Source organism: Arachis hypogaea, chromosome 20, assembly GCF_003086295.3.
Source record: "Arachis hypogaea cultivar Tifrunner chromosome 20, arahy.Tifrunner.gnm2.J5K5, whole genome shotgun sequence".
In the NCBI taxonomy this organism is placed as follows: Eukaryota; Viridiplantae; Streptophyta; class Magnoliopsida; order Fabales; family Fabaceae; genus Arachis; species Arachis hypogaea.
This window is the reverse complement of record NC_092055.1, coordinates 54,489,374-54,561,462: the sequence shown is the minus strand read 5'-3', so window position 1 is coordinate 54,561,462 and position 72,089 is coordinate 54,489,374. Positions and strand designations below refer to the sequence as shown.

The window sequence follows — 72,089 nt, the reverse complement described above, 5'->3', positions numbered from 1 at the left end:
AAAAATGATTCTTGAAGCAAGAAAAAGCAGTGAATACAAAAGTTTGCAGAAAAAAAGAAGGCGAAAAAAAAAAGAAAAAGCAAGCAGAAAAAGGCAAAAGCTCTTAAAACCAAGAGGCAAGAGCAAAAAGCCAGTAACCCTTAAAGCCAAAAGGAAAGGGTAAATAAAAAGGATCCCAAGGCTTTGAGCATCAGCGGATAGGAGGGCCTAAAGGAATAAAATCTTGGCCTAAGCGGCTAAACCAAGCTGTCCCTAACCATGTGCTTGTGGCGTGAAGGTGTCAAGTGAAAACTTGAGACTGAGCGGTTAAAGTCAAGGTCCAAAGCAAAAGAAGAGTGTGCTTAAGAACCCTGGACACCTCTAATTGGGGACTTTATCAAAGCTGAGTCACAATCTAAAAAGGTTCACCCAATTATGTGTCTGTGGCATTTATGTATCCGGTGTAATACTGGAAAACAAAATGCGTAGGGTCACGGCCAAGACTCATAAAGTAACTATGTTCAAGAATCAATATACTGAACTAGGAGAGTCAATAACACTATCTGAACTCTAAGTTCCTATAGATGCCAATCATTCTGAACTTCAATGGATAAAGTAAGATGCCAAAACTATTCAAGAGGCAAAAAGCTACAAGTCCCGCTCATCTGATTGGAGCTATGTTTCATTGATATTTTGGAATTTATAGTATATTCTCTTCTTTTTATCCTATTTGATTTTTAGTTGCTTGGGGACAAGCAACAATTTAAGTTTGGTGTTGTGATGAGCGGATAATTTATACGCTTTTTGGCATTGTTTTTAGTATGTTTTTAGTAGGATCTAGTTACTTTTAGGGATGTTTTTATTAGTTTTTATGTTAAATTCACATTTTTGGACTTTACTATGAGTTTGTGTGTTTTTCTGTGATTTCAGGTATTTTCTAGCTGAAATTGAGGGACTTGAGCAAAAATCATATTCAGAGGTTGAAGAAGAACTACTGATGCTGTTGGATTCTGACCTCCCTGCACTCAAAGTGGATTTTCTGGAGCTACAGAACTTCAAGTGGCGCTCTCTTAACGGCGTTGGAAAGTAGACATCCAGGGCTTTCCAGCAATATATAATAGTCCATACTTTTCCCGAGTTTAGACGACGCAAAAGGGCGTTGAACGCCAGTTCTACGCTGTAGTCTGGAGTTAAACGCCAGAAACACGTCACGAACCAGAGTTGAACGCTAGAAACATGTTACAAACTGGCGTTCAACTCCAAGAATGACCTCTCCACGTGTAAACTTCAAGCTCAGTCCAAGCACACACCAAGTGGGCCCTGGAAGTGGATTTATGCATCAATTACTTACTTCTGTAAACCCTAATAACTAGTTTAGTATAAATATGACTTTTTACTATTGTATTAGATATCTCATTATTTTTAGTTCAACTTTGGATCATATTGATCACGTTGGGGGCTGGCCATTTGGCTATGCCTGAACCTTTCACTTTTGTAATTTTCAACGGTAGAATTTCTACACTCCATAGATTAAGGTGTGTAGCTCTGCTGTTCCTCATGATTTAATGCAAAGTACTACTGTTTTCTATTCAATTCAACTTATTCCGCTTCTAAGATATCCATTCGCACCCAAGAACAAGATGAATGCGATGATTATGTGACGCTCATCATCATTCTCACTTATGAATGCGTGCCTGACAAACACTTCCGTTCTACATGCAAACAAGCTAGAATGAGTATCTCTTAGATATCTAATACAGAGGACTGAGTCCGAGATATTAGAATCTTCGTGGTATAAGTTAGAACCCATGGATGGCGATTCCTAAGATCCGGAAAGTCTAAACCTTGTCTGTGGTATTCCGAGTGGGATCTGGGAAGGGATGGCTATGACGAACTTCAAACTCGCGAGTGCTGGGCGTAGTGACAGACGCAAAAGGAGGGTGAACCCTATTCCAGTATGATCGAGAACCTCCAGATGATTAGCCATGCCGTGACAGAGCATTTGGACCTTTTTCACAGAGAGGATGGGATGTAGCCATTGACAACGGTGATGCCTTACATAAAGCTTGCCATGGAAAGGAGTAGAAAGGATTGGATGAAGATAGCAAGAAAGCAGAGGTTCAGAGGAACGAAAGCATCTCTATACGCTTATCTGAAATTCTCACCAATGAATTACATAAGTATTTCTATCTTTATTTTCTGTTTATTTATTATTATTATTCGAAAACTCCATAACCATTTGATATCCGCCTGACTGAGATTTACAAGGTGACCATAGCTTGCTTCAAGCCGACAATCTCCGTGGGATCGACCCTTACTCACGTAAGGTTTTATTACTTGGACGACCCAGTGCAATTGCTGGTTAGTTGTATCGAAGTTGTGACAAATTATTAGTTAAGATTAGAGCACCTAGTTTTTGGAGCCATTTCAAGAGATCACAATTTCGTGCACCAAGTTTTTGTGATGAGCAGATAATTTATACGCTTTTTGGCAATGTTTATAGTATGTTTTTTCAGTATGATTTAGTTAGTTTTTAGTATATTTTTATTAGTTTTTAATTAAAAATCACATTTCTGGACATTACCATGAGTTTGTGTGTTTTTTTGTGATTTCATGTATTTTCTGGCTGAAATTGAGGGACCTGATGAAAAATCAGATTCAGAGGTTGAAGAAGGACTGCAGATGCTGTTGGATTCTGACCTCCCTGCTCTCAAAGTGCATTTTATGGAGCTACAGAACTCCAAATGGCACGCTTCCAATTGCGTTGGAAATTAGACATCCAGGGCTTTCCAGCAATATATAATAGTCCATACTTTGAATAAGTATTGACGACGTAAACTGGCGTTCAACGCTAGTTCCATGCTGCATTCTAGAGTAAAACGCCAGAAACAAGTTGCAAAGTGGAGTTCAACGCCAAAAACACGTTACAAACTGGCGTTCAACTCCAAGAATGACCTCTCCACGTGTAAAATTCAAGCTCAGCCCAAGCACACACCAAGTAGGCCCCAGAAGTAGATTTCTACATCATTTACTCAATTCTGTAAACCCTAGTAACTAGTTTAGTATAAATAGGACTTTTTACTATTGTATTAGACATCTTGGGACGTTTGATTCTTAGATCATAGGGGCTGGCCATTCGGCCATGCCTGAACCTTTCAATTATGTATTTTTCAATAGTAGAGTTTCTACACACCATAGATTAAGGTGTGGAGCTCTGCTGTTCCTCAAGGATTAATGCAAAGTATTACTGTTTTTCTATTCAATTCAACTTATTCCACTTCTAAAATATTCATTCGCACTTCAATATGATGGATGTGATGATCGTGACAGTCATCATCATTCTCAACTTATGAACGCGTGCCTGACAACCACTTTCGTTCTACCTTATATTGAATGGATATCTCTTGGATATCTAATACAGGGGACCGAGTCTGAGATATTAGTGTCTTCGTGGTATAAGTTAGAACCCATGGATGGCCATTCCTGAGATCCGGAAAGTCTAAACCTTGTCTGTGGTATTCCGAGTAGGATCTGGGAAGGGATGGCTGTGACGAACTTCAAACTCGCGAGTGCTGGGCATAGTGACAGACGCAAAAGGAGGGTGAATCCTATTCCAGTATGATCGAGAACCGACAGATGATTAGCCGTGCCATGACAGAGCATTAGACCCTTTTTCACAGAGAAGATGGGATGTAGCCATTGACAACGGTGATGCCCTACATAAAGCTTGCCATGGAAAGGAGTAGGATTGATTGGATGAAGACAGCAGAAAAGCAGAGATCAGAGGAACGAAAGCATCTCTATACGCTTATCTGAAATTCTCATCAATGAATTACATAAGTATCCCTATCCTATTTTAATTTTCGTTCACTATAATATCTTTATACATTTGAATCCGCCTGACTAAGATTTACAAAGTGACCATAGCTTGCTTCAAGCCGACAATCTCCGTGGGATCGACCCTTACTCACCTAAGGTTTATTACTTGGACGACCCAGTGCACTTGCTGGTTAGTTGTATCGAAGTTGTGACAAATTATGAATTAAGATTAGAGCACCAAGTTTTTGGAGCCATTACCAGAGATCACAATTTCGTGCACCAAGTTTATGGCGCCGTTGCCGGGGATTGTTCGAGTTTGGACAACTGACGGTTCATCTTGTTGCTCATATTAGGTAACTTTATTTTAATTTTAAGTTTTTGTTTTTATTCTTTTAATTTTCGAAAAAAAAATTCCAAAAAAATAAAATAAATTTTTCTTCAGAATTTTTAAGAATGAATTCTAGTGTTTCATGAAGCATGTTGAAGCCTGGCTGGCTGTAATGCCAAGTCTAAATTCATTTGGACTGAGGCTTCCAAATCATCATTACAAGAGCAAGCTAATTGTTGCTAATCAAATTTGTTATTGTATGACTGATTTCTAGTGTTTTGGACCGGAGCTTTCATTGAAAGCTTGGCTGGCTAGTGAGCCATGTCTAATTCCTGGACTAAAGCTTTAGACTAAGAGTGCAAGATTCCTGGAATTCATATTAAAAATATTGGAATCCTTATTTTTCTTTTTCAAATAATTTTCGAAAAATACCAAAAAAATTCATAAAATCGAAAAAATCAAAAATAATTTTGTGTTTCTTGTTTGAGTCTTGAGTCAAATTTTATGTTTGGCGTCAATTGCATACTCATCTTGCATTTTTCGAAAATTGCATTCATGCATTGAATTCTTCATGATCTTCAAGTTGTTCTTGATGAATTTCCTTGTTTGATCTTTGCATTTTCATGTTTTGTGTCTTTTCTTGTTTTTCATATGCATTCTTGAATTATTAGTGCCTAGAGAATAAAAATTTTTAAGTTTGGTGTCTTACCTGTTTTTCTTTTCTTAAAAATTTTCAAAAATAAGTTCTTGATGTTCATCATGATCTTCAAAGTGTTCTTGGTGTTCATCTTGACATTCATAGTGTTCTTGCATGCATCATGTGTTTTGATCCAAAATTTTCATGCATTGAGTCAATTTTGTGTTTTTCTCTTTCATCATTAAAAATTCAGAAATAAAAAAAAAATATCTTTCCCTTTTTCACTCATAAATCTTCGAAAATTTGAGTTGACTTTTTCAAAACTTTTTAAAATTTAGTTGTTTCTTATGAGTCAAATCAAATTTTCAATTTAAAAATCTTATCTTTTCAAAATCTTTTTCAAAAATCAAATATTTTTCATTTTTCTTATTTATTTTCGAAAATTTTAAAAATATTTTTCAAAAATCTTTTTCTTAATTTTATATCATATTTTCGAAAATATCATCAACAATTAATGTATTGATTCAAAAATTTCAAGTTGGTTACTTTCTTGTTAGGAAAGATTCAAACTTTAAGTTCTAAAATCATATCTTGTGATTTCTTGTGAATCAAGTCATTAATTGTGATTTTAAAAATCAAATCTTTTTCAAAACTAATTTCAATCATATCTTTTCAAAAATATCTTTTTATCTTATCTTTTTCAAAATCATATCTTTTTAATAATATCTTTTCATATCATATCTTTTTTAAAACATTTGATTTTAAAATATCTTTTCTATATTTTTTCTAACTTCTTATCTTCTTATCTTTTCAAAATTGATTTTCAAATCTTTTTCAACTAACTAATTGACTTTTTGTTTGTTTCTTATCTTTTTCAAAACCATCTAACTACTCTTCCCTCTCTAATTTTTGAAAATACCTCCCTCTTTTTCAAAAATTCTTTTTAATTAATTAATTGTTTTAAATTTTAATTTTAATTTTATTCCCCCTTTAATTTTCGAAAATCATCAACTCCTTTTCAAAAATTATTTTCGAAAACTTCTCTCTCTCATCTTCTTCTATTTATTTAATTACTTACTAACACTTCTCTTCATCTCATATCTCTGCTCCTATCCTCACCCTTGTGTTTGGATTATCCATTCTTCTTCACTCTTATTCCCTTTCTTCTTCTACTAACAATAAGGAACCTCTTTACTGTAACATAGAGGATTCCTCTTCTTTTCTTGTTATTCCCTTCTTTGTCATATGAGCAGGAGCAAGGACAAGAACATTCTTGTTGAAGCAGATCCTAAACCTGAAAGGACTCTAAAAAGGAAACTAAGAGAAGTTAAAATACAACAATCCAGAGATAACCTTACAGGAATTTTCGAACAGGAAGAGGAGATGGCAGCCGAAAATAATAATAATGCAAGGAGGATGCTTGGTGACTTTACTGCACCTAATTCCAATTTACATGGAAGAAGCATCTCCATCGCTGCCATTGGAGCAAACAACTTTGAGCTGAAGCCTCAATTAGTTTCTCTGATGCAGCAGAACTGCAAGTTTCATTGACTTCCATCTGAAGATCCTTTTCAGTTCTTAACTGAATTTTTGCAGATCTGTGATACTGTTAAGACCAATGGGGTTGATCCCAAGGTCTACAGGCTTATGCTTTTCCTGTTTGCTGTAAGAGACAGAGCTAGAGTGTGGTTGGACTCTCAACCCAAAGATAGCCTGAACTCTTAGGATAAGCTGGTCACGGCTTTCTTAGCCAAGTTATTTCCTCCTCAAAAGCTTAGTAAGCTTAGAGTGGATGTTCAAACCTTCAGACAGAAAGAAGGTGAATCCCTCTATGAAGCTTGGGAGAGATATAAGCAACTGACCAAAAAGTATGCTTCTGACATGCTTTTAGAATGGACCATCCTGGATATATTCTATGATGGTCTGTCTGAGTTATCAAAGATGTCACTAGACCATTCTGCAGGAGAATCCATTCACCTAAAGAAAATGCCTGCAGAAGCTCAAGAACTCATTGACATGGTTGCTAATAACCAGTTCATGTACACTTCTGAGAGGAATCCTGTAAGTAATGGGACGCCTCAGAGGAAGGGAGTTCTTGAAATTGATACTCTGAATGCCATATTGGCTCAGAATAAAATATTGACTCAGCAAGTCAATATGATTTCTCAGAGTCTGAATGGAATGCAAGCTGCATCCAACAGTACTCAAGAGGCATCTTCTGAGGAAGAAGCTTATGATCCTGAGAACCCTGCAATAGCAGAGGTAAATTATATGGGTGAACCTTATGGAAACACCTATAATCCCTCATGGAGAAATCACCCAAATCTCTCATGGAAGGATCAACAAAAGCCTCAACAAGGCTTTAATAATGGTGGAAGAAACAGGTTTAACAATAGTAAACCTTTTCCATCATCCACTCAGCAACAGACAGAGAATTCTGAGCAGAATCCATCTAGCTTAGCAAAGTTAGTATCTGATTTATCTAAGGCCACTCTGAGTTTCATGAATGAAACAAGGTCCTCCATTAGAAATTTGGAGGCACAAGTGGGCCAGCTGAGTAAGAAAATCACTAAAACCCCTCCTAGTACTCTCCCACGCAATACTGAAGAGAATCCAAAAAGAGAGTGCAAGGCCATTGACATAGTCAACATGGCCGAACCTAGAGAGGAAGGAGAGGACGTGAATCCCAATGAGGATGACCTCATGGGATGTCTCTCAAGTAAGAAGGAGTTCCCTATTAAGGACCCAAAGGAATCTGAGGCTCATATAGATACCATAGAGATTCCATTAAATCTCCTTCTGCCATTCATGAGCTCTGAAGACTATTCTTCCTCTGAAGAGGATGAAGATGTAACTGGAGAGCAAGTTGCTCAATATCTAGGAGCCATCATGAAGCTGAATGCCAAGTTGTTTGGTAAGGAGACTTGGGAAGGTGAACCTCCTTTGCTCATTAGTGAACTAGATACATGGGTTCAGCAAACTTTATCTCAAAAGAGACAAGATCCTGGCAAATTGTTAATACCCTGTACCATAGGCACCGTGACCTTTAAGAAGGCTCTGTGTGACCTAGGGTCAGGCATAAATCTTATGCCACTCTCTATAATGGAGAAGCTGGAGATCATTGAGGTACAACCTGCCTTATTCTCATTACAATTGGCAGACAAGTCAGTAAGACAAGCTTATGGATTAGTAGAGGACGTGTTAGTAAAGGTTGAAGGCCTTTACATCCCTGCTAATTTCATAATCTTAGACACTAGGAAGGAGGAGGATGAATGCATCATCCTTGGAAGACCTTTCCTAGCCACAGCAGGAGCTGTGATAGATGTTAACAGAGGAGAATTAGTCCTTCAATTGAATGGAGACTACCTTGTGTTTAAGGCACATGGCTATCTTCCTGTAATAATGGAGAGGAAGCATAAAAAGCTTCTCTCAGTACAAAGTCAAACAAAGCCCCCACAATCAAACTCTAAGTTTGGTGTTGGGAGGCCTCAGCTAAACTCTAAGTTTGGTGTTGAATCCCTACATCCAAACTCTATGTTTGGTGTTGGGAATCTATAAAATTGACCTTATCACCTGTGTGGCTCAGTGAGAGCCCACTGTCAAGCTATTGACATTAAAAAAGCGCTTGTTGGGAGGCAACCCAATGTTATTTAATATATTTTATTTTATTTTCTCTTTGTTATTTCATGTTTTATTAGGTTGATGATCATGTGGAGTCACAAAAACTACTGAAAAATCGAAAATAGAATGAAAAACAGCATTGAAAACAGAACACCCTGGAGGAAGGGCTTACTGGCGTTTAAACGCCAGTAAGAAGCATCTGGCTGGCGTTCAACGCCAGAACAGAGCATGGAGCTGGCACTGAACGCCAGAAACAAGCATGACGCTGGTGTTCAACGCCAGAAATATGCTACATATGGGTGTTGAACGCCCAGAACAAGCATCACTTTGGCGTCTAAACGCCAGAAATGCATGCAAAGGCATTTTACATGCCTAATTGGTGCAGGGATGCAATTCCTTGACACCTCAGGATCTGTGGATCCCACAGGATCACCTTAGGATCTGTGGACCCCACAGGATCCCTACATACCTCCACCTACCTTTCCTCCTCATAATCCTATATCACCCTCTCTCTCCATTCACAGTCATCCCTTCTGTTTTCCATTCACCACTCACATCCATACACCCCACCTACCTTCAAAATTCAAAATCTCTTTCCCACCCAAGCCCACCCATATAGCCGAATACACACATCCCTCCATCTCCTCCATATTTTCTTCTTTTTCTACTTTTCTTTCTTCTTTTGCTCGAGGACGAGCAAGCATTCTAAGTTTGGTGTGGAAAAAGCATTGCTTTTTTATTTTTCCATAACCATTGATGGCACCTAAGGCCAGAGAAACCTCTAGAAAGAGGAAATGGAAGACAAAAGCTTCTACCTCCAAGTCATAGGAGATGGAGAGATTCATCTCAAGGGTCTATAGCTTAGTGGTAGAACATTTGACTGCAAATCAAGAGATCCCTAAGATACCTCAGGGGATACATTTTTCTCCACACAATTATTGGGAGCAACTAAGGGTGGAACATCAAGAGCACTCCATCATCCTTCATGAAATTAGAGAAGATCAAGGAGGAATGAGGGAGGAGCAACAAAGACAAGGAAGAGACATAGAAGAGCTAAAGGACATCATTGGTTCCTCAAGAAGGAAACGCCACCATCACTAAGGTGGACTCATTCCTTGTTCTTAAATTTTCTGTTTTTCGTTTTCTTATGTTAAATGTTTATCTATGTTTGTGTCTTTATTACATGATCATTAGTGTCTAAGTGTCTATGCCTTAAAGTCATGAATATGAATCCATCACCTCTCTTAAATGAAAAATGTTTTAAAAACAAAAGAACAAGAAGTACATGGTTTCGAATTCATCCTTGAAACTAGTTTAATTATCTTGATGTGGTGGCAATACTTTTTGTTTTCTGAATGTATGCTTGAACAGTGCATATGTCTTTTGAAGTTGTTGTTTATGAATGTTAAATATGTTGGTTCTTGAAAGAATGATGAAAAGGAGAAATGTTATTTGATAATCTGAAAAATCATAAAAATGATTCTTGAAGCAAGAAAAAGCAGTGAATACAAAAGCTTGCAGAAAAAAAAAGAGAGAAAAGAAAAAAAAATGGCGAAAAAAAAAGAAAAAGCAAGCAAAAAGCCAGTAGCCCTTAAAACCAATAGGCAAGGGTAATAAAAAGGTTCCCAAGGCTTTGAGCATCAGTGGATAGGAGGGCCTAAAGGAATAAAATCCTGGCCTAAGCGGCTAAACCAAGCTGTCCCTTACCATGTGCTTGTGGCGTGAAGGTGTCAAGTGAAAACTTGAGACTGAGCGGTTAAAGTCAAGGTCCAAAGCAAAAGAAGAGTGTGCTTAAGATCCCTGGACACCTCTAATTGGGGACTTTAGCAAAGCTGAGTCACAATCTGAAAAGGTTCACCCAATTATGTGTCTGTGGCATTTATGTATTCGGTGGTAATACTGGAAAACAAAGGGCTTAGGGCCACGACCAAGACTCATAAAGTAGTTGTGTTCAAGAATCAACATACTGAACTAAGAGAATCAATAACACTATCTGAACTCTGAGTTCCTATAGATACCAATCATTCTGATCTTCAATGGATAAAGTGAGTTGCCAAAACTATTCAAGAGGCAAAAAGCTACAAGTCCCGCTCATCTGATTGGAGCTATGTTTCATTGATATTTTGGAATTTATAGTATATTCTCTTCTTTTTATCCTATTTGATTTTCAGTTGCGTGGGAACAAGCAACAATTTAAGTTTGGTGTTGTGATGAGCGGATAATTTATACGCTTTTGGGCATTATTTTTAGTATGTTTTCAATATGATTTAGTTAGTTTTTGGTATATTTTTATTAGTTTTTAATTAAAAATCACATTTCTGGACTTTACCATGAGTTTGTGTGTTTTTCTGTGATTTCAGGTATTTTCTGGCTGAAATTGAGGGACCTGAGCAAAAATCAGATTCAGAGGTTGAAGAAGGACTGCAGATGCTGTTGGATTCTGACCTCCCTGCACTCAAAGTGGATTTTCTGGAGCTACCAAACTCCAAATGGCGCGCTTCCAATTGCGTAGGAAAGTAGACATCCAGGGCTTTCCAGAAATATATAATAGTTCATACTTTGAATAAGGATTGATGACATAAACTGGTATTCAACGCCAGTTCCATGCTGCATTCTGGAGTCAAACGCCAGAAACAAGTTGCAAAGTGGAGTTCAACGCCAGAAACACGTTACAAACTGGCGTTCAACTCCAAGAATGACCTCTCCACGTGTAAACTTCAAGCTCAGCCCAAGCACACACCAAGTGGACCCCGGAAGTGGATTTCTACATTATTTACTCAATTCTGTAAACCCTAGTAACTAGGTTAGTATAAGTAGGACATTTTACTATTGTATTAGACATCTTGGGACGTTTGGTTCTTAGATCATGGGGGCTGGCCATTCGGCCATGCCTGAACCTTTCACATATGTATTTTTCAACGGTAGAGTTTCTACACACCATAGATTAAGGTGTGGAGCTCTGCTGTTCCTCAAGGATTAATGCGAAGTACTACTATTTTTCTATTCAATTCAACTTATTCCGCTTCTAAGATATTCATTCGCACTTCAATATGATGGATGTGATGATCGTGACAGTCATCATCATTTTCAACTTATGAACGCATGCCTGACAACCACTTCCGTTCTACCTTAGATTGAATGGATATCTATTGGATATCTAATACAGGGGACCGAGTGATGGGACGCAGAAGCTGGTGAATTAAAAATTATTAAAATGGTTATGTTGCAAGTATAGTTCTTAACTCACCGAAAATCTGCCTATCAATTTAAAAATATGTCACAGAGAATTTCAATTAAAATTATTGGGAGTTTTAAGTCCCAGGTCGTCTTCCAACGAGTTGCAGAAAAGTGTGCTATCTTATTAATCAGATGTTCCAAGAAGTTGAGCTAAGTAAATTGGGATGTAAATTGAGGAAATTTAAATAATATGAATAAAAGCCTTGACTGGGAGTTGATTGGTTGGAATTTCTACTATTGATGGTGTGATTGTAAGATTAATTTATAATTAATGGTTATTCTGTTTGGTTATCCTTTACTAGGTAAGGGAAAGTCAAACAAGTTAGAATGCCAGATCTGTTCACAAGTTGCAACCCACTTAGTTCAAAGGGATTGGCGTCGGTGACAGGATATCAATCCAACATTTAACCCTATTACAAATTTTCTTTCAATCATTCCAACTCAAGAGTTCCTTTTAATCAACTCCCCATCAAGTAAGGAAACTACTCACGCATTGTAAATAAGAATCCATAGCACATGAAAGGGAATTAAAAGAAGACATGATTATTGGAATTGAAATTGAATTAAAAAGAAATAATCCTTGCATTAAATAATCATAAAAGTATCTGAATGACAAAATTGAACAAAACAAAGAACATGGAAGAATAAACCCAAGTTAAGAAAACAAACTAGAATGATGAAGTCTTGATGAGGAAATACCTCTTCTCAATGTTCTAATGCTAAGACCAATTGAAAAATTAAAATCCTAAAAACCTAGAGAGGAAAACCTGAGAGAGTGAAAAAAACTAGATCTAAAAAAATGAATGAATGTGTCTTTTGTTTCTGCATGTTCTCTGACTCTGGTCTGCTATTCCGGGCGAAAAACTAGGCCAAAATGGGGTCCAAAATCGCCCCCAACGAATTTTGCAGATCCCACATGTCATGCGATCGCGTCATCCATGCGGACGCGTCATTCGTGCTTTTCCTCACCACGCGTTTGCGTCGTCCACGCTACCGCGTCGCTTTGGCTTTCCAATCCGCGCGGCCGCGTGAGCCATTCGGTCGCGTCGCTGCGATTTGCTCTCCTTCGCGCGGTCGCGTGAGCCATGCGACAGCGTCACTTCTCGTTGGTTATCTCCTCAAATTCTTGTGTTCCTTCCATTTTTGCTAGCTTCCTTTCCAATCTCCAACTCATTCATGCCCTATAAAGTCTGAAACACTTAACACACAGATCACGGCATCGAATGGAATAAAGGAGAATTAAAAATAAATAATTAAAGTCTCTAGGAAGCAGTTTCAAACATGTAATAAATTCAGGAAGGAAATCTAAATGCATGCTAATTTAATGAATAAGTGGGTAAGGATCATGATAAAACCACACAATTAAACACAATATAAACCATAAAATAGTGGTTTATCAACCTCCCAACACTTAAACATTAGCATGTCCTCATGCTTAATTGAAGGAGATAAGGAAATAAGTATGAACATGTAGAAACTCATGAAATGCAATGCAAACCTATATACATATAAATAAATGCAACTATATGATTCTTGTCCACTTGATCAAAAGTAAATAAGCTCTTCAAAACAGTTACAAATCAAATTCCCCTAATTCTATCATTATACAGTAAAATGGATAAAAGCGCAAGAAGATAGCTCATGAAAGCAGGGAACATGAAAATTCAAGTATTGAACCCTCACTGATAATGTATGTACGCTCTAATCTCTAGTGTATAGGGCGATCACTCTATCCTTCTCTAATCATGCTTTCTAACTTTTGTTCTTCTCCTAACCAATCATCAACAGTTAATATATCAATGCAAACATCATGAGGTCTTTTCAAGGTTGTAATGGGGCTAAGGTATAGGTAGGGATGTATATTTGGTCAAGTGAGCTAATAAATTGAATCTTTAATTAACCCAAGCTCTAACATAACTTGTATACACTTAATGTAATCTTTAAAGTTCATACCTAGCTACCCAGAATTCCCTTTTTCAATCCATACTCATGTATCAACTTATATTTTGGTTCTATCATATGTGCACTGATCTTTGAATTCTGAATTTAACATTGGGGTAATTTTGTCCCCTTATTTATTGATTTTTCATATTTTTTTATTTTATTTTTTTTGAATAAATAAAGCTTATCAATGCACATAGATTTTTCATTCTTATATTTTCACATGAGTAGGTATCCAAATTCCCCTTAAATTTTTATGACACATTCCCTTAACAACTTTTGTTCCCACAATTTTCCATACTTAACTAGCACACATAATTCTATCTTAAGCTAACCAAAGATTCAATTTGGGATATATAATTGTTTTTCGGCTTAAGGTTAGTAATGTGGTAAAATATCGAACAAATGGGAATTAAAGGCTCAAAGTGGTTAACAAAGTAATTGAAAAGGGTAGGCTTAATTTGGATGAGTGAGTTTAAACAAATAATGGCCTCAATCATGTGCAAGCATGCAAATATAATAACTATTGGACATATAAGATAAAACAAAATATAGATTACAATCATAGAGAAGTAAACACACAAGAGTGAAATAATTATGGTTAAATAATGTAACCATTCATAAAGGCTCAAATCTTCCACAGGTTGTGTGTTCTTTAACTCAAATATCATGTTCCAAATACAACTCAAGCAAATTTATCATAAGAATTTTTTTTTTTGGAAAATTAGTGAAATTTTTTTCCAAAGATAGATTTTAAAAGAAACTTATTGTCTTTTCAATCAAGTAGAACATGCATGCAACTATCCTAACCTATGCAATTTATTCTATTCTATAAAGGAAAGAAAAATCTAACTAAAATATCCTAATTATTGGTGCCAGAGAAGAGAATTTACCTCCGGAAGTCAGGTACTGACCGACCTCCCCACACTTATGGCTTTGCACCGTCCTCGGTGCCAGCTGTCAGAAACAGGGGTGGGCTGGTAGCAGTATCTCCATCATCGGGACCGTCATGGCTCCCTGTGCTAGTAAAGGAAGGGGAGTCCGGGGTGTCTGAGTCTCTGAAGCGTCCCTTGAGTAGCTCCTTGAGGTGTTTGAATCGGCGCTCGTTACGGCGCTCTCTCATCTTTGCTTTCTGTTCTTGCCGATCCAACCGTTCGATTATCTGCTGGAGCAATTTCTCAGTTGTAGATGCTTGTGGTGTTGAAGAAGGATTATCTTCAGCTGGAGCAGTAGGAAGGCTTGTAGTGGCTGCTGAGAGTCTGAGGTATTTCCTGTTAGGGACATATTGATCATCCCGTGGAAGCATGGCTTTGGTGTCCCCAGCTCTGTAGGAGACTCCGGCTGCTGAGACAAGATATGAGACCAAGGCGGGGAAAGGTAAGTTGCCCGCAATTTGTACGTGTTCCATAGCATTCCGGATATGTCTTGAGAGATTCAGAGGTTGGTCTGTAAGGATGCACCATAGTAGAACAGCCATGTCTGCAGTGAAAGAGGACTCATGAGTGATCAGAAAGACGTAATGGGACATGATCTGTGCCCATACGCGAGCCTCCAAGGTAAGTGCTGAAGCCAAGATTCCCTTAGGGCGGGTACGGTGGTATTTGTAGATCCAACGGCTGCCAGGTAATGTGATGACTCCAAGAATGGAGTCCCAGTCGAATTGGTATCTCTGGCGCTGAAGGGCGGCTTCTTGAAAAGCATCCATTCCTGCTGGAATAGGGGGAAGACTCAAAGCTTGCTGGTTGGCCTCTTCTGTGATGGGGACTTGCTTCTGCCGGACATAAATATTGACCTACCTTGGCTGTTTCCTTAGGAAACCCCATTGTCTTTGCTCAATTTGCGGCTCAACAAAGGTGGCAATATTGGACGGGAGGATAAGAAGGTATTCATTGTTATAGTTCCTTTCTGCCAGGATAGGGAACATCTGCTCACAGTAGCGATTGGAAAATCGCGCAGCGTTCTTTGTTGGAAAAGCTTTCTCCTTTTCGTCAACCTTTATTATCCTCTTGACTCGTTTTGTTGAGGGCTTGACTGCGGTTGAAGAAGGCTCTGCCACTAATGCTCTTTTAGTTCCTCTTCTTGCTGGTGGTTTGGATATAGCTTTCTCTTTTCCTTTCTTGGTGGCCATCCTGAAAGAAGGGAAGAGAAAGAAAATTAAATTTAAAGAGAGATACAGCAAGGAAGGAAACGGAAAAGAGGGTGAATGATGCACAGTAAAATGTAGATGACATTAACACATGCTCTCGAGTACATATGAAAAGCCATCAATGGGAAATAGCTAGTGCATAAAAAGACAAGTGAATGCAAGGTGTTTATTGGCATGCTGGCAAAGGGCATGAGTAGCATAGACCAAGCATTACTTTGTAACAAACCATCACGTTTGTATTGACAATTGAATTCAATTAATAAAATAATAAGGGAAAGTGTTGAAAAGCAAGCATTGAATAGTATATTAACATAGAGAAGTGCATAATGCCACATGGGCTTTTTCACAAACACATAGCATGCATGGTGAATAGGGTATAGAAAATATGAAGATGAACATGCAAGTAATCCCTTAAATGGGAGAAAAATAATTGTCAAATAATTTGCAATAATCCACAAGCATATAATGAGGGATGATGACTCAAAAGGTTTCTAACACCATGTAAAGAAAAGAAAAGAAGAAGAAGAAAAATAAAAATTTGAAAAGAAAAAGAAAAGAAAAAGAAAATAATAATATATATACATAATATAATAAGAATGATAGAAAAGAGAAGAAGGAAGAAGAAGGTAAAACCTTGCTAATGATGGTGAGAGAGATAGAGAGTGAAAGGTGAGATAGAAAGAGGAAGGGGGAAGGAAGAAAGAAGGAGGGAAAAGAAAAATTAGGATTTGGAGGAGAAGAGATAAGATATGTGGCAATTTTAGGTTGAGCTGTGCGGCGCATGCGACGCGGCCGCGTGGGGCACGCGTTCGCGTGGGTGCGCGTTAGGGAAGGGGACGCGATCGCGTTGGTGACACGGTCGCGTGACCCATGTTATGCGTCTGGCGCGAGTGCAGCCTCGCTCCAGCACAACTCTCTGTTCAATTTTATTCAATTGCCAAAATGGGGTGACGCGATCGCGTGGGTCACGCGATCGCATGAATGTGCGTCATAAAATGGGTGACGCGGCCCCATCGGCGACGCAGTCGCGTGACAAGGATTGTGCTTCCAGCACCAATCCAGCATCACTCTCGCACAAAATGTTGATGTGCACCCTTTTACGTCAAAAATTCAGGGCACGCGGCCGCGTGGGAGGCCATGATTCCCATGCGACGCGAATGCGTCAGGGACGCGGTCGCGTGGGTCGATTTGTGCCATTGGCACGCCTCCAGCCCCGATCCAGCCGGACTCTCTGTTCATTTATTTATTTATTTATTTATTTATTTTTATTTTTTTTAAAAAGAAGTAGAAAGACATGTAAATGAAAGAGCACGAAAGCACTAATAAAGAGAAGAGTTATTAAAGAAGAAAAACTAAAAGTGAAGAAAAGAACGATTATACCGTGGTGGGTTGTCTCCCACCAAGCACTTTGCTTTAACGTCCGTAAGTTGGACGCTCAACTAGCTCAATTTGCTGCGATGCGGGGATCTTCCAGGCGGAAGATCTCAAGCTCCTTATTTTTCTGCACCTTCTCACCATGGTACAGCTTCAGGCGTTGTCCATTAACCTTAATAAGTTCAGAGCTTGAAGGATGGCTTAGGTGATAGACTCCGTACGGTTCAGCCTTCTCTACTCTGTATGGACCTTCCCATTTTGATCTCAACTTACCGGGCATGAGCCTTAGTCGAGATTTGTAAAGGAGGACAAAATCTCCAGGTTGAAACTCTTTCTTCTTGATGTTTTGATCATGCACAACTTTCGTCTTTTCCTTGTAAATTTTGGAATTCTCATAAGCTTCTATGCGAAGGTTCTCCAGTTCCTGCAGTTGCAACTTCCTTTCGGCTCTGGCATTCTCAATTCCCATGTTGCACTCCTTAACTGCCCAGAAGGCTCTGTGTTCGATTTCAACTGGGAGATGGCAAGCTTTTCCATAAACCAAGCGGAAGGGGCTCATCCCAATGGGTGTCTTGTATGCTGTTCTATATGCCCACAGTGCATCTTGTAGCCTGGTGCTCCAGTCTTTTCTATGAAGCTTTACTATCTTTTGCAAGATACGCTTAATTTTTCTGTTTGACACCTCGGCTTGCCCATTAGTTTGGGGATGGTAAGCAGTTGCAACTTTATGGATTATCCCATGCTTCTTCATCAATCCTGTTAGTCTCCTGTTACAAAAATGGGTGCCTTGATCGCTCACGATCGCTCGTGGTGATCCAAAAAGGCATATAATATGGTTTCTCACAAAGGAAACAACAGTGTTAGCATCATCAGTGCGGGTAGGAATTGCTTCCACCCATTTGGAAACATAATTCACAGCTAACAATATATAAAAATATCCACTAGAATTTGGAAATGGACCCATGAAGTCAATGCCCCAAACATAAAAAATTTCACAGAAAAGCATATATTGTTGAGGCATCTCATCCCTCTTGGATATGTTACCAAATTTCTGGCATGGGTGACAAGATTTACAAAACTCAGCAGCATCTCTAAAAAGAGTAGGCCACCAGAATCCGCAGTCTAAGATCTTTCTAGCTGTTCTTTGAGGGCCAAAGTGTCCTCCACTCTCAGATGAGTGACAGGCCTCTAAAATGGACAGGAATTCTGATTGAGGCACACAACGTCTAATTATCTGGTCAGCGCCACATCTCCATAAATATGGGTCATCCCATATATAATATTTAGACTCACTTTTCAGCTTGTCTCTTTGATGTTTAGAAAAATGTGGGGGAAATGTGCGGCTAACTAAATAATTAGCAACAGGTGCATACCAAGGGACTACCTCAGATACTGCTTGCAGGTTGTCAAAAGGAAAATTATCACCTATAGGAGTAGAATCATCCTTAATATGTTCAAGGCAACTCAAGTGGTCTGCTACTAAATTTTGATTACCACTCCTATCCTTTATTTCTAAATCAAATTCTTGTAACAGCAGTATCCAACGTATAAGTCTTGTTTTGGATTCCTTTTTAGCTAATAGATACTTTAGAGCTGCATGGTCCGAATACACTACTACTCTAGTACCAAGTAAATAAGCCCAGAATTTATCCAGAGCAAAAACAATAGCAAGTAGCTCTTTCTCAGTAGTAGTATAATTGGACTGGGCAGTGTCTAAAGTCTTAGACGCATAGGCAATAACAAAAGGATCTTTACCTTCACACTGAGCCAGCGCTGCTCCTACTGCATGGTTGGAAGCATCGTACATGATTTCAAACGGCTGGTTCCAGTCTCGTCCTCTCACAATTGGGGCTTGCGTTAGAGCAGTCTTCAGCTTATCAAACGCTTGTTTGCAATCCTCACTGAACTCGAACTCAATATCCTTCTACAGTAATCTGGATAAGGGAAGTGCCACCTTACTAAAGTCCTTAATAAATCTCCTGTAGAAACCTGCATGGCCAAGGAACGAACGGACTTCCTCACAGAAGAGGGGTAAGGTAAACTAGAAATAACATTCACCTTTGCTGGGTCTACAGAAATGCCATTATTAGATACCACATGTCCTAATACAATCCCTTGTTTTACCATAAAGTGGCATTTTTCGAAATTCAATACAAGGTTTGTATTAACACATCTATCTAATACTCTAGATAACCCATCTAAGAAAAGGCTAAAAGAATCACCATAAACGCTAAAATCGTCCATAAAAACTTCCATACAGTCCTCAATAAGATCAGAGAAAAGACTCATCATGCACCTTTGAAAAGTAGCTAATGGATTGCACAAGCCAAAGGACATTCTCTTATAAGCATAGGTCCCAAAAGGACATGTAAAAGTAGTCTTTTCCTGATCCTCAGGAGCTATATGAATCTGGAAATAACCTGTGTAACCATCTAGAAAGTAGTAATGTGATTTACCTGACAGGCGATCTAGCATTTGATCAATGAATGGAAGTGGGTAGTGATCCTTACGAGTAGCTTGGTTGAGACGCTTGTAATCAATGCAGACTCTCCAAGCATTCTGAACTCTAGTTGCTATGAGCTTTCCATGCTCATTCTTCACGGTAGTGACTCCGGACTTCTTGGGCACCACTTGTACTGGGCTTACCCATTCACTGTCTGAAATGTGATATATGATACCGGCCTCCAATAGTCTGGTCACCTCCTTCTTGACAACTTCCAAGATGGTGGGATTCAATCTTCTCTGGGGTTGACGGACAGGTCTTGCTCCCTCTTCTAAAAATATTCTGTGCTCGCATACTTGAGGGTTGATTCCCACTATGTCTGCCAAACTCCACCCAATTGCCTTCTTATGCTTCCTTAGCACATCAAGTAGCTGCTCTTCTTGTTGAGAAGTTAGTTCTCTTGCAATAATAACCGGAAGATTCTGCTCGTCCTCGAGATAAGCATATTTGAGGTGTGGAGGAAGAGGTTTCAATTCTAACTTTTGATCATGGGCAGGCTCTGGATTATCTGGAGCTCGTGAAAATGGCGAAGTGCCCTCACTGTCAGTTAAGAGGGTCCCCACACTCGGACCTTGTCCAGTGTGCCTCTCTTCAAACTCTTCTTTTTGAACTTCAGCCACACTTTCGTCTATAACATCACACGGGAAGATAGAACGATCTTCTGAGGGGTTGTTAATGACTCCATTCAGATTGAAGATCACTATGCGGCCATCTATTTCAAAGAAGTATGTTCCTGAAAAAGCATCCAATTCGAATTTTGATGTCTTCAGGAATGGTCTTCCAAGTAGGATCCATGATGGCTTATCTGAATCATTATGGGGCATCTCCAAGATATAAAAATCAGTGGGAAATGTGAGCCCTTTAATATTCACCAAAACATCTTCAGCAACTCCAGCCACTGTAATAATGCTTTTATCTGCTAACACAAAACGAGCTGCCAACCTTTTTAAGGAAGGGAGCCCAAAACATCATATATGAACAAAGGCATTATACTGACACATGCTCCTAAATCACACATGCAATCATAAATTACTACACCACCAATAGTATAACTAACTATGCAAGGACTGGATCATTACATTTTTCAGGTAATCCTCCCATTAAAGCAGATATAGAACTACCTAAAGGAATAGTTTCTAATTCATTAATCTTGTCTTTATGGATACATAAGTCTTTTAGAAACTTTGCATATTTAGGTACCTGCTGAATAACATCAAAAAGGGGGACAGTTACCTCGACCTTTTTGAATATCTCTACCATTTTAGGATCAGGTTCCAGCTGCTTCCTGGGCTTCCTTGCAAGCTGTGGAAATGGAATGGGAACAGTGGTTTCCGTGGTGCCTGCGCCTTTTGGTGCTTCTTCTTGTGGTTGAGCTATCTCTTCTTCAGCTATGTCCTGTATATCCTCTTCCTCTTCAACATCTTCGATTCCCACCACCTCTTCAGCTGAGGCGTATTCTGGTGAGCTTGGTTCCTCTTGATTCCTCTCCTATAGTGTAGTTCCAGACCTCAGGGTGATGGCATTAATGCCTCCCTTTGGATTGGGTAATGGTTGAGAGGGGATTCCAGTGGTGCTTGAAGGTTGGTTACTGGAATTTTGTGCTGAACCAAGCTGTGTCATAAAAGCTTGCAAAGTAGAGGTGAGACCATTCAGACTGGCGCTAATACTGTTCACGATGGTACTTTCCATGGCCAGTTGTCTTTTCTCAAAAGCTTATAATAAATCTTCATTAGAAGATACAGAAGAATGAGTAAATTGAGAGGTTTGCTGCTGATTGTTCGGTGGTCCTTGGTTTTGCCTCAGGTGTGGTGCTCGGTAAGGTTGAGGTTGATTTTGCTGCCTGTTGTTGTTATTATTCCACCTCTGATTTCCCTGATTATCTCTACCTCCCCTATTATTGTTGTCCTTCCAATTCTGGTTTGAATTGTCCTGCCATCCATGGTTATTATTTCCACTTTGATTGTACCCTTGGTTGGGGCGGTCATAGAAGTTGTGAGTGGATGCCACCATGTTGTCTTCTTGTTGGAGCTGCGGGCATTCATTAGTGTAATGGCTGTAATCAGCACAAATTCCGCAAATTCTTTGTGGGACTAGTTGTTGGTTTTGCTGCGGTTGAGTTTGCTGAGCTTGTTGATTCAACTGCATTTGCTTCAGCAGGTTAGTCATCTCACAGATGCTTTGAGTTAGAGCAGCAGTCTCTCTGCCAGAAGATACTTCTGCATCGGCTCTTGAACGGCCTTGCTTCTGTTTGTGGTTCCGAGTAGATTCAGCTAAATCACTGATCAATTGCCAAGCTTCATCAGTGGTCTTGTACTTCTTCATACACCCATTGCTGGCACTTTCCAATGTGGTCTTATCTTGGGGCCTCATATCTTGTGTGATATAGCTGAGTAGCACGATCTTGTCAATCATGTGGTGGGGGCATGCTTCCAGAAGATTATTAAAGTGCTCCCAGTATTCGAAGAGAGTCTCATTGTCATCCTGAACAATCGTAGAGATATCCTTCCTCATTTTATCAGTAACTTCAGATGGAAAGAATTTTTCCAGAAACTCCTTTCTGAGTGTATCCCAGTTGGATACATTTGCTAGAGGTTGAGTGTAGTACCACTCTCTTGCTTTTCCCTCAAGAGAGAATGGAAAAGCTTTCAGCAGAATTAAAGTTTCATCAGTGCCATCACGCCTGACAGTAGAACAGGCTGCCTGGAAATCTCTCAAGTGCTTGATAAGCTCTTGAGCAGGTAGGCCATGAAACTTGGGCATCAAATTTAACAGTGCGGTCTTTATTTCAAAATCTGTAGCTACCGCTGGATGATGCGCTTGAAACGGTTGCATTGTAAAATCAGGAGCTCCTTCCTCCTGAATGGTAACTCTTCTAGCTACCATGTTTTCTGCACGTAAAACAACCGAATCAGTAGAACGGGGGCTGGTTTCTTCCTCAGATTCACTTTCAGATCCGCCCTCAGAGCGGGCTAACCTACGCTGTTCTCGCCTTATTTGTGAAATAGTCCTTTCAATTTCAGGATCAAATATTAGCAAGCGCGGATCAGGAAGTGAACGCGTCATTTGACGGAAGAAACATGCAGCTCATAGTAGCAAAATTAAATAAAATGCAAATAAATAAATTCTAATTAATAAAATTAGCACTCTATTGCAACTCCCCGGCAACGGCGCCAAAAATTGATGGGACGCAGAAGCTGGTGAATTAAAAATTATTAAAATAGTTACGTTGCAAGTATAGTTCTTAACTCACCGAAAATCTGCCTATCAATTTAAAAGTATGTCACAAAGAATTTCAATTAAAATTACTGGGAGTTTTAAGTCCCAGGTCGTCTCCCAACGAGTTGCAGAAAAGTGTGCTATCTTATTAATCAGATGTTCCAAGAAGTTGAGCTAAGTAAATTGGGATGTAAATTGAGGAAATTTAAATAATATGAATAAAAGCCTTGACTGGGAGTTGATTGGTTGGAATTTCTACTATTGATGGTGCAATTGTAAGATTAATTTATAATTAATGGTTATTCTGTTTGGTTATCCTTTACTAGGTAAGGGAAAGTCAAACAAGTTGGAATACCAGATCTGTTCACAAGTTGCAACCCACTTAGTTCAAAGGGATTGGCGTCGGTGACAGGATATCAATCCAACATTTAACCCAATTACAAATTTTCTTTCAATCCTTCCAACTCAAGAGTTCCTTTTAATCAACTCCCCATCAAGTAAGAAAACTACTCACGCATTGTAAATAAAAAATCCATAGCACATGAAAGGGAATTAAAAGAAGACATGATTATTGGAATTGAAATTGAATTAAAAAGAAATAATCCTTGCATTAAATAATCATAAAAGTATCTGAATGACAAAATTGAACAAAACAAAGAACATGGAAGAATAAAACCAAGTTAAGAAAATAAACTAGAATGATAAAGTCTTGATGAGGAAATAACTCTTCTCAATGTTCTAATGCTAAGACCAATTGAAAAATTAAAATCCTAAAAACTAGAGAGGAAAACCTAAGAGAGTGAAAAAAACTAGATCTAAAAAAACTGAATGAATGTGTCTTTTATTTCTGCATGTTCTCTGACTCTGGTCTGCTATTCCGAGCCGAAAACTGGGCAGAAATGGGGTCCAAAATTGCCCCCAACGAATTCTGCAGATTATGCAGATCGCACATGTCACGCGATCGCGTCATCCATGCGGACGCGTCATTCGCGTTTTTCCTCGCCACGCGTTCGCATCGTCCACGCTACCGCGTCGCTTGGGCTTTCCAATCCGCGCAGCCGCGTGAGCCATGCAGCCGCGTCACTACGATTTGCTCTCCTTCGCGCAGTCGCGTGAGCCATGCGACCGCGTCACTTCTCGTTGGTTATCTCCTCAAATTCTTGTGTTTCTTCTATTTTTGCTAGCTTCCTTTCCAATCTCCAACTCATTCATGCCCTATAAAGTCTGAAACACTTAACACACAGATCACGGCATCGAATGGAATAAAGGAGAATTAAAAATAAAAAATTAAAGTCTCTAGGAAGCAGTTTTCAAACATGTAATAAATTCAGGAAGGAAATCTAAATGCATGCTAATTTAATGAATAAGTGGGTAAGGATCATGATAAAACCATACAATTAAACACAATATAAACCATAAAATAGTGGTTTATCACCGAGTCCGAGATATTAGTGTCTTCGTGGTATAAGTTAGAACCCATGAATGGCCATTCCTGAGATCCTGAAAGTCTAAACCTTGTCTGTGGTATTCTGAGTAGGATCTGGGAAGGGATGGCTGTGACGAACTTCAAACTCATGAGTGCTGGGCGTAGTGACAGACGCAAAAGAAGGGTGAATCCTATTCCAGTATGATCAAGAACTGACAGATGATTAGCCGTGCCGTGACAGAGCATTTGGACCTTTTTCACAGAGAGGATGGAATGTAGCCATTGACAACGGTGATGCCCTACATAAAGCTTGCCATGGAAAGGAGTAGGATTGATTGGTTGAAGACAGCAGGAAAGCAGAGATCAGAGGAACGAATTCTCACCAATGAATTACATAAGTATCCCTATCCTATTTTAATTTTCGTTCACTATAATCTCTTTATTCATTTGAATCCGCCTGACTGAGATTTACATAGTGACCAAAGCTTGCTTCAAGCTGACAATCTCCGTGGGATCGACCCTTACTCACGTAAGGTTTATTACTTGGACGACCCAGTGCACTTGCTGGTTAGTTGTACGAAGTTGTGAAATAGATATAAGATCATGAACGTGCGTATTGAGTTTTTAGTGCCGTTACCAAGGAATGGAATGATCACGATTTCGCACACAAAAACTTGGTGCACGAAATTGTGATCTCTGGTAATGGCTCCAAAAACTTGGTGCTCTAATCTTAATTCATAATTTGTCACAACTTCGATACAACTAACCAGCAAGTGCACTGGGTCGTCCAAGTAATAAAACCTTACACACTACAAGAAAATAACTCTATTGCCACGCTTTTAAAGCGTGGCGAAAAGTTGAAAAAAGCGTGGCGATAGCTTTTCGCCACGCTTTTTGAGCTACAGCCACGCTTTTGAAAGGGTGGCCTGTCTAAGGGTGGCGGTTGCTCTATCGCCACACTTTTGGTGACCTACCGCCACGCTTTATTTTTTGCCACGCTTTTGTGGATTGCCATGCTTAAAAAACGTGGCCATATGTGTGAGATACGGCCACGCTTTTAAAGTGTGACAGTAACAAAATACAGCCACGCTTTAAAAGCGTGGCAATAGCAATAGATACTGCCACGCTTTAAAAGCGTGGCCATAGCTAGAGATACGGCCACGCTTTAAAAGCGTGGCAATAGCCTTATCAAATTTAAAAAAAAAAAACTTTTTTTTCTAATTTTTCCTTTATCACTGCACAATATAAATTTTTAGTCCTTTTTTATTACCAAAACCTATAAATATAATGTAATTTTTATTACAAGACAAATCAAATAGTAATTAGTGACATAATTTATACTATAATTATTTTATACATTAATACTCATACATAATGTATCTCGAGTTCAAAATTCTTATTTCTCAACCAGAGTATAATAGCAATAATCAAATGGCGAAAGCATCATCTCCATATATATGTCCCACGGAGAAAGAAAACACTAGGGAACTCTTTATATGAATAAAAGAACAGAAGGAATTTAAGAGTTCAAAATTACAAGTCACGTTATATATAATAAATTCTATGCTTGTCCTCTATCAACTAACAACAAAAATAAAATTCTTTAAATAGTACAAAATGTCGTCACCCGATTCACGATTAATTTCCACAATTAAATAACCAAAGACTCCAAAAGTAGCCAAAAAGCGGCATCTATATATAATCTGCAAATTAAAAGTTTCATCACTAATAAATTAGAAAGCAATTATGCTAAGTCAAATAAAGATCATGAAAACTAACTTTGTTGATTATATTACCTTCTCAACGCGGACCTCTAGATCATCTTGCTCTCCTTGTTGTAACTGGTTGTTATTGACATCAACACGTGGCGAGGGTCCCGTGTTGGTGTAAGTGGGAATGAATCTGAGGTGTTCATGAGGAAGACTTTGGTGGCATCAAAAGATAGAGAGAGTTAGGGTTGTGGTGGTGCCATTAGAGGTGAAATTGAAAGGAAAAGTAGTTAGTGCTGCTCTTTGCAGCAATGTGTGACCCTACAGTTTCATTTTCAGACTAATCAAATCAATCAAAGAATAAGTCTTTGAACTTTGAAGGACTCCTGAAACAAAAAGCAATAAACTACAAAAGGTAGGATTTGAATCACTGGCCACTTGAAAAGAACTAGGAAGCAGCTAAATGAGGTTTGGTAAGAAAGCTTAGTTCACATAGGATTTATTTAACACCATGTTTTTATTTTTATTTATTTAACACACCAATATAAATAGGGTGTGCAAATAAAGAGAAGAAAGCAAGTCAAAATACATGAGCAATGTGCAAATAACAGCTAGAGTAAGTATTGGGATTAAGAAACAATTCCTAAGAAAGTTAACAATTCCTAAGTCTAAGATTAAAACATTAGTTAAGTATAACAACAATTAAAATGAGCAAAGATTGCATACTTGAATGAGATCAAAGACCATGTGAGGCCAATTAGGCTAGAGTAAGTGTTGGGATTCCTAATCAGCTTCCTCCAAACCATGATCAAGATGAGTCTTGTCATAACACTAGTAGGTGGCATGTTGGTTGGTTTGGACTCACCTTGAGCTCCATTTTTGTGGTGAAGCTCAGTTGTGGAACTTGAACAAAGCTTTGAAAGCACTGGCCCTTCCTTGTCAACACCATTAGCAACTGTTCTGTTACCATCGTGCCCAAGCTCTTCATAATCTAACCAAAACAAAGTGGAAATAAAATACACACTCCACTGAGAACACAAGAAAATGACATACAGTAGCATATAAGAGACTAATTACTACAATAATATTATTATTGTTATTATTAAAGACTAAAGATACCAACCAAATAATAGGAAGAGAACCAAAAAAAACATGAGAGCCCACAATAATAGGAGATGTGAACATGAAAAAGGAAATAGAAACAAAACAAAGACCTAACAAAATCCCACACTCCAACTTTGAACACCAACAACCATTTATCTTTATACAAGGGACAAAAGAAATATGCATGGTTGCAAAACAAACACAAGAAAAGTTCCAAGGGGCAATAAATGATAATAAAAGATCATGTTCAAATGCAGAATTTTAACGCTTAAATGGACATAAACAAAACCAACCAACCAACAATATTAAACAAGTGATGCCTTAGCTAAAGAAAGTAGAAGTGATGCATCTTCAGATTCTTCACCATCCAAATTCTGGGTCCTTAAATCACACAAATTAAATCAAATTAATCCCTAATTATTCATCATATTAAATATATTAATTCCATTCTATTTTAATTTTCTGTCACTCTAAATATATTAATTCCATGATATATCCAATTGCTATAATAACTGATAATAAAACAGAACAGACACGATAATATTCATTAACAACTTTGAAGGCCTGTCTTACTGGTTGCAGGTACAGCAGAAGCAGAAAGAAGATAAGAGAAACCCAGAAAAGAGAAGTAGGAATAAAAGCCTTTGAGAATTTCTATGCATCACTTGAATAATTGAATGATGATGGGATTGAAAAGCCACATACACACACACTAACATTAATAAATTGGATGACAAAAAAGAGCACTAATAAGCACTATCATCTGCTTGACGGATTTCTTCTACCTTTGTTCTTCTAGAGGAAATTAGCCTGGAACCCGTTTTTTTCTTAGTTTGTAGAAGACTTTTAGTTGAAATGACCCCAAGGGGGGTTTGCATAATCAAAATAGTGTCTGGATTGGGAGCCCTGCAAGTAATATTAAAACAAAAAGCTGACAGTAAGATTCAAATGAATCTTAAATTCATACTTGAGGAATTCAAAAAAGAGTAAAAATTGTGGCAAAAGCAAACTCTGAAAAGGAAACCGTATAAAGGGACAAAGAAGAAAGTATTGTCTCTTTTGTTGTAATTGAAGATTCTATACCTGTGATAAGCACAATAGAAAACCATTTTTGTTGTATGTTTATCATTTTTCTCCGAAATGTGCAATTGCATTTAAGTAGGAAAATTTAGAGAAAAAAAAGTCTCTAAATTATCTATAAGAAAATGCAACATGTCAACTAAACATTAGTCATGATGCATAACACTGAAATCCAAATTGTAAGAGGTTAACAACAATTCGCAAATGGAAGCCCGAAATAATAAATAAAAAATAAAAACCAGAGTTGATCCGACCTCCATTCAGTAGCCAGCCCTAGATGCACACATGGCATGGAAATAAGTAGAACACTTGCAACATTGTGTGCATGAACCATGAATTTGCTTACAAATAACACGAATCTGAAATTCAACAAACACAATTTAGATTAACATAGGCATAAAGAAGGAACAAGAGATGTCACATGAAAACCATTTAGGAAACCTGTAGTCTATATCATTTTACAATTACATTTTCTAAACAAACTGGGTATTGATATCTCACCTTAACAAAAGAACTTGACGGAATACTAAGAATACCCAAAGCAGGCTCCATCTTCTCATCACTAGCAAAAGCCACTTCAGGCCGAAACCAAGCACAAGTGACATGAACTCATAATGTGTCAATATCTGTTGGCTTTAGAGCACCACCTATAAGGAACAATAACACATTAACATAGTAAGGATAAAACAACTTTACTAAAGCTTCAAGATACTATAATATAATTTTATAGCAATACATAAAAGAGAGGAGGGAAAAAACAGTGAGAATAAAAGGAATACCAAAACCAGCAAGAAAACACACTATTTTTTTCCGTTTTTAGCCCAAACTGAAACAATGCTCAAGTCATAACCAAAACAGAGTGCACCAGAAAAAAACCACGTCGCAAACAACGCTAATATTGTGACCATTATCAATTAACTAAGAAGGAACATGAATCAGGGGAACGAATCAGGGGAAAATGAAAATGGAAAGTGAAAGCCCTAAAAGTAACCCCAACGGAAAAAATCGAGAAAATAAAAAAATAGAAGCGTTTGGTGAAGAGATCAGACCTTTGGGATCGGAGGGCTTGGAGGAGAAGAGACCGTTGCGGATACCTTGCCGTCGCCCATGTTGGTAGAGCTTGAAGGTGAACAGAGAGATGAAGAGTATGAAGAGTATGAAGAAGAAGATGAAGATTAAGAAGATGAAGAAGAAGGCGAACAGTGACGAAGGTGAAGGGCGAAGGACGAAGGCGAAGGGCGAAGGGCGAAGGGCGAAGGGTGAACAATGACGAAGGGAATAGGAGCTCTTCCAGTAGGCGAGTGTGGTTTCGAAGGGAAAAGAAGATTAGGGTTAGTGTCTAACGGGTTGGGGAGCGGGTTGCGAGCCGGGTTGCGGGCCGGGTTGGTGTCAATGGGTTGGGAACCCTCTCGCCACGCTTTTACAACGTAACTTTTTCTCTCTACGGCCACGCTTTCTAAGCGTGGCAGAAAAAAACCTTTTGGCCACGCTTTTAAAGCGTGTCAAAAGAGGAACAGGATGTGGCCACGTTTTCCAAGCGTGGCCTTAATGAAACCCTTTCGCCACGCTTTTAAAACGTCCTTGTTGCTCTCTATGGCCACGCTTTTGAAGCGTGGCAGTTTCAAAACGTGGCCATTTCTCTAATCAATTGCCACCCTTAAAGAAGCGTGGCCGTTGATCCTTTTCGCCACGCTTTTGAAGCGTGGCAAAAAAAAAGGTGGCCAAATCCCTAATCTATCGCCACCCTCATAAAAGCGTGGCCATTGACCACTTTTGGCCACGCTTTTAAAGCGTGGCAAGAAAAAAGCGTGGCCATATGCCTTTTTTCTTGTAGTGACATGAGTAAGGGTCGATCCCACGGAGATCGTCGGCTTGAAGCAAGCTATGGTCATCTAGTAAATCTCAGTCAGGCGGATATCAAATGGTTATGGAGTTTTTGAATAATAATAGTAAATAAACAGAAAATAAAGATAGAAATACTTATGTAATTCATTGGTGAGAATTTCAGATAAGCGTATAGAGATGCTTTCGTTCCTCTGAACCTCTGCTTTCCTGCTGTCTTCATCCAACCGTTGTCAATGGCTACATCCCATCCTCTCTGTGAAAAAGGCCCAAATGCTCTGTCACGGTATGGCTAATCATCTGGAGGTTCTCGATCATACTGGAATAGGGTTCACCCTCCTTTTGCGTCTGTCACTACGCCCAGCACTCGCGAGTTTGAAGTTCGTCACAGCCATCCCTTCCCAGATCCTCCTTGGAATACCACAGACAAGGTTTAGACTTTCCGGATCTCAGGAATGGCCATCCATGGGTTCTAACTTATACCACGAAGATTCTAATATCTCGGACTCGGTCCTCTGTATTAGATATCTAAGAGATACTCATTCTAGCTTGTTTGCATGTTGAACAGAAGTGTTTGTCAGGCACACGTTCATAAGTGAGAATGATGATGAGCGTCACATAATCATCACATTCATCATGTTCTTCGGTGCGAATGGATATCTTAGAAACGGAATAAGTTGAATTGAATAGAAAACAGTAGTACTTTGCATTAAATCATGAGGAACAGCAGAGCTCCACACCTTAATCTATGGAGTGTAGAAACTCTACCGTTGAAAATTACATAAATGAAAGGTTCAGGCATGGCCGAATGGCCAGCCCCCAACGTGATCAATATGATCCAAAGTTGAACTAAAAATCATAAGATGTCTAATACAATAGTAAAAAGTCCTATTTATACTAAACTAGTTACTAGGGTTTACAGAAGTAAGTAATTGATGCATAAATCCACTTCCAGAGTCCACTTGGTGTGTGCTTAGGCTGTGCTTGAAGTTTACACATGGAGAGGTCATTCTTGGAGTTGAACGCCAGTTTGTAACGTGTTTCTGGCGTTCAACTCTGGTTCGTGACGTGTTTCTGGCGTTTAACTCTAGACTGCAGCGTAGAACTGGCGTTCAACGCCCTTTTGCATCGTCTAAACTCAGAAGCACACCATTTTGAGTTCAACACCCATTTGCTGGAAAGCCCTGGATGTCTACTTTCCAACGCAATTGGAAGCGCGCCATTTTGAGTTCTGTAGCTCCAGAAAATCCACTTTGAGTGCAGGGAGGTCAGAATCCAACAGCATCAGCAGTCCTTCTTCAACCTCTGAATCTGATTTTTGCTCAAGTCCCTCAATTTCAGCCAGAAATTACCTGAAATCACAGAAAAACACACAAACTCATAGTAAAGTCCAGAAATGTGAATTTAACATAAAAACTAATAAAAACATCCCTAAAAGTGACTAGATCCTACTAAAAACATACTAAAAACAAATAGGAACTGAAAATTGTTGCTTGTCCCAACACCAAACTTACTGAAAACATACTAGATCACAACACCAAATTTAAATTGTTGCTTGTCCCCAAGCAACTGAAAATCAAATAGGATAAAAAGAAGAGAATATACTATAAATTCCGAAATATCAACGAAACATAGCTCCAATCAGATGAGCGGGACTTCTAGCTTTTTACCTCTGGAATAGTTTTGGCATCTCACTTTATCCATTGAAGTTCAGAATGATTGGCATCTATAGGAACTTAGAGTTCAGATAGTGTTATTGATTCTCCTAGTTCAGTATGTTGATTCTTGAACACAGCTACTTTATGAGTCTTGGCCGTGGCCCTAAGCACTTTGTTTTCCAGTATTACCACCGGATACATAAATGCCACAGACACATAATTGGGTGAACCTTTTCTGATTGTGACTCAGCTTTGCTAAAGTCCCCAATTAGAGGTGTCCAGGGTTCTTAAGCACACTCTTCTTTTGCTTAGGACCTTGACTCTAACCGCTCAGTCTCAAGTTTTCACTTGACACATTCACGCCACAAGCACATGGTTAGGGACAGCTTGGTTTAGCCGCTTAGGCTAGGATTTTATTCCTTTAGGCCCTCCTATCCACTGATGCTCAAAGCCTTGGGATCCTTTTTATTTACCCTTGCCTTTTGGTTTTAAGGGTTACTGGCTTTTTGCTCTTGCCTTTTGGTTTTAAGAGCTTTCGGCTTTTTCTGCTTGCCTTTTCTATTTTTTTTTTGCCAATTTTTTTTCTTTCTTTTTTTTTCTGCAAGCTTTTGTATTCATTGCTTTTTCTTGCTTCAAGAATCATTTTTATGATTTTTTAGATTATCAAATAACATGTCTCCTTGTCATCATTCATTCAAGAGCCAACATATTTAACATTCATAAACAACAACTTCAAAGGACATATGCACTGTTCAAGCATTCATTCAGAAAACAAAAAGTATTGTCACCACATTAATATAATTAAACTAAGTTTAAGGATAAATTCGAAACTCATGTACTTCTTATTCTTTTGAATTAAAAACATTTTTCATTTAAGAGAGGTGATGGATTCATAGGACATTCATAACTTTAAGACAAAGTTACTAAATACTAATAATCATGTAATAAGACACTAACATAGATAAGCACTTAACATAAGAAAACGAAAAACAGAAAATTTAAGAACAAGGAATGAGTCCACCTTAGTGATGGTGGCATTTTCTTCTTGAGGTACCAATGATGTCCTTGAGCTCTTCTATGTCTCTTCCTTGTCTTTGTTGCTCCTCCCTCATAGCTCTTTGATCTTCTCTAATTTCATGGAGGATGATTGAGTGCTCGTGATGTTCCACCCTTAGTTGTCCCATGTTTGAATTCAGTTCTCCTAGGGAGGTGTTAATTTGCTCCCAAAAGTTCTGTGGAGGAAAGTGCATCCCTTGAGGCATCTCAGGGATTTCTTGGTGATGTGCTTCTTCAAGCGTCTCTTGAGATCCATGAATAGGCTCTCTTGTTTGCTCCATCCTTTTCTTAGTAATGGGCTTGTCCTCATCAATGGGGATATCTCCCTCTATGTCAATCCCAGCGGAGTTGCATAGATGGCAAATGAGGTGGGGAAAAGCTAACCTTGCCATAGTAGAGGACTTGTCAGCCACCTTGTAGAGTTCTTGAGGTATAATCTCATGAACCTCCACCTCTTCTCCAATCATGATGCTATGGATCATGATGGCCCGGTCTATAGTAACTTCAGACCGGTTGCTAGTGGGAATGATTGAGCGTTGAATGAACTCCAACCATCCTCTAGCTACAGGCTTAAGGTCAAGCCTACTTAGTTGAACCGGCTTGCCTTTTGAGTCAATCTTTCATTGAGCTCCTTCCACACATATGTCCATGAGGACTTGGTCCAACCTTTGATCAAAGTTGACTCTCTTTGTATAGGGGTGTCCCTTCTCTTCCATCATTGGTAAGTTGAACGCCAACCTCACATTTTCCGGACTAAAATCTAAGTAATTCCCCCGAACCATGGTGAGATAATTCTTTGGGTTCGGGTTCTTACTTTGATCATGGTTCCTAGTGATCCATGCATTAGCATAGAACTCTTGAACCATTAGAATTCCGACTTGTTGGATGGGGTTTGTTAGAACTTTCGAACCTCTTCTATGGATCTCATGTCGGATCTCCGGATACTCATTTTTCTTGAGTTTGAAAGGGACCTCGGGGATCACCTTCTTCTTGGCCACAACATCATAGAAGTGGTCTTGATGGGCTTTGGAGATGAATCTTTCCATCTCCCATGACTCGGAGGTGGAAGCTTTTGTCTTCCCTTTCCCTTTTCTAGAGGATTCTCCGGTCTTAGGTGCCATCAATGGTAATGGAAAAACAAAAAGCTTATGCTTTTACCACACCAAACATAGAATATTGCTCGCCCTCGAGCAAGAGAAGAAAAAAGTGATGAAGAAGAAGAAGTAATGGAGGAGATGGAGAGAGGTTGTGTTTCGGCCAAGAAGGGGATGAGAGGGTTTTGTTATGTGAAAATGAAGAAGAATGGAGGGGTTTATATAGTGGAGGGAGAGGGGTTAAGGTTTGGCCATATGGGGAGGGTTTAGGTAGGAAAGTGATTTTGAATTTTGAAGGTAGGTGGGGTTTATGAGGTAGGTTTATGGGGAAGAGTGGATGGATGTGAGTGGTGAATGGGTGATAGGGAAGAGAGCTTGAGGTGATTGGTGAAGGGTTTTGGGGAAGGGTGTTTATTGGGAAGAGAAGATGAACATTGAGAAGAGGGAAGAGTATGAGTAGAGGTAGGTGGGGATCCTATGGGGTCCACAGATGCTGAGATGATCCTGTGGGATCTACGGATCCTGAGGTGTCAAGGAATTGCATCCCTGCACCAATTAGGCATGTAAAATGCCTTTGCATGCAATTCTGGCATTTAAACGCCGACTTGGTGCTTGTTCTGGGCGTTCAGCACCCAGATGCAGCATGTTTCTAGCGTTGAACACTGGATCTATGCTTGTTTCTGGCGTAGAGTGCCAGCTTTCCTCAGTGAGCATTCATGGCGTCTGAACGCCAGGATACTGCTTGTTTTGGGCGTTCAACGCCAGATCCATGCTCTGTTCTGGCATTGAACGCCAGCTAGATGCTCCTTATTGGCGTTTAAACGGCAGTAAGCCCTTCCTCCAGGGTGTGATTTTTCTTCTGCTGTTTTTGATTCTGTTTTTAATTTTTGTATTTATTTTATGACTCCACATGATCATGAACCTAATAAAACATGAAATAACAATAAAAATAAAAAATAAAATTAGATAAATAAAAATTGGGTTGCCTCCCAACAAGCGCTTCTTTAATGTCAATAGCTTGACAGTGGGCTCTCATGGAGCCTCACAGATGTTCAGGTCAATTTTATAGACTTCCCAACACCAAACTTAGAGTTTGGATATGGGAGTTCAACACCAAACTTAAAGTTTGGTTGTGGCCTCCCAACACCAAACTTAGAGTTTGATTGTGGGGGCTCTGTATGACTCTGTTTTGAGAGAAGCTTACTGTGCCTCTTTTCCATGTTTACAAAAGGATGACCTTGAGTTTTAAACACAAGGGAGTCCTCATTCAATTGATGGACTAGTTCACCTCTGTCAACATCAATCACAGCTCTTGCTGTGGCTAGGAAGGGTCTTCCAAGGATGATGGATTCATCCTCATCCTTCCCAGTATCTAGGATTATGAAATCAGCAGGGATGTAAAGGCCTTCAACCTTTACTAACACGTTCTCTACCTGTCCATAAGCCTCTTTTCTTGAATTGTCTGCCATCTCTAATGAGATTCTAGCAGTTTGCACCTCAAAGATTCCCAGTTTCTCCATTACAGAGAGTGGCATGAGGTTTATTCCTGACCCAAGGTCACATAGAGCCTTCTCAAAGGTCATGGTGCCTATGGTACAAGGTATTAGGAACTTTCCAGGATCCTGTTTCTTCTGAGGCAATCTCAGTTGATCCAATGCATTTAGTTCATTGGTGAACAGGGGAGGTTCATCTCCCCAAGTCTCTTTACCAAATAAATTAGCATTCAGCTTCATGATTGCACCAAGGAACTTGGCAACTTGCTCTTCAGTAACATCCTCATTCTCTTCAGAAGAGGAATACTCATCAGAGCTCATGAAGGGCGTAAGGAGGTTTAATGGAATCTCTATGGTCTCTAGATGAGTCTCAGATTCCTTTGGTTCCTCAGATGAAAACTCCTTATTGATCCTTGGACGTCCCAGGAGGTCTTCCTCACTGGGATTCACGTCCTCCTCCTCTCTTCTGTATTGCTTGGGAGAGCACTAGGAGGGGTTTCAGTGATCTTCTTACTCAGCTGGCCCACTTGTGCCTCCAAATTTCTAATGGAGGACCTTGTTTCACTCATGAAACTCAGAGTGGCCTTAGATAGATCAGAGACTAAGTTTGCTAAATTAAAGGTACTTTGTTTAGAGTTCTCTGTCTGTTGCTGAGTGGATGATGGAAAAGGCTTGCTATTACTAAACCTGTTTCTTCCACCATTATTAAAGCCTTGTTGAGGCTTTTGTTGATCCTTCCATGAGAGATTTGGATGATTTCTCCATGAGGGGTTATAGGTGTTTCCATATGGTTCATCCATGTAATTCACCTCTGCTATTGCAAGGTTCTCAGGATCATAAGCTTCATCTTCAGAAGATGCCTCTTGAGTACTGTTGGATGCAGCTTGCATTCCATTCAGACTCTGAGAAATCAGATTGACTTGCTGAGTCAATATTTTATTCTGGGCCAATATGGCATTCAGAGTATCAATTTCAAGAACTCCCTTCTTCTGAGGCGTCCCATTACTCACAGGATTCCTCTCAGAAGTGTACATGAACTGGTTATTAGCAACTATGTCAATGAGTTCTTGAGCTTCTGCAGGCATTTTCTTTAGGTGAATGGATCCACCTGTAGAAGTATCCAATGACATCTTAGCTAATTCAGACAGACCATCATAGAATATATTCAGGATGGTCTATTGTGAAAGCATATCAGAAGGACACTTTTTGGTCAGTTCCTTGTATCTCTCCCAAGCTTCATAGAGGGATTCACCTTCTTTCTGTCTGAAGGTTTGAACATCCACTCTAAGCTTACTCAGCTTTTGAGGAGGAAAGAACTTGGCTAAGAAAGCCTTGACCAGCTTATCCCAAGAGTTTAGGCTATCCTTAGGTTGAGAGTCCAACCATATTCTAGCTCTGTCTCTTACAGCAAACAGGAAAAGCATGAGCCTGTAGACTTCAGGATCTACTCCATTAGTCTTAACAGTGTCACATATCTGCAAGAATTCAGTTAAGAACTGAAAGGGATCTTCAGATGGAAGTCTATGAAACTTGCAGTTTTGTTGCATCAGAGAAACTAATTGAGGTTTAAGCTCAAAATTGTTTGCTCCAATGGTAGGGATGGAGATGCTTCTTCCATGGAAATTGGAATTTGGTGTAGTAAAGTCACCAAGCATCCTCCTTGCATTATTATTATTTTTGGCTGCCATCTCCTCTTCCTGTTCGAAAATTCCTGTAAGGTTGTCTCTAGATTGTTGTATTTTAGCTTCTCTTAGTTTCCTTTTTAGAGTCCTTTCAGGTTCAGGATCTGCTTCAACAAGAATGTTCTTGTCCTTGCTCCTGCTCATATGACAAAGAAGGGAATAACAAAGAAAATACAGAATCCTCTATGTCACAGTATAGAGATTCCTTTGTGTGAGTAGAAGAAGAAAAGAATGTAATGTAAAGAAGAATGGATAATCCAAACACAAGGGTGAGGATAGGAGCAGAGATATGAGATGAAGAGAAGTGTTAGTAAGTAATTAAATAAATAGAAGAAGATGAGAGAGAGAAGTTTTCGAAAATAATTTTTGAAAAGGAACAAGCGTGTTTCATTATGATGAATGTGATGATCTGTGACACTCATCACCATTCTCAACCTATGAACGTGTGCCTGACAACCACTTCATTATGATGAATGTGATGATCTGTGAATCTCCGTGGTATAAGCTCGAATCTATTGGTGGCATCCTTGAGAATCCGGAAAGTCTAAACCTTGTCTGTGGTATTCCGAGTAGGATTCTGGGATTGGATGACTATGACGAGCTTCAAACTCACGAGTGCTGGGCATAGTGATAGACGCAAAAGGATAGTAAATCCTATTCCGGTATGATCGAGAACCTACAGATGATTAGCCGTGCGGTGACAGCGCACCTGGACCATTTTCACTGAGAGGAAGGATGGTAGCCATTCACAACGGTGATCCACTAACACACAGCTCGCCATAGGAGGGACGTGCGTGCGTGAAGAAGAAGACAGGGAGAAAGCAGAGATTGAAAAGACAAAGCATCTCCAAAACACCAACATATTCTCTATTACTGCATAACAAGTATTTATTTCATGCTCTTTTATTCCTCGCAATTCAATTTGATAAGTGAATTGTTTTCCGGACTAAGAGCTACAAGGTAACCATAGATTGCTTCAAGCCAACAATCTCCGTGGGATTCGACCCTTACTCACGTAAGGTATTACTTGGACGACCCAGTGCACTTGCTGGTTAGTTGTGCAAATTTGTGAAAAATAGTAATATTGACATTGACATGTAACAAATTCGTGCACCAAGTTTTTGGCTACACAAAACCAAACTTAAATTTTTGCTTGTCCCCAAGCAACTGAAAATCAAAAAGAATAAAAAGAAGAGAATATACTATAAATTCCATAATATCAATGAAACATAGCTCCAATCAGATGAGCGGGACTTGTAGCTTTTTGCCTCTTGAATAGTTTTGGCATCTCACTTTATCCATTGAAGTTCAGAATGATTGGCATCTATAGGAACTCAGAATTCAGATAGTGTTATTGATTCTCCTAGTTCAGTATGTTGATTTTTGAACACAGCTACTTTATGAGTCTTGGCCGTGGCCCTAAGCACTTTGTTTTCCAGTATTACCACCGGATACATAAATGCCACAGACACATAACTGGGTGAACCTTTTCAGATTGTGACTCAGCTTTGCTAAAGTCCCCAATTAGAGGTGTCCAGGGTTCCTAAGCACACTCTTCTTTTGCTTTGGACCTTGACTTTAACCGCTCAGTCTCAAGTTTTCACTTGACACCTTCACGGCACAAGCACATGGTTAGGGACAGCTTGGTTTAGCCGCTTAGGCTAGGATTTTATTCCTTTAGGCCCTCCTATCCACTGATGCTCAAAGCCTTTGGATCCTTTTTATTACCCTTGCCTTTTGGTTTTAAGGGCTATTGGCTTTTTGCTCTTGCCTTTTGGTTTTAAGAGCTTTTGGCTTTTTCTGCTTGCTTTTTCTTTTCCTATTTTTTTTTTGCTATTTTTTTCTGCAAGTTTTGTATTCACTGCTTTTTCTTGCTCCAAGAATCATTTTTATGATTTTTCAGATTATCAAATAACATGTCTCCTTATCATCATTCTTTCAAGAGCCAACATATTTAACATTCATAAACAACAATTTCAAAAGACATATGCACTGTTCAAGCATTGATTCAGAAAATGAAAAGTATTGTCACCACATCAATATAATTAAACTAAGTTCAAGGATAAATTTGAAACTCATGTACTTCTTGTTCTTTTGAATTAAAAACATTTTTCATTTAAGAGAGGTGATGGATTCATATTCACTACTTTAAGGCATAGACACTTAGACACTAATGATCATGTAATAAAGACACAAACATAGATAAACATTTAACATAAGAAAACGAAAAAGAGAAAATTTAAGAACAAGGAATGAGTCCACCTTAGTGATGGTGGTGTTTCCTTCTTGAGGAACCAATGATGTCCTTGAGCTCTTCTATATCTCTTCCTTGTATTTGTTGCTCCTCCCTCATTGCTCTTTGATCTTCTCTAATTTCATGAAGGATGATGGAGTGCTCTTGATGTTCCACCCTTAGTTTTCCCCAATAATTGTGTGGAGGAAATGTATCCCCTGAGGTATCTCAGGGATCTCTTGATTTGCAGTCAAATGTTCTACCACTGAGCTATAGACCTTTGAGATGAATCTCTCCATCTCCTATGACTTGGGGGTGGAAGCTTTTGTCTTCCCTTTCCTCTTTCTAGAGGTTTCTCTGGCCTTAGGTGCCATCAATTGTTATGGAAAAACAAAAAAGCTATGCTTTTACCACACCAAACTTAGAATGTTGCTCGCCCTCGAGCAAAAGAAGAAAGAATAGTAGAAGAAGAAGAAGATATGGAGGAGATGGAGGGATGTGTGTATTCGGCTATATGGGTGGGATTGGGTGGGAAAGAGATTTTGAATTTTGAAGGTAGGTGGAGTGTATGATGGTTTTGGAGGGGAATTGGAGGTGATTGGTGAAGGGTTCTTGAGAAAGGGTGATATAGGATTATGAGGAGGTAAGGTGAGTAGAAGTATGTGGGGATCTTGTGGTGTCCACAGATCCTGAGGTGTCAAGGATTTACATCCCTGCACCATTGATGCATGTAAAATGCCTTTGCAAGCAATTCTGGCGTTTAAACGCCGAATTGATGCTTGTTCTGGCCATTCAACGCCCATATGCAGCATATTTCTGGCGTTGAACGCCAGCTCCATGCTTGTTTCTGGCGTTTAGCACTAGCTCCATGCTCTATTCTGGCGTTGAACGCCAGCCAGATGCTCCTCACTGGCGTTTGAACACCAGTGAGTTCTTCCTCCAGGGTGTGATTTTTCTTCTGCTGTTTTTGATTCTGTTTTTAATTTTTTGATTTATTTTGTGACTCCACATGATCATGAACCTAATAAAACATGAGAGAACAATAAAAATAAAAATAAAATTAGATAAATAAAAATTGGGTTGCCTCCTAACAAGCGCTTCTTTAATGTCAATAGCTTGACAGTGAGCTCTCATGGAGCCTCACAGATGTTCAGAGCATTGTTGAGACTTCCCAACACCAAACTTAGAGTTTGGATATGGGAGTTCAACACCAAATTTAGAGTTTGGTTGTGGCCTCCCAACACCAAACTTAGAGTTTGATTGTGGGGGCTTTGTATGACTCTGTTTTGAGAGAAGCTTACTGTGCCTCTTTTCCATGTTTACAGAAGCATGACCTTGAGTTTTAAACACAAGGGAGTCCTCATTCAATTGAAGGACTAGTTCACCTCTGTCAACATCATTCATAGCTCTTGCTGTGGCTAGGAAGGGTCTTCCAAGGATGATGGATTCATCCTCATCCTTCCCAGTATCTAGGATTATGAAATTAGCAGGGATGTAAAGGCCTTCAACCTTTACTAACACATCCTCTACCTATCCATAAGCCTCTTTTCTTGAATTGTCTGCCATCTCTAATGAGATTCTAGCAGCTTGCACCTCAAAGATTCCCAGTTTCTCCATTACAGAGAGTGGCATGAGGTTTATTCCTGACCCAAGGTCACATAGAGCCTTCTCAAAGGTCATCGTGCCTATGGTACGAGGTATTAGGAACCTTCCAGGATCCTATTTCTTCTGAGGCAATCTCAGTTGAGCCAATGCATTTAGTTCATTGGTGAACAGGGGAGGTTCATCTCCCCAAGTCTCATTACCAAATAAATTGGCATTAAGCTTCATGATTGCACCAAGGAACTTGGCAACTTGCTCTTTAGTAACATCCTCATTCTCTTCTGAAGAGGAATACTCATCAGAGCTCATGAAGGGCGTAAGGAGGTTTAATGGAAAACTCCTTATTGATCACTGGATGTCCCAGGAGGTCTTCCTCCTTAGGATTCACGTCCTCCCCTTCCTCCTTGGATTCGGCCATGATGGTTATATCAATGTCCTTACACTCTCCTTTTGGAATTTCTTCTGTATTGCTTGGGAGAGCACTTGGAGGGGTTTCAGTGATCTTCTTACTCAGCTGGCCCACTTGTGCCTCCAAATTTCTAATGGAGGACCTTGTTTCATTCATGAAACTTAAAGTGGCCTTAGATATATCAGAGACTATATTTACTAAGCTAGATGGATCCTACTCAGAACTCTCTGTCTTTTGCTGAGTTGATGATGGAAAAGGCTTGCTATTAAACCTGTTTCTTCCACCATTGTTAAAGCCTTGTTAAGGCTTTTGTTGATCCTTCCATGAGAAATTTGGGTGATTTCTCCATGAGGGGTTATAGGTGTTTCCATAAGGTTCACCCATATAATTTACCTCTGCTATTGCAGGGTTCTCAGGATCATAAGCTTCTTCTTCAGAAGATGCCTCTTGAGTACTGTTGGATGCAGCTTGCATTCCATTCAGACTCTGAGAAATCATATTGACTTGCTGAGTCAATATTTTGTTCTGAGCCAATATGGCATTCAGAGTATCAATTTCAAGAACTCCCTTCTTCTGAGGTGTCCCATTACTCACAGGATTCCTCTCAGAAGTGTACATGAACTGGTTATTAGCAACAATGTCAATGATTTCTTGAGCTTCTGCAGGCGTTTTCTATAGGTGAATGGATCCACCTGCAGAAGTATCCAATGACATCTTAGCTAATTCAGACAGACCATCATAGAATATATCCAGGATGGTCCATTCTGAAAGCATGTCAGAAGGACCCTTTTTGGTCAGTTCCTTGTATCTCTCCCAAGCTTCATAGAGGGATTCACCTTCTTTTTCTCTGAAGGTTTGAACATCCACTCTAAGCTTACTCAGCTTTTGAGGAGAAAAGAACTTAGCAAAGAAAGCCGTGACCAGCTTATCCCAAGAGTTCAAGCTATTTTTGGGTTGAGAGTCCAACCACACTCTAGCTCTGTCTCTTACAGCAAACAGGAAAAGCATGAGCCTGTAGACTTCAGGATCTGCTCCATTAGTCTTAACAGTATCACAGATCTACAAAAATTCAGTTAAGAACTGAAAGGGATCTTCATATGGAAGTCCATGAAACTTGAAGTTTTGTTGCATCAGAGAAATTAATTGGGGTTTAAGCTCAAAATTATTTGCTCCAATGGTAGGGATGGAGATGCTTCTTCCATGTAAATTGAAATTAGGTGCAGTAAAGTCACCAAGCATCTTCCTTGCATTATTATTATTTTCGGCTGCCATCTCCTCTTCCTTCTCGAAAATTTCTGTAAGGTTGTCTCTGGATTGTTGTAATTTAGCTTCTCTTAGTTTCCTCTTCAGAGTCCTTTCAGGTTCAGGATCTGCTTCAACAAGAATGTTCTTGTCCTTGCTCCTGCTCATATGAAAAAGAAGGGAACAGAAAATAATAATAGGGATCCTCTTTGCCTCAGTAGAGAGGTTCCCTTGTTGTTAGTAGAAGAAGACAGGGAATAAGAGTGAAGAAGAATGGATAATCCAAACACAAGGGTGAGGATAGGAGTAGTGATTTGAGATGAAGAGAAGTGTTAGTAAATGAATAAATAAATAGAAGGAGATGGGAGAGAGGAAATTTTGAAAAATAAATTTTGAAAAAGAGTTAATGATTTTCGAAAATTAAGATAAAATTAAAATTAAAATTAAAAATTGAAACAATTAATTAATTAAAAAGAATTTTTGAAAAAGAGGGAGGTATTTTCGAAAATTAGAGAGGGAAGAGTAGTTAGGTGGTTTTGAAAAAGATAAGAAACAAACAAAAAGTCAATTAGTTAGTTGAAAAAGATTTGAAAATCAATTTTGAAAAGATAAGAAGATAGGAAGTTAGAAAAGATATTTTAAAATCAAATTTTTGAAAAAGATATGATTAAAAAAAAATATGATAGAAAGATATGATTAAAATTAGTTTTGAAAAAGATTTGAATTTTAAAATCAAAATTAATGACTTGACTCACAAGTAATCACAAGATATGATTCTAGAACTTAAAGTTTGAATCTTTCTTAACAAGAAAGTAACAAACTTGAAATTTTTGAATCAAAACATTAATTGTTGATGATATTTTCGAAAATATGATGTAAAATTAAGAAAAATATTTTTTTAAAAAAAATATTTTTAAAATTTTCAAAAATAAATAGGAAAAATGAAAAAGATTTGATTTTTGAAAAAGATTTTGAAAAGATAAGATTTTTAAATTGAAAATTTCATTTGACTCATATGAAACAACTAAATTTTAAAAAGTTTTGAAAAAGTCAACTCAAATTTTCGAAAATTTATGAGTGAAAAAGGGAAAGATATTTTTTTTTATTTTTGAATTTTTAATGATGAAAGAGAAAAACACAAAATTGACTCTATGCATGAAAATTTTGGATCAAAACATGTGATGCATGCAAGAACACTATGAATGTCAAGATGAACACTAAGAACACTTTGAATGTCAAGATGAACATCAAGAACTTATTTTTGAAAAATTTTCAAGAAAAGAAGACATGCAAGACACCAAACTTAGAAATTTTTCATGCATAGACACTATGAATGCAAGAATGCATATGAAAAACAAGACACAAAACACGAAAATATGAAGATCGAACAAGAAGACTGGCCAAGAACAACTTGAAGATCATGATGAATGCAATGCATGAATGCAATTTTCGAAAAAATGCAAGATGAGTATGCAATTGACACCAAACTTAAAATTTGACACAAGACTCAAACAAACAACATAAAATATTTTTGATTTTTATGATTTTATTAATTTTTTTGGATTTTTGTATATTTTTTTCGAAAAACATATAGGAAAAAGAAAATAAGAAATTCAAAAATTTTTTATAAGAATTCCAGGAATCTTTCAATGTTAGCCTAAAGCTCCAATCCAAGGGTTAGACATGGCTTACTAGCCAGCCAAGATTTAGAAGATACAAATCAGGCATATAACAGCTGATAATTCATCCAACTTCATATACATGCCTTTTATGTTGACAAGCGGAAGCCTCAATCCAAAAGAATTTGGATATGGCTTTACAGCCAGCCAGGCTTCAACATGTTACAATGAAACTCTAGAATTCATTCTTAAAAATTTTGAATAATTTTCGAAAACAAAGGAAAAAAATTTTTTTTTTCGAATATTAATTGGGAAAAACAAAAAAGAAGAAATATTTTTGAAAAATTTTTGAAAACTTTTTGAAAATAAAATAAGAAGAAAATTACCCAATCTGAGCAACACGATGAACCGTCAGTTGTCCAAACTCGAACAATCCCCGGCAACGGCGCCAAAAACTTTGTGCACGAAATTGTGATCTCTGTTAATGTCTCCAAAAACTTGGTCCTCTAATCTTAATAAATAATTTGTCACAACTTCGATACAACTAACCAGCAAGTGCACTGGGTCGTCCAAGTAATAAAACCTTACGTGAGTAAGGGTCGATCCCACGGAGATTGTCGGCTTGAAGCAAGCTATGGTCACCTTGTAAATCTCAGTCAGGCGAATATCAAATGGTTATGGAGTTTTCGAATAATAATAATAAATAAATAGAAAATAAAGATAGAAATACTTATGTAATTCATTGGTGAGAATTTCAGATAAGCGTATAGAGATGCTTTCGTTCCTCTGAACCTCTACTTTCCTGCTGTCTTCATCCAATCCTTCCTACTCCTTTCCATGGCAAGCTTTATGTAAGGCATCACTGTTGTCAATGGCTACATCTCATCCTCTCTGTGAAAAAGGTCCAAATGCTCTGTCACGGCACGGCTAATCATCTGGAGGTTCTCGATCATACTGGAATAGGGTTCACCCTCCTTTTGCGTCTGTCACTATGCCCAACACTCGCAAGTTTGAAGTTCGTCACAGCCATCCCTTCCCAGATCCTACTCAGAATACCACAGACAAGGTTTAGACTTTCCGGATCTCAGGAATGGCCATCCATGGGTTCTAACTTATACCACGAAGACACTAATAACTCGGACTCGGTCCCCTGTATTAGATATCCAAGAGATATTCATTCTAGCTTGTTTGCATGTAGAACGGAAGTGTTTGTCAGGCACGCGTTCATTTGTGAGAATGATGATGAGCGTCACATAATCATCACATTCATCATGTTCTTGGGTGCGAACGGATATTTTAGAAGCGGAATAAGTTGAATTGAATAGAAAAAACAGTAGTACTTTGCATTAAATCATGAGGAACAGCAGAGCTCCACACCTTAATCTATGGAGTGCAGAAACTCTACCGTTGAAAAATACATAAGTGAAAGGTTCAGGCATGGCCGAATGGCCAGCTCCCATGATCTAAGAACTAGACGTCCCAAGATGTCTAATACAATAGTAAAAAGTCCTATTTATACTAAACTAGTTACTAGGGTTTACAGAAGTAAGTAATTGGTGCATAAATCCACTTCCGGGGCCCACTTGGTGTGTGCTTGGGTTGAGCTTGAAGTTTACACGTGCAGAGGCTTCTTTTGGAGTTAAACGCCAAGTTGTAACATGTTTTTGGCGTTCAACTCTGGTTTGTAACGTGTTTCTGGCGTTTAACTCCAGACTGCAGCGTAGAACTGCCGTTCAACGCCCTTTTGCGTCATCTAAACTTGGGCAAAGTACAAATTATTATATATTTCTGGAAAGCCCTGGATGTCTACTTTCCAACGCCGTTAAGAGCGCGCCATTTGGAGTTCTGTAACTCCAGAAAATCCACTTTGAGTGCAGGGAGGTCAGAATCCAACAACATCAGCAGTCCTTCTTCAACCTCTGAATCTGATTTTTGCTCAAGTTCGTCAATTTTAGCCAGAAAATACCTGAAATCACAGAAAAACACACAAACTCATAGTAAAGTCCAGAAATGTGAATTTAACATAAAAACTAATAAAAACATCCCTAAAAGTCACTAGATCCTACTAAAAACATACTAAAAATAATGCCAAAAAGCGTATAAATTATCCACTCATCACCAAGTATATGAGAATTTCCTTTAATGAATGTTAAATCTTTTTGAATTGCATGATTTGGCCACCATGTGATTTGAACCCTCTTCTTTGATTAGGTAATTTTTTGATGGATGTTGTCCATTTATCTTAATGCATTGTATTTCTTGATCATATGCATCTATATGTTTTTGGCTTGAATGCTTTCATGCTTCTTTATTGCTTGTTTGGTTGTCTTAACCTATGAGTTTAGAGCATCTCAAGCACATTAGGATGAGTGAAGTGCATGTTCCTTTTTATGTAACTATGACATAGTTTTTTCTGTTAGTGCATGTGTTCTAAACCGCACGCAACTTAGAATGCACACTTACTTTTATCCATGTCACACACAAAATCCACTCACTTGATTCTAGTAATTTACCTCTTCCAATAAAATATGCTTCCTTGATTTTGCATTTACTTTCTTACTATCCTATCTTCTATTTTTATGATGAGTCATTGATAAACCCATATTTCATGATATATTTTGTGCTCAATTTAAGTGATTTATTCAACCCTTCACCCTCATTTCACCCTAGTCACGCGATCGTGTGCCCTACGCGTTCGCGTGGATTCATATCCACTAACCCCAGTCACGTGAACCCTAACCCCATCGCGCCCCCATACCCCCCTTCTCCCTCCCTTCTCTGCAACTTCCCCCACCCCTCTGCAACTACCACTACCGCACCCAACCACCCAGCCCCGATCAACACCGCCAGCCACCACCGCACCACCCACCGCCACCCCCCTCTCTTCTTCCTTCCCTCTCCTTTTTCTTTCTCTTCTTCCCTCCACCACCGCTGCCCCCACCGCGGCCAGCCACCACCACCACGCCACCAGCGCCGCCTCCCACTATTACCACCCCCCAAAACCCACAACCCTCACCCCCTTCTTTCCTCTCCCGCTCGCCTAACCCATACCCCAACCCCCAACCCGACCCTGCTCCGCCACCGTGCCACCGTGCCCCCCAGCGCCGCCGCTTCACCCCCACCATCTCTCTTTGCCCTCACCTCTGCTCACACACATACCAGGTTCCGCCGAACGCCAAATTCTCTTCCCTTCATAGTTAGTTGCTTATTTTTCCGAATATATTCGAATTAGGCTAGTTAGAGATGCATGTTTGTAGTGGATTCTAGGTGGTTAGGTAGCTAGGATGTGGTTAGTGGATTTAGGCCTGATAATTCCGCCGTACTTGTTGCTTGTTTTACCTATTCTACAATTTTGGTCTGGCTGTGATATTTATATTGTTCATATGCTATTCTTTACTGTTTCATGCTGTTGTTACACTGCTCTTTCATGTTCATATTAATTGTGTCTATTTGCATCTTTATTTTAATTTATATGAACTATTCCGCTTACTGTTTATTACCCGGGAACATCTAATTTTAGCCGGAATGCTGCCCAATTTTCTGCAAATTGTTTCATTCACATTCATGTATTGGTTTTGGCAATTTTGAATTTTGCATTACTTAGCTTTTACCAAACCAATTCATGAATGCACGGGATAGCATTCTTATTCCTTCTTAATTCCCTGGCTAGTAAATCGAATTTTTGATGATTTCCTTTTAATTTTTGCTACTCTCATTTCTATTTGAATTATCATCAATAACCTGATATTTTTGCCTGAATATGAGTTGATTATTCTTTAAATTTGTGAATTTATTGTTACCTAGGAAACATTTAACATGCCACTCACTTTAATTTTCTTTCTCCTAACTCACTGATTTCCACTTTCTCACCTCTTTTTCAATCCTAACCGATCTAACTTTCAAACTTCTCTTTTTGGTTTTTAACTATTTACTTTAACTTTTTAACTCAAGGCATGATTATGGTTTTTCCTAATTAACATGAATTCTACTTATATTACATTTTGGATTGTGATTTTTCATCTCGGATTTCTAACTCAAATACAATCCATAATGCACATATACTTAACTCATTTCATAATTCCACTGCTCTTTTGCCACTATGTGCTTCTATTGTTATTATTCTATTTGCCTACTTGTCTTCCTGCTTTGTTCTTCAATTATATCCTGGAATTTCTGCTTTTCAGGATGTCTGACCATCAGCGCAAAGGAAAAGGCAAAGCAACCACCGGCAAAAGAAAAAGAGGCAAATCCTCTATGTCTATCTTGGACATTATGCATAATGACTCCTGGTGGGAAAAGCACTTTACCTTGCAAGCGAAGGCTGACCAGCTCCTCACTGCCACAGATTCGATAAAATTTGCAAATAGATACTGTGAGCTGAAGTATCCAGTGTTTGCCACCTCCAGAAACCTGTACCTGGAGAGAACTCTGAAAATTTCAGAAGAACTACAGCAGTACACCTCCGATCAGATCAAACAGAGAGGCTGGTTCTTCTTGGAGAGAAACTTGACAGAGGTCAATGCTTCCTGGGTAAGAGAGTTTTACTGCAACTATTTCAAGACTTCCCTGGATGCAGTGCACCTCAGAGGGAAACTGATACTAGTCACTGAGGAAGCCATTGAGGATATTCTGCAGCTTCAGCCTAAGTCAGATCAGCTTGACGGTTACCAAAAGGCTGAAGAGGGCATGCGCTTTCTGAGATTTGACTCGGATGCTGTCAAGCAGAGGATAGCCCTTGATCCTACTATCCCATGGGTCATGGGAAAGAACACAGTAATGCCTAAGGGAATTAAGCTGATGTATCTGAATGATAAGGCTCAACTCTGGCACCAGATCCTGAGCAACATTGTTATGCCGAGCACTCATGAGACAGAGCTACTTGCTACTATGATCACCCTCCTCTGGTGTGTGATGGAGGATAAGGACCTGTATCTTCCACGATTCATCCGACATTATATGGCCAAGGTCCATGTCAGAGGCACCCTTCCTTTCCCTTATCTGATTACCCAACTCGGCCGTCGAGCTGACGTGCCTTGGGAGCTTGCTGATGAGAAGCCACCTGCTGTAGACTGTAAGAAAATTATCCCTCACAGCAGGAAGTTTCAGGCTTTAGGCTACAGACCTCTATTCCTCACCGCTTCTGGTGAGGCCGCCACATCTTCAGCTGCCCCTTCTTCATCTACTGCTGCCCCAGCTACCACCACTGCACCTCCACCTGCCTCAGAGCCCGTTTATCACCTCGTGCACCACTTATTTCAGCAGCTGGATTAGATGGAGCGCCGCAACCGGCAGCGATATGAGCGATCTGAGCATCGCAACAAGTGACGCTATGAGCACCAAGTTGATTATCCGATCTGGCGGCGACATCCTCTCCGAGCCTGACACACCATCAGAGCCATCTGAGGAGGAAGCGGACGAGCATGAGGATGAGACACATGCACAGAGAGAGGCTGAGCAGACAGGACCAGAGCAGGCTGCTCCACAACATGAGGCGCCACACCAGATTCAGGCCGCAGACCCAGAGATCCCTCTCCAGTCTGCATATCCTCAGGCCACCACAGAGACTCCAGCAGCCCATCCTTCCAGTGATGGCACTCCTTCACACCCAGCTTGAGTGAGCATCGAGGACGATGCTATATTTTAAGTGTGGGGAGGTCGCCATCCCTAGCGTATCTTTTTGGTGAACCACTACAGACTCTTTTTTTATCTTATTTTGTTTATTTTTTTCTGTATTTTTTATCTTTATTTTTATTTTTCAGTACTTATACATTGTTCTTTTGCTATATTTTTACTTTATTTCCGCATTTTACCCTTTAGTTCATATTTTAGCCATTTAGTTTAGTTTGCAATTCTAAACTTATTAATTATAGAATATGTGGATTCATTAGTATAGTTTACCCTTTTAGCATATAATAGTTTGGTTCAGTTAAAAATAAAAGGAGTAAACTAGAAATCTTAGTAAATTAAAACTATCCACACACCTTGTATATATAGCATTACATGTTAGTTAGTTAACAACATTTCATCAAGGAACAACACTAAGATTTTAAGGACCACCCTAAGATTTATGATAAACCCATATTTCATGAGTTCTTTTGTGCTTAATTAGAGTGATTTATTCAACTCTTCACCTACTTATTCACATTAATTGCATAGTTTTACTTTCCCTTCCTTATTATGTCATGTTGTAAAAAACATGTTTCCTAAGCTTTAAAAATTAATTATTTTAATTACCTTTATTTTCATTCGATGCCGTGATTAGTGTGTTGAGTAGTTTTAGATTTTCTAAGGCAGAATGACTTAAAGGATGAAAAAGGAAACATACTAAAATGGAAAGAGAAAACAAAATGGAGCTTTAAAGAAACTGGTATCCACGCGATCGCATGGATGACGCGATCGCGTGCCAAGCACGAATCAGCAGCGACACGGCCGCATGACTGACGCGACCGCGCGCCTTAAGCAGAACGCATATGACGCGGTCGCATGACTGACGCGACCGCGTGGCAAGGAAAAGCTCCGAATGACGCGACCGCGTAACCCACGCTGATGCGTGACAGAGGCCACACACCAGAAATTACAGAATATGCCCCCAGCGAATTCTGAAGCCCTTTTTGGCCCAGATCCAAGTACAGACAGCATAGACCAGAGGTTATAAAGTGTGGGAATGCTTCCATTCAAAGGGAGCTCGCATATTTTTACCTTTCAATGATTTAGATTTAGTTGAGAGGGAGATCTTCTCTCTCTCTTTTAGGATTTAGGATTTCTTCTTTTTTTAAGAGTAACTCTGGATCCCAGGTTTAATGTTCTTTTAGTATTACTTCTATTTATTTATTCCAACATTTGAATTGATTATTATAATTTGATTTATGAATTCTCTCATGTTACAGACTGTTATTTGAATTAATGATAATTGAGGTATTTTCAGTTTATGATTGTTCTCTTTGATTTAAGTTACCATTGCTTCCCATCTAAGGACCTCTTTATCATTCCAGCAATTTTACGTTTCCCCTTTTGGTTCTGGTTAAGAATTTAGTAACTCAACAGTTATTAAACTCAACATAATTGATAATCGTTATCTTGCTAATTGAGCTGAACTTAAATAATCCCAACCTTTTCTGAGGAAATAATTAGGATTCGAAAGTCAATTTAATTAGTCCCTTGACTTTCCTTTGCCCTGGTAAAGGTTGACCAAGTGGAGTTTATATTCAACGTTCATTATTGTTGAGAGAGATAACTAAGTTGGACCTCTAATTTTTTTCTACCTTGCTAAAAGTTTCTTTACAGTTATTATTTATTCTTAATTGCCATTTAATTCACTCTTCATTTAAATTACTTGCTTCTCACCTTCTAAACCCCGATTATAACCTTTATAGCCAATAATAAGAACATACTTCCTCGCAGTTCCTTGAGAAGACGACCTGATGTTTGAATACTCGGTTAACAATTTTTAAAGGGGTTTGTTACTTGTGACACCCAACACGTTTGTACGAAGGGATTTTTGCCGATTTAGAAACTATATCTACAACGCAACCGTTTCTATGAATTTCTTTACTGGTAGAAAACCCGACGTCAAAATGGTGCCGTTGCCGGGGAACTGCTAACATGTGCCTTACTATTGGTTATTGTAAATATTTTTGTTTTGCTTGTTTATTTACTTTTGTTTTTCCTTTTTTATCTTTATTTGCTACTATGAACTCTCACCCCTCTCGCTTTGACTTTGGTTCTAATATTATTAAAGGAAATAGAAGTTACAGAAGGAATCTGCATCAAGGTCAGACCAATCAAGGATGGATGGAACCAAGAGGATCTAATCAACCCTTCTGGCAGCAACACCCTCCGAGATATCCTGGACAGAGACCATTCTACCGTGCATACCCAGCTGAAAGACATGGTGGACAACCTTGTAATTACCAACAAGCCCCACCCCGTGCATATGAACCATCCTTTCAACATAACCTCGAACCACCATACTCACAAGTTTTTCTTCACCATTCGCCATCACATGATCCTTCCTTACCCCAATACCAATCCAATCGTTCCCAATCATCACCACTTTCCTTTGTATCATGTCCAAGTCTGGCAAACCGCGAAGCAAAGGATCGCTTAAAGGAAACAGTAATTAAATTTCAAACAACCATTCAACAACTGGAGCAAGCACTAATTCAATGGGCCACTAGGTGCTCAAATATACAAGGATCAACCACAGCTGCATGTGGACAGCCCGATGAAGAGCGTAGCATGAAAGAAATATTAGAGACTCCAGTAGACAAGATAGAGAATGAATTCGTACTAGAACAAGTGGAAGAAGTTGTCATTGTTCAAGAAGAAGAGTTGGTTGAAGATCTAGGCGATGCTGAACTTCCTTGGGAAGCCAGAATTGTGGAAAACTCCGTCCAAGATGCCACAGTTAATGCTAAGGAGGATACCGTACAATCTCCAAGGCAAGTCGTTTACGAAGAATCAGACAGAATAATCCAAGAAGCGAATTTCCTTGATGATGATCGTCACAAGTCTAGTTCTCCTAGTGATGAACTTGCGTCCGCAAATGAATTCTCTGAGATCGAAGAATCTACCCCAAGTGAATATGAAAATGATGCGGAGGTAGATTTCTCTCAACGTCCAATCTATGACTCGAGTGATGAGGAAGACATAGAAGACTTTGACCAGGATACAGATACAATTGAAGATATTTACAAGGAGGTGGAAGAATTCACAGAAGAACACAAGGAAACAGAACTTGCAGAACCACCAAAAACACCTATCCCAAGGCCATTACCACCCAATACAAGCTTCAAGTAGGTACAATCCTTAACTTATAATTTTACTTATTCACTTGAATATGGTTTGCTTGAAACAGATGGCCAGCTTAGAGCTATCTGCGGCTTTAAGAGTAAGAGGGAAATGGCTCGTATTCAGAGCTGGTGCACCAGGTTCAATGAGGTTCCATGCTTCACCTCGAAGTACACGGATTGGTATCATGCTCAATTGCATGGATCACAGAGAACGTTTGGTCACCACGGTGAGATTCTACTTTTTAAGCCGCCCGGATGGAGACATGTAGACCAAGACGGAGGCGGATTTAAACGCAAGGCTTGGAATCCTAAGGTTTATTCTGACATTTGTTACCCCAGGAGCCTAAAAATTTGTTTGAAGTTGCTCAGAAGCTTTACATGCCTAGTTTGGGACCCCGGAAGCTATTGGCATTTCAAGCACTGGTGGAGATTTTTGGACGAATTTAAACACAAGCCACCATAACAGGATACTCTTCCAATGTCCAACTTAAGGACTTTAACTAAAAGTGCTAGGTGGGAGACAACCCACCATGGTATGGTCGCCTCTTTTTCAACTTATTTCTTGTTAATTACTTTCATTTTTCCTTTTTCATTTTAATTTATTAAACCTGGAATCATGCATAGCATTCATGTCCATCACTGCATCCTGCATTTTTCAGTTTAAAAAAAAAAAGGGGTTGCACGACGCGACCGCATGCCCCATGCGATCGCGTCATATCGCGAAAAACACCACCCATGCGACCGCGTGACCCACGCAGCCGCGTGATATATATATCGGCGTAAGGATCCAACGAACAGAAAGTTGGGCTGGAATCGTACGGCCCTTGTGCATTTCGCACAAATTAGCCCACGCGATCGCATGCCCCATGCGATCGCGTCACTTACCCAATACCAATCCCACGCGACCGCGTGAGCGATGCGATCGCGTCGCATGGATTGCACATCACCCCAAAAGGAGACAGAGAGTTGCGCTAAAACGGCACTGGAGTCGTGCGTTTAGCACAACTTCCAGCGACGCGATCGTGCGACCCATGCGATCGCGTTACCCTTCTTTCCCCCCCTCTCATGCGATCGCGCACCCCACGCGATCGCGTCACTCCCATTCTCGCCCCAACCACGCGACCGCGTGCCCCACGCGGCCGCGTGGATTCGAAAATATAACCACCCCAGCCCGCGAACCCTATCAGTCGCGAGACCCCCTCCCACCCCCAACCCTCTTCTCCCTCTCTGCTCCCTCTCCCTCCAACCACCACCCAGCAGCCACTGCCGGCCACCCAGACAACGCCGCCACCCCGTACGCCACCGCCCCAACCCCCTCCCCTCCCTTCTTCTCCCTTCCTCCTCTCCCCTCTCCGTCACTGCCTCCGCGACCACCGCCCCTCCACCACCGCCACCCAACCGCGCCCCCTCCCTCTCCGCCACCCAACCACATCCACCTTCTTCTATCACCAACCCAAAACCCTCACCGCCACTGCCCCCTCAGCCACCACCGCGTCGCCGTGCACCACCACCGCGCCGGACGCCGCCGCAGCCACCTTCTTCCCTGTTCCACCCCTTCCGCTTACCAGGTTCCGCAACACGCACCCTTTTTATCCGTTCGTCACTTTTCTGTATTTTTTATTCCGTTTATGTTCATAATTAGGATAGCTAGACTTGCATGTTGTAGTGGATTTTTAGGTTGTTAGGTAGCTTAGGCTGTGGTTAGTGGATCTAGGTCTGTTTACTTGCACTGTTCTTACTTCTGTTTTATCCTATGTGCAAATCTGTTGCTGCTATAATCATGATTCATATGCTGCTTTCTTGTATGTTACTGCTGTTTACATTGAGTTTTTCTGTTTATTTTATATCTATGTACATGCAGCTTGCTTTCTTTTAATTCATATGAACTGATCTGATTGCTGTTTATTATCCGGGACAATCCAATTTTAGCCGGAATGCTGCCCAAATTTTTTTGAAAATTATTTTCATTCTTGTTTTGGTTTGGCAACTCTGTTTTACTCTACCTCCCCCAAACCATTTCATGAATGCTAAGGGCCACTTTCTTATCCTCTTTTGCTTTCCTGGTTCATAACATGCATTTGTGATTCACTGATTCCAATTTCTGATTTCTTTATTTCTATTCGAATCAGCATCACCCTGTTTTCTTTATTCAATTATGAGTACTTCTATTCTTACCAGTGAATCCTTGTTATATGGAATTTTTCTATGCCACTTACCTTCCTAACTCACTAATTTTAATTTACTAATTTCTTTTTCAAATCCTAACCATACTAACCCTTTTAATCTCTTTTCTGATTATTTTCACTTTCCTCTAACTTTCTAACCATGGCATATTACTTATTTTTTTTCCATTTAACATAAATTCAATCACATTTCATATACTCATTTTCCTTATTCTATTTCTCCCTTACCGCTTTGAGTTTCCTTTGTTTAAATTGCCTATTTGCTTTCCTATTTTTTTATCCATTCCTGGTTTTCTGTTTTTCAGGATGTCTGCCTCACAGAGGAAAGGTAAAGGCAAGGCTACTGGCAAGCATAAGAGAGGAGATTCCTCCCAGTCCATCATTTCTCTAATGCACAATTCCTCATGGCAGGAGAAGAATTTCACAGAGCAGGAAAAAGCTGACCAGCTACTCCCTTCGACTGATCCTATAAAATTTGCAAACCGGTACTATGAGCTGAAGTACCCGACTTTTGCAAACTCCAAAAATCTATACCTGGAATGTACCTTGAAGATTCCAGAAGCCCTCCAGCAATACACTACTGAGCAAATTAAGCAAAGGGACTGGTTCTTTCTGGAGAGATCACTGATAGAGGTCAATGCATCTTGGTCTGGGAATTCTATTGCAACTACTACCTTACTACCCTAGATGCAGTGAACCTGAGGGGAAAGCAAATTCTGGTCACTGAGGAGGCCATAGAGACCATTCTCCAGCTCCCAGCCAAGTCCGATCAGCCAGATGGTTTTGCACAGGCTGAGGAAAACATAGGCCAGATGCAGTTTGACTGGGATGCTGTGAAGGCAAGGATAGCTCTCGACCCTGCTGTTCCTTGGGAAATGGGTCAGAACACCACTATGCCTAGAGGGATCAAGAGAGTGTACTTAAATGATGAGGCTCGGCTATGGCATCAGATCTTGAGTAATTTTGTGATGCCGAGTACTCACGAGACGGAGATCCCGGCTACCATGATCACCCTCCTTTGGTGTGTGCTGGAGGGTAAGGACATTTATCTGCCTCGTTTTATCCGGCATTATATGGCCAGGGCCTACGTCCGAGGCACCCTCCCCTTTCCTTACCTGGTTACACGGCTAGGCCGTCAGGCTGATGTGTCTTGGGAGGATGCCGATGAGCGACCTCCAGCAGCGGACTGCAGGAAGATCATCCCACACAGCAGGAACTTCCTTGCCTTGGGCTACAGACCACCACCTGTCACTGCTACTGATGAGACAGCCCCTCCGTCTGTTGGACCCACTTCATCCACAGCTGCCCCTGCTGCCACCCTCTTCATCCACAGCTGCCCCTCTAGTCAGTCTCCCCTCTACAGCAGCCAGACTCTCAGCCCACCACCGCCACAGAGACCCCAGCTACCATCCCTACCAGTGATGACACTCCTTCAAACCCGGCTTGATTGAGCATCGAGGACGATGCTTCATTTTAAGTGTGGGGAGGTCGCCATCTCTGGCGTTTATTTTGGTGAACTACTACATACTTTTTCTTTCATTTTGGATATTTTTCTATATTTTTCTCTTTTTCTTTTATTGCTATTTTCTGAGTACTTATACATTGCTACTTGTGTATTTTACTCTATTTTCTGCATTTTGCATTTTTTTGTTCATATTTTAGTTATTTAGCTCATTTTAATCATTTAGTTTATTTTGCAATTCTGATTTATTAGTGGATTAATTAGTATAGTTTACCCTTTTTTAGCAAAAAGATAGTATAGTTTAAATAGAAAAATATAAAAAGAAAGTAAACTAGAAACTTTAACAGAATCAAAATAACCCACACTCTGTATATATAGCATTACATGTTAGTTGACAACATTTCATCGAGGAGGAACATTAAAACTTTAAAAGCTACCCTAAATAATTTTTTTTCAAGAGAATAATGGGAATTTTTAACTAAACCTGCATACAATATATGAATGATATATGATGCCTGAGTTAGAAAACACACAGCCTGTGAGTCTTGAGCTTAAATTGTATGGTTGCATTCAAACCATAATTTCATTTCTGTGTGTTACATTTCTTTTTATTCTGATGTTCTTTCCTTTGCTTTAATCCATATGTCCAATTATAGAATATAGAATAGATACATACCAAGAGAATGATTGAGGCCATTATTTGATTTTAGCTCACTCACCCCAAATTAGCCTACCTTTTACATCACCCTTGTTAGCCCCCCTTGAGCCTTTAAATCCCCTTTTATTCTATTTAGCCACACTACTAGCCTTAAGCAGAGAAACAAAATAAAATCCCAAGTGAATCCTTGGTTAGCTTAAGATAGAGAAAAATTATGAATAGAGTAAAATGTGGAAAACCTTTTGGGAACATGAGTGATAGAAACAAAAGGGTAGAAAAGTTAAAAAAAAAAGAAATAGAAATAAATTTGGGAAGCATGCTCATGAGAAAATCAAAGTGATTCAATTACCATGTGCATCAAAAAAAAAAGAGAGTTATTTTTCAGTATTTAAGAAAAGGGAATGCAAAAAGAAATTCTCCAAAATGCAAAATAAAAACAATGCACATGAGATCAAAATAAAAAGTGAAACATGAGCATGCAACAATAAGTGGGAAATATGGGAAAATAGGTAAAGAGATTTTATTTTATTAATTATGTATGTTAGGTGAGATCTTAGTCTAATTAAGGATTCGCTTATTAGCTCACTTAACCATATACATAAATTCTTACCTTTACCTTGGCCCCATTACAACCTTAATTAAGACCTCATGACTTTTTGGTATGACTATATTCTGTAATTGTTGATTGGTTAGATGAAAAACAAAGTTATAGAAAGTAAGAATAAAAAGAAAAAAATAGAGTGAATAAACCCAATAAACACTGAGTGACTACAGAGTAAACACAAAATCCAGTGAGGGTTCTATAACTCATCAACATATATCTGTGTTTATATTTACTAATTGTTTTGCAAGTTTATACAATGTTTTCTTTCCCATCTCATTTGCTAAAATGCTTTATTATTTAAGGGTTAGCTATATATATATACATAACTCCTTGAGAATGTGAATTAACTTAGCTACATGTAAGCTTTATATATGAGTAGATGAACTAGAATTGCATGACCCATTAGGTAGATGCATTTAGCATAGGTTGCATTTCATAACATTCCATCACTTTAACCTTAATTATTTACCTTGGATTTAGCATGAGGACATGCTAGTGTTTAAGTGTGGGGAGGTTGATAAACCCATATTTCATGAGTTCTTTTGTGCTTAATTAGAGTGATTTATTCAACTCTTCACCTACTTATTCACATTAATTGCATGGTTTTACTTTCCCTTCCTTATTATGTCATGTTGTGAAAAACATGTTTCCTAAGCTTTAAAAATTAATTATTTTAATTACCTTTATTTCCATTCGATGCCGTGATTAGTGTCTTGAGTAGTTTCAGATTTTCTAAGGCAGAATGACTTAAAGGATGAAAAAGGAAACATACTAAAATGGAAGGAGAAAACAAAATGGAGTTTTAAAGAAACTGGTATCCACGCGATCGCATGGATGACGCGATCGCATGCCAAGCACGAATCAGCAGCGACGCGGCCGCATGACTGACGTGACCGCGTGGCAAGGAAAAGGTCCGAATGACATGACCGCGTGACCCACGCGGACGCGTGACAGAGGCCACGCACCAGAAATTACAGAATATGCCCCCAGCAAATTCTGAAGCCCTTTTTGGCCCAGATCCAAGTACAGACAGCATAGACCAGAGGTTATAAAGTGTGGGAATGCTTCCATTCAAAGGGAACTCGCATATTTTTACCTTTCAATGATTTAGATTTAGTTGAGAGGGAGATCATCTCTCTCCCTCTCTTTTAGGATTTAGGATTTCTTCTTGTTTTAAGAGTAACTCTGGATCCCAAGTTTAATGTTCTTTTAGTATTACTTCTATTTATTTATTCCAACATTTGAATTGATTATTATAATTTGATTTATGAATTCTCTCATGTTACAGACTGTTATTTGAATTAATGATAATTGAGGTATTTTCAGTTTATGATTGTTCTCTTTAATTTAAGTTACCATTGCTTCCCATCTAAGGACCTCTTTATCATTCCAGCAATTTTACTTCTCTCCTTTTGGTTCTGGTTAAGAATTTAGTAACTCAACAGTTATTAAACTCAACATAATTGATAATCGTTATCTTGCTAATTGAGCTGAACTTAAATAATCCCAACCTTTTCTGAGGAAATAATTAGGATTCGAAAGTCAATTTAATTAGTCCCTTGACTTTCCTTTGCCCTGGTGAAGGTTGACCAACTGGAGTTTAGATTCAACTTTCATTATTGTTGAGAGAGATAACTAAGTTGGACCTCTAATTTTTTCTACCTTGCTAAAAGTTGCTTTACAGTTATTATTTATTCTTAATTGTCATTTAATTCACTCGTCTTTTAAATTACTTGCTTCTCACCTTCTAAACCCCGATTATAACCTTTATAGCCAATAATAAGAACATACTTCCTTGCAGTTCCTTGAGAAGACGACCCGAGGTTTGAATACTCGGTTAACAATTTTTAAAGGGGTTTGTTACTTGTGACACCTAACACGTTTGTACGAAGAGATTTTTGCCGGTTTAGAAACTATATCTACAACGCAACCGTTTCTGTGAATTTCTTTACTGGTAGAAAACCCGACGTCAATTTACATTGAGAATAATGGGAACTCCTAATTTTTACTTGCATGACATACATAACTGATATATGATTTTTGAGCTGGAGAACACACAGCCTGTGAGTTTTGAGCTTAATTGTATAGTTACATTCAAACCATAAATTTCATTCCTGTGTGTTTTGCCCTTCTTTTTTATTCTGATGTTCTTTACTTTGTTTTAATCTATACGTCCAATATAGAATATAGATACATACCAAGAGATGATTGAAGCCATAATTTGAATTTTTCACACTTACCCCAAATTAGCCTACCTTGTGCATCACCCTTGTTAGCCCCCTTGAGCTTTTTAATCCGCTCTTGTTCTATAAACCACATTACTAGTCTTAAGCAGAAAAACAAAATAAAAATCCCAAGTTGAATCCTTGGTTAGCTTAAGATAGAAATTGTGTATTGTTTAATTGTGGGAAATTTTATGGGAACATGGGATGATAGAAACAAAGTAGGAATTTAAAAAGAATAAGATGTTTCAAAATAAAAAATTTGGAAAGCATGCTCATGTGAAATCAAAACAATTGAATTACCAGATGCATTAAAAAAATCCAGTATTTAAATAAAGGGGACAAAAATTCCCCAATTACAAAATAAAAAGAATCAATGCACATGGGACCAAATTAAACTTAATGCATGAGCTTGCAATACAAAGTGGAAAAAATTTGGGCAAATAGGTTAAAGAAACTTTGATTTATAAAGTATGTATGTTAGGTGAGATCTTAGACTAATCAAGGATTCACTTATTAGCTCACTTAGCCTTATACATATACCCTCACCTTTACCTTGGCCCCATTACAACCTTGAAAAAGACCTCATGATTTTTGTATGTCTGTATTCCATATTTGTTGATTGGTTAGATGAAGAACAAAGTTATAGAGAGTAAGGATAGAAAAAGAATAGAGTTATTAACCCAATAAACAGTGAGTGGCTAGAGAATAAACACAAAATTCAGTGAGGGTTCAATAGCTCATATATCTCTGCTTAAATTGTTAATTGTCTTGCAAGTTTGTGAAATATTTTTACCCATCTCAATCGTAAAAGTGCTTTAACATTATCTATGGTTTGGCTATGCATATATGATTCCTTGAGGATATGAATTAATTTAACTACATGTAAGCTTTATACACAAGTGAATAACAATTAGAATTGCTTGATTCATTTAGGTAGTTGCATTTAGAATATATTACATTGCATGAGATTCCACCACTTTAACCTTACCATACTCTTTATCTTGGATTTAGCATGAGGACATGCTATTATTTAAGTGTGGGGAGGTTGATAAACCCATATTTCATGATATATTTTGTGCTCAATTTAAGTGATTTATTCAACCCTTCACCCACTTATTCATGTGAAATTGCATGGTTTTACTTTCCCTTCCTTATTATGTGATATATGTGAAAAATATGTTTCCTATGCTTTAAAAATAATTATTTTAATTACCTTTTATTACCATTCGATGCCGTGATTTGTGTGTTGAGTATTTTCAGATCTCTTAAGGCAGGAATGATTTAAAGGATGGAAAGGAAACATACAAAAATGGAAGGAAAGCACAAAATAGAGTTTTTGAAGAAACTAGCAGCGACGCGAACTCATGGACGACGCAGCCACGTCCAAAGCGCGAAAGGGCAGTGACGGGAACGCGTGACTAACGCGGACGCGCGCCTTGAGCAGAACGCAGATGACGTGTACGCGTGATCAAAGCGAACGTGTGACAAGGAAAACTCCCAGATGACGCGACCGCGTCACCTACGCGGACGCGTGACAGACGCCACGCACCAGAAACTGCAGAAAACGCTCCCAGCGATTTCTGAAACCCTTTTTGGCCTAGATCCAAGTACAGAAAGCACAGATTAGAGGTTATAAAGTGGGAGAATGCATCCATTCATAAGGAGTCGATTATTATTCACTTTTAACAATTTTAGTTGTACTTTTTAGAGAGAGAGAGGTTCTCTCCTCTCTCTTAGGTTTTAGGATTAGGATTCCTCTTAAAGGATTTAGGATTTTAACTGTTCATCAGGTTCAATATTTCTTTTACTTTATATTTCTCTTTTGCTTTCAGATACTTCAATGCTCTCATTTAATTACTTATGTTGCCAAATCGGCTTATGAACTTTCTATGTTTAGATTGATTTTCTCTTTTTAATGCAATTGAGGTATTTCAGATTTATGATTCTTATTTAGCTTTTTATATTCTTGGCTTTAATTGATTAACTGGAGGCTCTTGAGTTATCAACTTATCGTGATTGATTGTTATGTCGGCTAATTGACTGGAATTCCACTAACTCTAGTCTTTCCTTAGGAGTTGGCTAGGACTTGGGAATCTAACTAATTAGTTCACTTGACTTTCCCTTGCTTTTGTAAAGGTTAACTAAGTGGGATTAACTTCAATTCTCATAGGAGTAACTAGGACACGACTTCCGAATTTTCATACCTTGCCAAGAGTTTATTTTATAGTTATTTATTTATTTTATTTGTCATTTAAATTACTTGTTCCTTACTTTCAAAACCGCCCAATTTACAAAACTCATAACCAATAATAAGAACACCTCCCTGCAGTTCCTTGAGAAGACGACCCGAGGTTTAAATACTTTGGTTATTAATTTTAAAGGGATTTGTTACTTATGACAACCAAAACGTTTGTAAGAAAGGATTGATTGCTTAGTTTAGAAACTATACTTGCAACGGAAATTTATTCTGAATTCTAAACCGTAAAGCATCCGTTCTTCGGTCATTATAAGCAAAAATGGAAGCGGAAGAAAGAACACGCAGCAACCGGTTAATCCACCAGCTGAAGGTGGCAACCCATGAAGTCGCCGTACCCCCTTTCTCATCTTTGAATGCACCGAGGACAGTGCAAACTTTTAAGTGTGGGGAGGTCGTCAGACTAATCAGTGCTTTTGGATGACAAATTTCTAATCCCAACACTTTTGTATTCTAAACCATACGCAACTTAGAATGCACACTTACTTTTATCCATGTCACACACAAAATTCACTCACTCGATTCTAGTGATTTACCTCTTCCAACAAAATATGCTTCCTTGCTTTTGCATTTACTTTCTTACTATCTTGTCTTCTATTTTAGGATGAGTCATTATAAGCAAAAACGGAAGCGGGAGAAAGAACACGCAGCAACCAGTTGATACACCAGCTGAAGGTGGCAACCCGTGAAGTCGTCGTACCCCCTTGCTCATCTTTGAATGCACCGAGGACGGTGCAAACTTTTAAGTGTAGGGAGGTCATCCGACTAGTCGGCACTTTTGGGTGACAAATTTCTAATCCCAACACTTTCGCATTTTTTTTAGGTCTTTTAGGATTTTTTGTTGCATTTTCTTATTTTGCATATATATACATAATAATCTTAGTCAAAATAATGAATATTTTTCAAGAAATCTATCTATAGAACATTGACATCCCAATTGATTTGAGAGAAAATTTTTCATTGACCTTGCTTGAACTATATATTGTGGATCCTGTTTTTGAGCTAAGAACACAAGCATGTGAGATTTGAGCCTAATTGTGTGGTTACATCTTATAACCACTTACTTACCTTCTTGTGTGCATTATTCTCTTTCTATGATTGTAATCTTTGATTTGTTTGATTCTTTATGTCCATTATTCCATGTATATATGCATATACATGATTAAGGCCATCGTTTCATTAAGCTCACGTACCCAAATAGCCTTTCCTTTTATCTTCCATTGTTAGCCAATTTTGAGCCTACGATTAACCCACTTGTTCTTAATTTAGCACATTACAAGCGTTAAAGTGAAAAATAATAAATGTCCTTTATTTGGATCTTTATTAGCTTAGACTAGTGAGTGTGTATCATTCAAGTGTGGGGAAACTTGGGACATTAGTTAAGGTAAAAGTGTATTTTGGAGTTTTTCATTGAAGATCTTGGGAATTGGGTACATACTCATGTGTTAATTAAATGTAAAACCATATGCATTGATACTTTAGTATATACTTTATTGCAAAAAGAAGAAAAATATATATATATATATATATATATATATATATATATATATATATATATATATATACAAAATAAAGAAAAAAATATGTAGAAAAAGAAAAAAGAAATAAAAAAAGAAAGAAAAAAAGAAAAGCAATAAAAAAGGGGATAAAATTCCCCAAAGTGAAGTCCAATAATAATCAATGCATATGAGTTGTGATCAAGAAGACAATGCCTGAGTGTGTGAAAAAGTGAAGAATGGGTAGTTAGGTTAGCTTAGAATTTGTATAGGTTGCTGATAAACCACTATTTTATGGTTTATCTTCTGCTCAATTGAGTGGATTTTATCAATATTTCATACACTGAGTTTAAGCTTTTTCAGAGATTACAGGGCAGGAATGGCTTAGAGGTCGGAAAGGAAGATGCAAAAGTGGAAGGAATACGAGAAATTGAAGGAACTGCAAAGCTGTTCAGCCTGACCTCTTCGCACTAAAACGGTCATAACTTGAGCTACAGAGGTCCAAATGATGCGATTCTAGTTGCGTTGGAAAGCTAACATCCGGGGCTTCAATTTGATATGTAATATGCCATAGTTTCCTTGAAGATAAGTGACGCGAATGCGTGATCCACGCGGACGCGTCGCAGTGACGAAAAACCAACGTGACAGATTTCGCAACCAGCGATTTCTGGGCTGTTTCTGACCCAGTTTTTGGCCCGGAAAACACAGATTAGAGGCTATAAAGTGGGAGAATGCATCCATTCATCAAAAAATATACATTCATACATAGTTTAAGGATTTAGATGTAGTTTTTAGGGAGAGAGGTTCTCTCCTCTCTCTTAGGTTTTAGGATAAGGATTCCTCTTAAAGGAATTAGGATTTCTTATTATTTCAACTTACAATTTCTTCTGAGTTACAGGTTTAATATTCCTTTTATTTATTTTCTCAATTTTGTTTATGAACTCTTTATGTTTAGATTGATTTTTGTATTTAATATAATTTGAGGTATTTCAGAATTATGATTGCTTTCCTTTATTTATATAAATAATTTAGATTTTTTCCTTTTGGCTTTGGTTGAGTAATTGGTAACTCTTGAGTTGTCAATCTCATCGTGATTGATAATTGTTATCTTTGATGATTGATTTAAATTCCTATAACTCTAGTCTTTCCTTAGGAGTTGACTAGGACTTTAGGTGTTAAATTGATTTATCCACTTGATTTACCTTCATAGTTAGAGATTGACTTAGTGGGGAGCAAAATATAATTCTCATCACCATTGATAAGGATAACTAGCATAGGACTTCTAATATTTATACCTTGCTAAGAGATTTTATTATTGTTAATTTATTTTACTTGTCATTTAAATTACCTGTTCCTTACTTTCAAAACCCCCAATTTACAAGACTCAAAACCAATAATAAGAACACCTCCCTGCAATTCCTTGAGAAGACGACCCGAGGTTTAAATACTTCGGTTATCAATTTTAAAGGGGTTTGTTACTTGTGACAACCAAACTTTTGTAAGAAAGGAATTCTTGTCGGTCTAGAAGCTTTACTTACATCGCGAATTTATTGTGAAAATTCTAGATCACGCGAGAGTTTTGTTCTTCAGTTGCTATATAGGTTAGGTGGGAAGTTTAAGTTAATGAAAGATTCAAATTTCAAGTCCACTTGACCATATGCATCCTTACCTTGACCTTAACCCCATTACAACCTATGGATAAGTCCTCATGATATTTGTATGTATGCATGAAATAATTGTTGATCGTTAGATGAAAAACAAATCTTGGAAAGCATGATTAGGGGAGAATCGAGTAAATCAACCCCATACACTTGAGTGATTAGAGCAGATACACATCCGATGAGGGTTCGATTGCTCAATAACATGTTTTCATCTCATCAAAATTCTCATGGTGAGTATTCTCATCAAATCTGATTTGCATAGAATTTCTCGTGACAACATAAAATGCACCATGAAATAGTGATTCCCTTTGACTCCTCTTGAATTCTGCATGTAATAGGCTCAGAAATAAGTTGGATCTGGGCCTAGGAAGCTCAGAAATTGCCCCCAGCATTTTCACTTTAATGAGGTCACGTGCGAGCTACGACGCATACGTATGGGTCACGCGTATGCGTCGTTTGGCATTTTACTTCCTACACATACGCGTCATGTCACGCGTACGCGTCGCCATGCGACTTCATATTCACGCGTGCGCGTCGTTCCACCCGTGCGCGTCGATGAATGCACTCCAAATCCTTGATTTTTCATGATTTCTCCACTTTGAATGCTTTTCTCTTCACTCCTTTGATCCATTCCTAGCCTTTTCAACCTGAATTCACTAACAAACACATCAAGACATCTAGTGGAATCAATGGTGAATTAAAATTAGCAAATTAAAGGTCTAAAAAGGATGTTTTCACTCTTAAGCGCAAATTAGGAGAAAATCAAGAAACCATGCCATTTTATTGAATAAATGTGAGACAAGTTGATAAAATCCACTCAATTGAGCATACAATGTATCACGAAATAGTGGTGCATCAAATCTCCCTACACTTAAACCAATCACGTCCTCATGCTAAACCAAGAAAGAGACAAAGGTTACTATCATTTATTAAATGCAAACTAACTAAGTGCAATCTTCCTACATGCAATCTATGTAAATGAATGCATCCACTTGGTCAAAATAAATTAACTTCTAAGAAAGCATGTATGCATAAGGGCTAAAGGTATTAACAACCAAGCCAAATCACAATTTAATTGAGTTATTAAAGATTATACAAACTTGCAAGAAAAGTGATGATTCTAGGTGAAAACACGTAATTGAGCAATCGAACCCTTACCGGATGTGTATCCGCTTTAATCACTCAAGTGTATGGGGTTGATTCACTCGATTCTCCCCTAATCATGCTTTCCAAGATTTGTTTTTCATCTAACAATCAAGAATTATTTCATGCATGAATACAAATATCATGAGGTCTTTTCCATGGGTTGTAATGGGGCTAGGGTCAAGGTAAGGATTCATATGGTCAAGTGGACTTGAAATTTGAATCTTTGATTAACTTAAACTTTCCACCTAACCTATGACAACCTATAAAATTTAAATGCTAACCTAACTACCCATTCTTCACTTTTTCACACACTCATGCATTATCTTTTCTTGATCACAACTCATATGCATGCTCTTTTCATGCATTCTCTTTTACCCATTTTAATCTGATTTGCTTTAGTATAGTGGTGAGTATTCCCGCCTGTCACGCTATTTTGATGAGCAAATTTTTGTCGGTATAGAATTTCTCAAATAAATTCTCGTTGTAAGTATAGTTTCTAAACCCAACAAACAATCATCGATAAAAAATTTGTTTGTCACAAGTACAAACCCCAATAAAAATAACCGAAGTATTTAAACCTTGGGTCGTCTCTCAAGGAATTGCAGGGAAGTGTGCTCAATTATTGGTTATGGCAAAGTATATCTTGGGGTTTTGAATAAGAGACAAGAAAAGTAAATGGAAAGAAAGTAAATGAACTCTAATGATAAAAAAGGTCTTGGCAAAGGTTGATGATTACGGATCTTTATCGTTGTTACTAACCAAAATATGATAACTGCAAGGATCAATCCCATTAAAGAAAAGTCAAATGAGCTACATCAATCCTAATCCATAAGTTCTAGTCACCCCACAAATTAATTTAGGGAAATCTTGAGTCAATGGACACCAATCATCAATCACTTGGACATTAGTAACTCATGTTCACCTAAGTTACCATCCCAAGCGAAGAACACAAAAATCTACTATAACATCCTTCCAAACATTTTATCAAACACTTGGAAGGTATAAAAGGAAAACATGGTAAAATTGACAACAGGAGTATCAAATCTACAATTATCCAATTATGAAGAAACAATAACAACAACTCAATTAAACAACAAGGGGATATAAAACATGAATTGCATTAAAAGGAGACATCAAAAGGGAAATTGACAAGAAAACTAAGAGAGCAAGGATGTAACAACAAGAAATTGAAAGGAAGACAAGATGAAAACAGGAAATTAAACCTAAATCTAAGAAGAATTAACCTAATCATAACCTAATTCTAGAGAGAAGAGGGAGCTTCTCTCTAGAAAACTAACTAAAGGCTCATCATCATTCCTCCAAATGCTCCCCCTTGACTCGTCTTGAATTCTGCATGTAATAGGCTCAGATAATGAGTTGAATTTGGGCCTGGGAAGCTCAGAAATTACCCCCGGTATTTTCACTTTAATGAGGTCACGTGCGAGCTGCGACGCGTACGCATGGGTCACTCGTATGCGTCGATTGGCATTTTTACTTCCCACGCGCACGCGTCATGTCACGCGTACGCATCGCCATGCGACTTCATATTCACGCGTGCGCGTCGATGAATGCACTTCAAATCCTTGATTTTCCATGAATTCTCCACTTTGCATGCTTTTCTCTTCACTCCTTTGATCCCTTCCTAGCCTCTTCAACTTGAATTCACTAAGAAACACATCAAGGCATCTAGTAGAATCAAAGGTGAATTAAAACTAGCAAATTAAAGGCCTAAAAAGTATGTTTTCATATTTAAGCACAAATCAAGGGAGAATTACAAAACCATGCTATTTCATTGAATAAGTGTGAGAAAAGTTGATAAAATCCACTCAATTCAGCATAAAATGTACCACGAAATAGTGGTGCATCAATCCTCTTGCTTAGTTGACCAACTTATACCTCCAAGTTTCTAATGGAGGACCTTGTTTCATTAATAAAACCGTGAGTGGTCTTAGTGAGGCTGGAAACTAGAGTGGCTCTGCTTAAAGGTCTTCATATTTCCTTGAGAGGATGGGAATGGTGGTCTGTTATTGAACCTATTTTGGTTCTTACCACCTTGGTTGTTATTGAAACCTTGCTGAGGTTTCTATTGATCCTTCCATGAAAGGTTAGGATGATTCCTCCATGAAGGGTTGTAAGTGTTTCCATAGGATTCTCCCATGTAATTCACCTCCTCCACAGTGGGTTAATCAGGATCATAAGCTTCTTCTTCAAGAGAAGCTTCCTGATTACTACCAGATGTAGTTTGCATCCTAGTGAGATGTTGAGAAATCATGTTGGGCTGTTGGGTCAAGATCTTATTCTGAGCCAAGATAGGATTCATAGTCTCAACTTTATGCACTCCTTTCTTCTGAGAGGTTCCATGGTCTACAGGATTCCTTTTAGAAGTGTACATGAGCTGGTTGTTAGCAACCATTTCAATGAGTTCTCTTGCTTCTGAAGGTATTTTCTTTAAGTGGAGGGATCCACCTACAGAGCTATCCAAGGAAATCTTGGATATCTCAGACAAGCCATCATAGAACATGCCTATGAGGGACCATTCTGAGAGCATGTCAGGAGGACATCTTCTGATCAGCTGCTTGTATCTTTCCCAAGCTTCATAGAGGGATTCACCTTCTCTTTGTCTGAAGGTTTGAACTTCCACTCTAATCTTGCTCATCCTTCGAGGAGGAAAGAACTTAGCCAAAAAAGCATTAACCAGCTTTTCCCAAGAGTCAAGACTCTCTCTTGGTTGGGATCCAACCAAAACTTCGCTCTGTCTCTTAAAGTAAAGAAAAAGAGCATAAGCTTGTAGACTTCAGGATTAACTCTATTAGTCTTTATAGTATCACAGATCTGTTGTAGAAGAGAGACTAACTTAGGCTTAAGCTCAAATTTGTTAGCTCCATTGGCAGTTACAGCAATGCTTCTGCCATAAAAGTTAGAGGTAGGCATGGTGAAGTCACCAAGGACCTTTCTAGGCTCCTCTTGTGGTTCAGCCATGTCCCCTGTTTCTTGTTCAAAACTTTCTGAAACGTCTTTTCCGGAGTGTTGTGCTTTAGCTAGTTGTAAATGCCTCCTCAGAGTCTTCTCAGGTTCAGGATCAAGAGTTAAGAGGGGTTTTTTATCCCTGTTCCTGATCATAAACAAGAAGAAAAGAAAAAGAAGAAGAGAGACAACGCCAATAGGCAAGAAGCTCCTCCTTAAAGTTAGAAGTAGAGAAGAAAGAAGAAGATAAAAAAATAAAAATAAAAATAACAATAAATAAAAGAAGTAGAAGAAAAATACCTTGGATATAGTATATGAGAGTAAATAAAGAAAGGAAATCACAAGAAAGCTTTCTCTGCCAATTGGCAAGAAGCTTCAAGTGAGATATGAAGAAGAAAGGAAAGAAGATAAAGAAGTTGAGGTAGACTAAGAGTAGAAATAGGGATAGGAGAGTTTTGAGTAATAGAGATGTGAGAAAAAGAGCAGTATAAATAGAAAAAGTAAATAAGAATATAAATATTTTTATTTTTATTTAATTAATCAATTAATTTTTCAAAAATTATGTTAATAATTTAAAAATATTTTAAAATTGGTTAGTGAATTTTCGAAAATAGAAGAGAGAGAAGAGAGAGAAATTTTCGAAAATTAAGAGAGGTGAGAGTTAGTTAGGTAGTTTTGAAAAAGATGAGAGAGAAGAAGAGAGATATATTTGAAAATTAAGCAACAGAAGCGTTAGTTAGGAGGTTTTGAAAAATAAGAGAGAAAAATTTAAGAGAAGAAGAGAGTTAGTTAGGTGGTTTTGAAAAAGAAGAGAGAGAAGATAAGATATTAATTAAGAGAAGATAAAAATAAAAATAACATAAAAGATAAAATAAGAAAAGATTTGAATTTAAAATAAGATAAAAAGTAAGATAATAAAAGATTTTGAAATTAGAAAAAGATAAGATATGAAATTAAAAATATTTGAAATTGATTTTAAAAAGATAAGATTTTGAAATTTGATTTTGAAAAAGATATGATTTAAAATTTAAAATTTGAAAAAGATAAGATTTTTATTTTTGAAAAATTTGAATTTTTGAAAATTTGACAACTAAGATATGATAAGATAAAATTTTAAAATTGAAATCTAAACTTTTATATGTAATTTTTGAAAATTATGGTTAGAATTAGTTAGAAAACATATTTTTTTGATTTTTTTGAATTTTATGATGAAAGAGAAAATCACCAAAAAGACACATGACTTAAAATTTTTAGATCTAGCACCCTTATTTTTTGAAAATTTTTTTAGGGAAACATCAAGGGACACCAAACTTAAAAATTTTAAGATCAAAACACATGCAAGACTCAAGAACACTTTGAAGACTCACAAGAACAGAGAGAACAAAAATTTAAAGACTAAAAGAACTCAAGAACAAAAAAAAGAACACTAAACTTAAAATTTTCGAAAAACTAAACGCAAATTTTCAAAAATTATAAAGAAAAATAAAAGAAAACATCAAACTTAAAAATTTGAACAACATTAAATTAAAGAAAAATTATTTTTGAAAACTTTTAGAAAGAAAGACACAAAGAAAATGCAAGACTCAACAAGAACATTAACACTGTGACTCAAAGAAAACAATTCAGAGGATGCCAAAAATAAACTATATGAAAAAGATTTTTGTAAGAGTTTTAAAATTTTTTGGAATTGAAAAGCATGAACGTGCAGGATTCAAACCAAGAACAAAAATAAAACAAAGAAAAGAAAAATATTTTTGAAAAAGTTTGAAGAATTTTCAAAAATTAAGAAGAAGAAAACAAAAGTTAAAGACTCAATTAAAAGGATATAAAATAAACTTACCTAATCTAAGGAGAAAAATAATCCGGCAGTTTGTGCAAACTCAACAATCCCCGGTAACGGCGCCAAAAACTTGGTGCACGAGTCCCCACACCTTCGTACAGCTGTACCAGCAAGTGCACTGGGTCGTCCAAGTAATACCTGAGCGAGTTAGGGTTGATCCCATGAGGATTGTGGTTTGAAGGAAGCTATGGTTATCTTGCAGGTCTTAGTCAAGCGGAATCAGAAGGTTGTTTGATTAGAGGAAACTATTCATAATTTGTATTTGTAAGTAAATTCAGTTGGATTGAGATAAGGGCAATCAGTAATAGGAACAGGGTTGAGAATTGGAGTTGCTTTATCTTTCTGAATTAACTCTGGTACTACTGCTCTCCTTGCTTGTGAGTAATTTATTCAATGGCAGGCTGTATGTGATTGACACTGGTTTGAGCAGCTGTCAATACTCCTCCGGATCTGAACCCCGGGTTTAGTGTGGATCCATCTCTACTTGAGGGTGAAGCGGTTACAGTCCATTCTCCTTTATGATCATACTCAAAATGCCATAGACAAGGTCGGATCTTCCAGATCAGAGAATGCTGCATCTTTGGGTTCTAGCCTCTACCACATAGACCTTAATCTCCCCGGAAATTGGCTGAACTGATGTCTCGAGAAGTCCCCAACGAAGTCGTGGATTAGCCGTATGAAAAATGTATATTCAAGCTGTTGGTCGTCCTTGTTCGGTGAAAGACGCATTCTGACCCAAGTAGACGCAGGTGTT

At 38.5% G+C, this 72,089-nt stretch overlaps 1 long non-coding RNA gene and 1 other non-coding gene across 2 annotated transcripts; one reads left to right on the top strand and one right to left on the bottom strand.

Annotated features, from left to right (window-relative positions):
* Nucleotides 1–25,729: 25,729 nt before the first annotated feature.
* On the bottom strand, nt 25,730–28,767 carry LOC112783720 (uncharacterized). The gene is made up of 5 exons (XR_003816488.2): nt 28,622–28,767; nt 27,826–28,479; nt 26,663–26,927; nt 26,024–26,257; nt 25,730–25,930 (listed from the first exon to the last, which is right to left on the bottom strand). It is a non-coding gene; the product is annotated as an uncharacterized lncRNA (long non-coding RNA).
* Nucleotides 28,768–36,447: 7,680 nt separating this feature from the next.
* LOC112788694 (small nucleolar RNA R71) lies at nt 36,448–36,555 on the top strand. The gene has a single exon (XR_003196048.1). It is a non-coding gene; the product is annotated as a small nucleolar RNA R71 (small nucleolar RNA).
* The last annotated feature ends 35,534 nt before the right edge of the window (nt 36,556–72,089 follow it).